General features: G+C 42.4%; 1 protein-coding gene and 1 long non-coding RNA gene across 3 annotated transcripts; both read left to right on the forward strand.

Annotated features, from left to right (window-relative positions):
- The first annotated feature begins 15472 nt into the window (after positions 1 to 15472).
- LOC110568308 (NADH dehydrogenase [ubiquinone] 1 alpha subcomplex subunit 3-like) lies at positions 15473 to 15754 on the forward strand. The gene has a single exon (XM_064377781.1). The coding sequence runs from the start codon at positions 15473 to 15475 to the stop codon at positions 15752 to 15754; it is 282 nt and encodes a 93-aa protein (XP_064233851.1).
- Positions 15755 to 24028: 8274 nt separating this feature from the next.
- On the forward strand, positions 24029 to 45791 carry LOC105717140 (uncharacterized). 2 transcript variants are annotated; one of them, XR_001107458.3, is made up of 4 exons: positions 24029 to 24858; positions 39723 to 39837; positions 42133 to 42562; positions 43165 to 45791. It is a non-coding gene; the product is annotated as an uncharacterized LOC105717140 (long non-coding RNA). The 2 variants fall into 2 exon arrangements; XR_002478603.2 differs by having other exon boundaries at positions 42133 to 45791.
- Positions 45792 to 53387: the final 7596 nt, after the last annotated feature.

Raw genomic sequence — 53387 nt, forward strand, 5'->3', positions numbered from 1 at the left:
ACATATATTATTAACTGGATAAAAAGTCAAAACCCATCGGTACGCTGTATCCAGACCCATCTCACATGCAACGATACACAAAGACTCAATGGGACAGAGGAAGATTCACCAACCAAACGGAGAGCAAACATAAATAAATAAATAAAAAGCAGGAGTTGCAATTCTCACCTCTGATAAAATAGACCTTAAAGCAACAAAGATCAAAGGAGGCAAAGAAGGACATTACATAATGGTAAAAGGATCAATGCAACAAGAAGAGCTAACTGTCCTATATATACACGCACCCAATACAGGAGCACCCAGATGCATAAGACAAGTTCTTAATGACTTATAAAGAGACTTAGCCTCCCACACAATAATAGTGGGAGACTGTAACATCACATTGTCAATATTAGACTGATCAACGAGATAGAAAATTAACAAGGATATTCAGGACTTGAATTCAGACCCGGAACAAGTAAACTTAATAAACATTTATAGAACTCTCCACTTCAAATACACAAAACATACATTCTTATCAGTACCATATCACACCTATTCCAAAAGTGACTATATAATTGCAAATAAATCACTCCTCAATAATTGCATAGCATTTCATAGGTTTAAATGAAATATTGATTGGCTGCTTGTTTGTTATTTTCTTCCCTTATTCCTTCCTGTCTCCACCGTTAAGCACAATTATTGGCATAAAAGAGGTTTTCAATTCCCATTTTTAGACTGCATTCTAGCCTGGGCAATAAAGCAATATTCCCATTCTCTCTCCCTCCTTCTCTTCTTTTTTCTTCTCTTCTTCATTCTTTTTTTTTCTTTTTTCTTTCTCTCTTTCTTTCTTCCTTTTTCTAAAATAAATAAATAAATAAATAAATAAATAAATAAATAAAAAAGAGATTGATTTCTTCCAGTCCTGGAGGCAGGGAAGTCTAAGGTTGATGGGTTCATATCTGGTGAGGGCCTTCCTGCTGTGTCATCCCATGGCAGAAGGTGGAAAGGTAAGAGAGCATGTGTGTGTGTGTGTGAGTGGGTGGAAAAGAGAGAGAGAAGTAAGAAGATCAAAATCATCCTTTTATCAGGAACCTTGTTTTATCTGGGAGACATAACAGCATTAATTCATTTATGAAGGCAGAAGTCTTATGACCTAACCACCTCTTAAAGGTCCTACCTCTCAACACGATTGCATTGTGAATAAAGTTTCCGTCACTATTTGGCTCTTAAGTACATTTTTTTGTTGTTTCCATTAAATTATTTTTTCCTGGATCTTGCTTTAATTTTATTCATTCAAAACTTAGAATTTGCTTTCTTTTCTTATATTTATTTCCTTTTTAGGTCTTGAAGCTTTTTGAGACAGAACCAAGCACAATTCTTGGATCTAAACAACTATTTGATTTAAGTCATCTTTGAGCTTTTAATAACTTAATGAACATTCTATGCTATTCTATGGGAAACTCTTGAGGTTTTCATTTGCTTATATTTTCTTTATCAATTTTGTGTCTTTTGGGTAAGCAAAGGACATAAAGTATGGAATACTATAAGATAGTGAATTAAATCTATTCCTCTGATTTAACCATGAAAAAAGACAATAATAATAAAACAATCTCCCCTCCTCCAAATAGGACAACTATTTGAACAGCTATTTAATCAAAGACAATATATGGATTGGAGACAAGTACACAAGAAGATGCTCAACATCATTCATTAGGGAAATGCAAACTAAACCACAATGAAATATCACTGGTTACCTATTAGAATGATTCAAACTACAAATACTGACCATATCAAGTGTTGGCAAGGATATGGACCAACTAGAACTTTCATACATTTCCAGTGTAAAATGGTACAGCCATTTTGGAAAACAGTTTGGCAGTTTCTTAAAAACTTAAAGACATACCTACCATGTGATCTAGTCATCCCATGCCTAGATATTTACCTAAGAAAAATTAAAGCACATGTCCATACAAAGAGTTTATATGAATGCTCATAGACACTTTATTTGTAATAGTAAAAAACTGGAAACAACCCAAATGTCCATCAATGGATGAATGAATAAACATCTATGTGATGGAATACTACTCAGCAACGAAAAAGAATGAAGTATTGACACATACAGCAACATGGATGAATCTCAAAATGATCAAGGTGAGTAAAGAAGCCAGATATAAAACAGTACATATTGTAAGCTTCCATTTATAGAAAATTCTATAAAATTTAACATAATTTATAGTGATAGAAATCAGATCAGTGGTTGCCAGGTGTGATGAGCTGAACTTACAGGTCCCTTCAGGATGTGAGATTTAGGAAGGGTGGTCTGTGAATTTCTTTCTCGCTCCTCCTTCCTGTCTTTCTTTCCCTGTGAATCCCTCCTTCCCTTTCTTGCTCTCTGGGTCCTTTTCCCTGGTGGGGCCAGGCTCCCTTTCCCAGGTGTTCATGGTTCCTTGAGCAGCCTTTCTCTGAGGGTCATCCATGGACCCCCTGCATTAGGAGGGATCCTGTCAACCCTGAAGGTTATAGGTCCCACTTTAGACCTGAAGAATCAGAATCTGCTTTTCTTTTCTTTGTTTCTTTTTTTGTTTTTGGAGATGGAGTATTGCTCTGTTGCAATGGTGCGATCTCGGTTCACTGCAACCTCCACTTCCTGGGCTCAAGTGATCCTCCTGCCTCAGCCTCCTGAGTAGCTGGGACCATGGGCACCCACCACCATGCCTGGCTAATTTTTGTATTTTTAGTAGAGTCAGGTTTCACTATGTTGCCCACGCTGGTCTTGAACTTCTGAACTCAGGCAATCCACCCACCTCAGCCTCTCAAAGTGCTAGGATTACAGTCATGAGCCACTGTGCCCAACCTCAGAATCTGCATTTCAACAAGTTCTTCTGATGGTTCCTCTGCATGTGGGAGTCGAGAAGTTCTTTCTGCATGGCCTCTGAAGTTGCTTTGAATCCCACGTCAGAATCCCAACCCACTCCTCTGCCTTTTCTAGTCATAGTTACTTTTCCTTAAGTGCCACATTGGCGTAAAGGTGTTCGGTGTTTCACTATCTTTCCTGCAGGTGTTCAGCATATGATCAGTGGTTTCTAGGGTCTGCCATGGGGCTTACTAATTATTTGGAACCAAATATACCAGAAAATGAGTTTGGAATTCTAAAAAATCCCTTAAAAACCTTTTTAAAAAATCTTGGATGGAGCAGCTGTGAATGGTCTGGGCCTGCCTGTGCAATTATTGCTGAAATTACTGGGGCTGTTGAGTATTTGGAAATCAAATCCCAGAAGTGAATTGGCTGTGCCAGTCAGTCGTAAAAGGATCTGGCCCTGGGAGGTTTGATGGGTAGGGGCAAATGGGGACATGGGAAGAGGGCAGGAGGCTTCAGGATTGCATTAACTGAGTGGAAATATTTGGCCTTTGGGGACAGGAGCATGCAATGGCAGCTGTTCCCTGTGACCTGGACATCTGGGACTTGCTGAGGGAGAGACATGGTCTTGGCCTAGCTGACCACCATCAAAATCACTCATCGAAGGCGTGGATGCAGTTTGCTAGGAAGATGAGTGCCAGTCTGTCTGGTGGTCACATGGAGGGCTTTGCTGATCTCTGACACTGGATATTTCCCCTTGCCCTGGTGCCAGGGACTAGGGGAGAGATCACTCTGGGCTTGAGTCAGGGCCAGGGATGCCAGGCACAGCCAAAGAAGATGACTCTGGTACAAACCCAGTCTATGAAGTGGAAAGTAAATCAAAGAGAAGGAATCAAGCTGGTTCATGCAGGAAGCATGCACATACTCACCCCATCCATTGTTCCACATTAGGCACCTCCCCTGAGCTAGCTGCCACTCCTGCTGCCACTCTGCCACTCCTTGGGAGGCAGCACAGGGCAGTGGTTAGAGCCTTCTCTCTCGGTGTTAGACAGGCCTGGGTTCAAGTCCAGGTCTGCTGCTTTACTTACTAGCTGTGAGATGCTGATGAGCCCAAGCTCTCTCTTAGCCTGCTTTTTAACCAGCAAAATGAGAATGACTAGAATACCTAGTATATGGAGTTACTGAAGGGCTTGAATGCACCAGTACATCTAACATGCTTAGCATAGGGCCCGATCATGGTTAGCATTTGGTAAGTGCTAGCTGTTATCATTATTAATATCACTAATCATCAAAGAAAGGTCTTCAATTGGATATTTGGGAAAAATTATGAAATTCATCTCTAATCTCTTGATCTACAGATTGGTATGCATCTGTTATTGTTTTTTTAAAAGTCATCTTGTTTCCTGACTCCTGAAGTGAAAAGTGTTTCTTCTGTGCATTTCTTTTCTTATAGAAAGAAAATTGAAAGACTTTTTAGAGAACTGACATGTTAGACACAGTCTTGAGCTTCATAGAGATCACAGTCTGTTGGGGAAGAAAGAGGATGAACAGAAGCAATTTCACTACAGAGGAGGAACATTTCAAAAGAGGAATGTGGGGTGCTAGGAAGGAGGGAGATTCATGAACTTAACACACCTGCCACTCCTGAGCGACTGGTACTTCCAGCAGCCCCTCCTACTGCCCTCTCCACCCTTCCCTCTGAAAGCAACACCTAATAAGCCATTAGGTAAATCATGAAGAAAAGGCTCTGAGTATATGTCTTTTAGTTTCTTGAAATTTTCAGGTCTGATTTTAGGAAGTTGCCATAACTTGAAAAATTTTAAACACTGCATGGGCATCTAGCAAAGGCTTGTAAAATAAAATGTGTGCTCATCACATTTAGAGGAGTTATAAAGGCAGCTGTGATACAGGAAAAAGAGCCCTGGTCTTGGAGAGCGGAGCTGTGTGTGTGCCCTGGTTCCACATGCTGTAAGATGATATCAGGTGTGGCACTAAACTACTATGAGCCCCAGCTTCTTCATCTCTAAACTGGGGATGAGGACACCTACCTTCTAAGAGGGTAGAAGGATTACATATGATTGTACTAGATACAAAAGTAAAATAATGAACAAACTGATGAAGATTGTTTATCTGGGAGTTTTAAACCCAGAATCTTCCAAACAATAGAATGCTGAAAATAGTAAAGACTAGCTAAGGTTTAAAAGACTAGCATTTAATGAAACCTTACTGTGTCTAAGCATGGTAGACATTTTATCTCATTTAATTTTCATAAATAATCTGTGAGATAGATATACTCATCATCTGCATATTACAGGTGAGAAAACGGAGGCACAGAAAAGTGAAGTAATTTGTCCCATATTCCCAAACTAGCTATATCAAAGCCTGATGTTTTGACACTGGATGCTTTGAGCTTAGAGCACGTTTAATATTATTATTATTATTTTTTTGCTGGACATTTTGAGCTTAGAGCACATCCTCTTTTATGTTATATTCCTGTGCTCATGTGTATTATCTCATTTAAAATGCACAATCCTATGTGGCCTATATATCATTGCCATTCAGTATGTGAGGAGACTAAGGCATAGAAAGAATAACTTTCTCAAGGTCACCAAGTAAGTAAGTTGGAGTCCAGTTCAAACCCAGGCAGCCTGACCCCAGGGCAATGCTCTTAACCATAATGCTAATGGAATTATTCTAAAATGATTTTAAAAACAATCGTTCATTTCAAAATCATGGTATTGGAATGACTGAGAAAAGACTTGCTATGGCACAGAGTACACTGTGATGGGGTAACCCCCCAGGCTAGGAATGACCCAGATATGACCACTGGTCATGGCACAAGGCCCTTTCTGAGCAATACAGGCAGGGCAGAGCCTGCCATGATGGAAATCACAGTAACATCATGGAAGTGGCGCTGGTAAAAAAAAAAAAAACAAAACAAAAAAAACAAAACTCTACCCTATGTGCATCGATTACAAGCTGTGGTGGCGAACATCTGTTTTATAGCCCTAAATTGCATTCGTGCAAATATTTATCATTCATCCCCTGCCAAATCCACAAAATGGAAAAACAAACCAAAGGGAAACCTCCAGAGGATGTGGAGTCTTGCCAATTGTTGTGCTCTTTGGGCTTAATATATCCAAATCTTAGTAATGCCAGGATTTCCAGTAATCTGGAATATCCGCTACCCTGTCCTGAAAGCCCTCTTCCAGCCGTGGGCCACCCAACTTGGGTTCGCTCAATTTCCCCTTTCACCTGCAGGTGGCAGCACGAGTGCCAATCGCTGTCGGGCGAGGGTGCTCAGTAGTGGGAGCCCAATAGAGTAATTTAGGGTTAGAGGTGAGATTGGGGTTAGACACAGAAATAAGATCACATGAACTCCGACTTGGGATGGAACACGTCATCCAGTAAACCCTCGAGCCGAGCTCAACTGGAAACTCCACCTGAGCGGGCGTCATGGGCCCTGGAGCCCGGCGGCGCAGGGCCGCCTTGGGCGGGGCGGGGCGGGCGCAGTGCGGTTTGCCCGCCTGTACTGAAGCCTCCGCGGGCCCGAGGCGGGTAGGGCCTGCGGCGGTTTCCCGCGTGGGTATCCGTCCCTTCGCGGCCGTACTGCAGGCGCCAGGGTCAGCCCAAGGCCTTACAGGGCTGCACCTTCGGCCACCGAGGACCCGAGCCCGCCGGCTGCGCTCCCGCGCTCTCCCGCCTGGGAACTGCGAGGCCCGCGCTGCACCACCCAGGGGGGATGTCTGTGGGCTCCACCAAGCTGACTTCTCCCGTACTGCAGGCCCCTGAAGGAGCGGAGAAATCGACCTGGGTCTGCAGCCGAGGGACAGGAGGCTTCTTTAGTCCTGAGAGCGTGCGGGTTATTTTGTTCCTTACCTTTCCTGCTTAGGGACCTGTCCTCCTCGGTCTCGTTCGATGCCTTCTCTCCTCCTCTTGAAGGATGCTAATCACATTCAAGCCAAAATATTAGACACTTTTCTGCGGCCTTCCTCAAGAATGCTTGCATTTGTTAGGAAGGGAACTGGATACAACTTCATAGATATAAGGGTGTAATTTCAGACATGTGCTTTTCTTTCTAGGACTCTTTAAATTTCACTCCATAACTCACAAAATTGGCTCATGCCTTACAACTATCTGTGGCTGAGAGGCAAGTCGGACTTCCTGGTAAACCTTCTTCTCTTAGGTGAAGCATAGAGCTGCGGCCTCATTAACCTGAACAGCAATTGGGAGCCTCAAAATAGAAAAAGCAAAACTTGGAAACTTTTATTTATTTGTTTATGTATTTGTGTATCTATTTATTATTAAGACAGAGTCTCACTCCATCACCCAGGCTAGAGTGCAGGGGCATAATCTCGGCTCACTGCAACCTCCACCACCTGGGTTCAAGCGATTCTCCTGCTTCAGTCTCCCGAGTAGCTGGGACTACAGGCACCTGCCATCATGCCTGGCTAGTTTTTTGTTTTGTATTTTTAGTAGAGACAGAGTTTCGCCATGTTGGTCAGGCTGGTCTCGAACTCCTGGCCTCAAGTGATCCGCCCACCTTGGCCTCCCAAAGTGCTGGGATTACAGGCCTGAGCCACCATGCCTGGCCAGAAACTTCTTTAATCAACACTGATTCTCCAGGAATAGCAGTTGCTTTTATTCAGTTACAGGCTTGGGAGACACTCATTACTCATATGGTCTTCAATAGGTAAGTATTAATCCCTGGTGTTTATGCCATGATAATTACCACTTGTGAACAATGTAGCTGGTGTCCATTGTTCTCCACAGGTATTCCAAGACTAAGACTCCTTAACTAAATAGATGCCACACTCCTCTTAGTTTACCCTCCGTCCCCTTAGTCCCCCACCTCTATGAAAGCAGGTATAATTATTCGCCTGTAAAATTATTTTTCCTCCTACTTTCCTGACTGAATTCAACTGCCTTTCTGTCTACTCAACCTTCAGGTGAAGATTTCTGCCTCTACCCCTCCCGATGTCATCTAATTCCTATAGACTCCTCCCTAGCCTGACCACCTAGGAATGACTGTCTGTCTAGATCATACATTATGAAATTTGATTATAGTTGATTAAACACATTGTTAAATGTTGCCCTGACTTGTTTTCATTCTACTTTCTGAAAGTATAATCTGAACTAGGCTGTAAGTTTTGAGATAGCAAGAACCATATTCATTAATCCCAGGCTTAATAAGATGTATTAAAAAGAGACAATAGATATTTGATAGATGAGTAGGAAGATGAAACTTTATTGATGAGAATCAGGAAATGTCATCTACTCAATCTTTCCATTAAAGTTTCTTGAGTTTGAACTTTATGCCAGATCCTGTGCTGTAGAGGAAATTAAACATGAGGAAGACATGGTCCTGCCCTGATTTGTAGGAGATAAAGCATTTACACAGCTCATGAGAAGGCGGTATAAATGCCTCAGAGTGCTGGAAGCAGAGCCCTACCATTCAGAGGAGCAAGAAGAGAGCGCTTGTGGCTGGGGGTCAAGGAAAAGTTCACAGAGAAAGCAGCACCTGAGTAGGGCCTTAGAGTCTAGGAGGTGCTTTCAGAAGGCAAAGATATTGTGCCAAAGTTAGGCAAAGGGAACAGTAGGAGCAAAATTAGGAGGAGGGGAAATAAGTCGTAAAATTTATATGGGAAAACCAAGGAATTCAGTTTGACTGCAGTGATGTAATAAAAGTAATAAGAGATATTTATCAGGAACCTACTGTATGCTAGCTACTATATACTTTATATATTTTTTAATCTTATCCTCACAGTCACACATGAGGTAGATGCTGCTAATACTACCATTTTATGGATGGGGAAGCAGAGGCTCAGATGACTTAAATAATTTACCCAAGGCTATAGCACTGTAGGTTGAGATTCAATTCTGAAGCCATGCTATTCCCCCTCCAAGATATGTGTGGGAAGAAGAGAGAAGTAAGATTAGGGAAATTGTTTGGTAGATCGTATTAAATTGTACCTTAAATGTCAGAAGTCGATTTGGTTAAGTAATAGGAAGCCACTGAAGATTATTGAACAGGTAAGTCACCTAACTAAAGTCAAACTTTAAGAAGATTGATTGGTAAGATGGATTGGAGAGAACAGAGACAGAGGAGGAGTAGGAAAGACCAAGTAGGAAGTGAATGCAAATGGGAGATAAAACTGTTGACTCCATTCACAGTCTGAATGCAGCAGTGAGAATCCAGAGTAAGAAACTGTCATGAGAGACATGTCAGAAGTAGCTTCTTTAGGGCTTGGTGACTTGGTGAAGTGGAGGGTGAAGGAAAGTGTTGGTAGTGACGCCAAGGCATCAAGCTGAATCCTGAGGAGATGCAGCACTGTGCAGGTGGGAGGAGGTAGGCTGAGCTGTTTCCAGATGGCTCCTTTTGGTTGCTTAGTCATGTTGGTGAAAATGCCCTGGACTATATTTTGGTGAACATGTAAAACAGACAAGGGAGATGCAGGTCTGGAACACTGGGAAAGGGCTAGGCATGAAGTTATCAGATCTGGGAATCTTCACAGTGAAGCCAAGGGAGAAGGCACCTAGGGAGTGAGAGTAAAGAGAGGAAAAGAAAGAATCTAGATGGAACTTTGGGAGGGATTTTATTCAGGGAGCAGGAGGAAGACAGGTCACAGAAGACAGGAGAACGACCAGTCGGAGAGGAGCGAGACTGCGAGGATATCAGGAAAGCTAATGGGAAAACATTTTAAGGCAGAGGGTAGTCACCAGTGTCAAAGTACTGTAGAAGTCAAGGAGGATGACAACTGAATTGCTTTAGCATCTAAACGGTCACTGGATATAACACTAGGGAATGAGACAAATACATTATGGCTCATGTATGTGACAGAATATTCCACAGCCATTAAAAGGTTTGCAAAGAACAGGGATTTAGCAGAGTTGAGCTAGTTTATAACATAATGTTAAGTAAAGAAAGAATGAGGAAAGAAGGAAAGAAAAAGAAAAAATAAAAGTGTAGGAGAGAATACAATTATGTTTATAAAACATCATTCCAAGTTTATTTTGTCTGCATACCTTTGAAACACAAACAGAATATTAACATATACTAGGGATTTTTCCTTTGTTCTCTGCCAGGCTCTTGTGCTTTTATTGAGTGAAGCAAGGTTATGAGCAGAGCCATGGAATTGGAATTTGGAAGACTGGACTGCTTGAAATTAGAAAGGTCCTGGAGCTACTTGCATGAAGGATCAGGGAAGACCAGGAAGAGCATAGCAAGGGGTAGGAGTAAAAGTGTTGTGAAGAAGGCAGAACGGCATGGCTAGGGCAGAGTTTGGGAGTGAGTCAGAGAAGGGAAACATTGGCTGGGTTAGTGAGACCTGGAGGACACAAATGGATGTAAAGGTCTTTTGTGCTGGTGTTTGCCAGACTTAAACAATGTGATTCTTTGTGCTCTGTATTTGAAAAACTAAAGAAAAAAGTCTAAATTTATTTTTAATGACTTTTTGAATGTTGAATAGATGATTCACTTTTTAAAAAAGCATTCATAATGGATAATTTCAAAGCATACACAAAAGCAGAGAAAACGTTTTAATGTACCTAATTCACTCATCATTTGACTTTAACAATTACTCGTGCATGGCAATCTGTTTCACTATACCCACACTTATTTCCCCCACCCCATTACTTTGAAACAGTCATTCCATCTATAAATATTTCAATAGCTATATCTAAAATAAATGTTCCTTATGTAAACATAGTACTATTATCACACTTTATAAATAACAATAATTTCCTAGTATTGCTAATAAATATTCAGGATTTTCAGATTCCTGATTATCTGTCTTATAACTTTTGTACAGTTTACTTAAATTGGAATCCACACAAAGTTCACCTTTTGCAATTGGTTTCTCTAGCTTATGAACATCTTTTTAAGTTATAGATTCCCCTTTCATCTCTTTTATTGTTCCTTGAATTTTTTTTTTTTAAGAAATTCACAGTCTGAATTTTGTTGATATTTCCATGGTGGTATTTAACATGTTCTTCTATCCCTGGTATGTCCTGTAAATTAGTAGCTTTATCTCTGGCCAGATTGTGGGTAGTTTTTTTTTCTTCTTTATATCTTTTCATATTTTCTAAGTTTTCCACTCATCATTCCTTAATTTTATATTTAGAATTTATGAATAAAACAAAGTTTAAGATGACTTTAGTAGAAAGCTGTTTTGAAAGAATGGCTTTAGAAGTTAATTAACAGAAGGACAATTGGTGAAATTCTAATAAAGCCTATGGTTTAATTAATAGTATTATCTGAATGTTAATTTCCTACTTTTGATAAATATCCTATGGTTATTTAACATGTTAAAATTTGGGGAAGCTGGACAAAGGATATATGGGGACTCTTCAGTTTTTTGCAACCTTTTTAAAAAAACTGAAATTTCAAAATAACAAAATTAGAAAAAAGAAAGAGGAATTTTAGTACAGTGTTAGAGACTGAAACTAGACTATAGAAAGTTAAGAAACAAAGAGGAGAAAGAAAAGGTAACCTGTTGGAAACAGTGACCATTAAAAAAATGGAAAGAAATTAGGAAGTAGCTGAAAGAAGTGGTATGATCAATATTATTTTTGATTTTTTTTGTTTTGTTTTTAAGGCTTGGAAAAAAAATAACAAATAAAGAAAGAAAGAAAGAAAGAAAGGCTGGGCATGGTGGCTCACATCTTGTTATCCAAGCACTTTGGAGGCCAAGGCAGGTGGATCACCTGAGGTCAGAGTTCAAGACCAGCCTGACCAACATGGTGAAACCCCGTCTTTAAAAAAAAAAAAAAAGGCTTGGAAAGATTTTAAGGTTTTTGAGCTTGTAGGCAAAATAAGCCAGAGACTTTTGAAGATGTAAAAAGTTAATAAAATTATGTATATGCATGTTAAATACTCTGTAAGAATTTTTTTTTTTTAATGATATAATTGGTACAATAAGAAATGGGATCCAGAACAGAGATGGGTTTTCCTGGGCAAGGAAATTAAAACACCACCTCTTCTTCTGAACATAAGAAACTCCAAAGTAGAGAGAAACAGAGATGAGGTAGTAGATGCCTGAAGACTTTTCACTTTACCGGCAAATTGAAGTGACATCCTTGGCTGATGGTAAGAGGCACTGGGATGGAGCTGAAGACTCATGGAGCCTGGAGAATTCCTTGCAAGGGCTGGGAGGGAAGCAACAGGAAGCTAACTCCAGATGGATAACCATGGAAGCAGGAAGAGCCCAGATGGGGTTGCGGAGTGGGAATACTTAGCGGGTCCTATGGTACAGTTATGACACCTTTTCTAGCAAAACTTGGCAATCCTGGAGTGAGCAGATGGTGGGTGACCTAGAGTGAGCACTGCCATTGGGAACACTGGCAGGTAAAAGGGTCAAGTGTCCCAAGGATGTTAGCAAGGGCAGTGCAGAGTAGCTGATGTGGGTCCAGGCTGAGCAGGACAGTGAGGGAGGCCAGGAATGTGCTTGTCCTTGGTCCCGTGTGGTTATATCAGCCACCATGCCATTGACCTTCATATATTGGGTTCTTGGAAATTATTTGTTTAGCCAAGGAAGATAGTTATTTCAGCATAGGTGAAGCCACAGAATGATAGAGTGAGGGTTTGCCTGTTTTTATAGATTGTTCCTCCTCTTGCAGCTCTAACTTATCTGGCTGAGCCACCAGTGGATCAGTAATGGCTCCAAAGAAATGAGTCTCCCTTCTCCTCTGGGGCTTCACCCACAGTCTGACATTCTTGGCACCAATTCCTTTATCAGGTGGGGAGAATGTAAATTGCTTCTCCTAGAGATAACATCTTTTCTATTCAGCAAGGTCCAATCACAAGTCAGTTCTTTGATACTTCAGGTGGATTCTGGGAGCAAACTGGCCAAGGACTTAGAAAAGCTACCCCACACTCACTCCTCGAGTACAAAGGCATCCTATATGTTAGAAGCACATGCTTCACTCTGTAACCACTACTTCCAGCCCGTTCAGGAGGGTGACTTTGAGAAATCAATCCTCATGAGAAAGTGAAGAAGAGGTAATTGAAGGCAGGAATGTGTTTCCAAAAACATGGTGTATTAGTTTCCTATGGCTGCCATAATAAAGTACCACAAACTGGGTGACTTAGAAGTTTACTGACTTACAGTTTTGGAGGCCAGTAGACTGAGATCAGGGTGTCAACAGGACCGCTTCCTTCTGTTGGCATTGAAGGATCTGTTCCAGGCTTCTCTCCTTGGTTTGTAGATAGATAGCCATTTCTCCCTACTTTCCTTTTCATCATCTTCCCTTTACGCTTGTCCATGCTGGTGTGTCCAAATATCCCCCTTCTAGTAGATTAGAGTCCACCTTATCACCTCATCCTAACCTAACTACATCTGCAATGACCCTATTTCCACATAAAGTTACATTCTGAGGTACTGGGGGTTAGGAATTCAACCTATGAATTTTAGGGGATAGATAATTCAATCCATGACAGATGGATTGGCATAGTCTCTTCTTTCTCTTCCCTGGGCACTTACCTCCTATAGGCTTTCATTACCATCTTTGTGAGATATTGAAATTGCCTTCCTTGAATCCCTGCCTCATGTCCTTCAACCTCCAGTCCACCTTGCATATGCCTGTCAAATTCATCTTTCTAGAATTTCCGCTTCTATCATGCATCTTGATTACAAACCATCCATGGTTCTCCATTGTCTAAGGAAGTGGTTCCAAAACTTGCCAGTTTATTGGACTCATGTGGAAAGTTTAAAGGCATATAGGTTCCTGGGCCCTTCTCTGATATTCTGATTTATAAAGTCTGGAGTAGGGTCTCTGGTATTGAAAACAAATCTCTAGATGACTTTGATCATGGGATCCACTGATATAAAGAAGAAATTCAAATTCTCCACACTCTGGTTGAAGTTTACTCTTCCACTTCATCATTCTAGAACCCTTTGCCTACCTACCAGCTGCCAACTTGCTGTGATGATCCTGCTCCAGTGTCATCTTCATATTGGACACCTTAGGAGGTGCTCCCTCCTCCACTCCTCCAACTGGCTCTTGTCCTGCTCTCCTCCCACCTTTTCTTTGAAGTTTCCCACCACTCCATCCCATTGTCACCTCCCCCTTCTTCACCTCCTGTATCTTCCTGTCTATGTTACTGCCTAGGCAGAGCGCTCCACCTTCTGAAAGTTCATAGGTCATAGAATCCCAGGGCTGGGAGGGCCCTGGATTTCCTATGTGTCTCAAAGGTCTTCCAAGTTCAGAAGAGGAAACTGAGTCCCCTACATGATATGTTCAGGGCCATACAGTCGTATAGCTGGGAAATGGTTCAGGGTGTGACTCCAAACAAGAGGATTGTATAAGATGCTTAGGCTTCTACATCTCCTCTCTCACTCCACACAGCCAGGTGATTGTCTGCTCTGCCAGGGAACTGGGGCAATTGGCTTCTCTGCAGAGGCTGACTGAAGAGGCCAGGGAGTTGGGGACTTGGTATGGCAGACGGCAGAGCAGAAGCACTGTATTTAAAGAGTGATATTAAGTAAAAGTTCACAAGCCGAGCAGGCTCCCCTCCTTACAGTGCACCATCATCAGGAATACCTAAAACAGGAAACAGAGTCACTTCTATCCAGAGAAACTGACCACTCTAAGAGAAAATACTGACAGAAAGGACTCATCAACAAACTTGCTGGGTCCCCACCTAATCATCCTCTAGCAAGGCAAGACCTGACAATCAGCAAGCCCTGCTCACATGCATGAACTGTCGATCAGCCTTTTCATTTCTCACTTTCACATGTGAGTAAACAGTCATGGATCACCAGAGACCACAACAAACAAACAAAAACCAAAGGGAAGTCCTAAAGTCCAGAGAGAAGCATAAAAAAGAAAAATAGTTTACATACAAAGGACCAAGAGGCCGAATAACATAGGACTTTTCAATAGCAACTTGAGGAATTAAAAGACCATGGAACAATATCTTCAATATACTGAGGAGAGTAGTTTCAACTTAGGTTTTTCTTACACAGACAAACCATCCATAAAGTCTGAGAGCAGACAAATGCAGACACTCAAAAATGCTTATCTCTTGTGCATTCACTCTCAGAAAGATACTGGAGAATGTGAGGCTCAAAAATGATTAAACCAGGAAAGAGGAAGATTGGGATCCAGTAAATACAGGATTTGACGTAGAAGACATTCAGAATAATGATAGGGAAGGGAAGTTCCAGAACGGCTGTGCAGCAGGCCTCAAGAAGAAACAATCCGGTTTGTAGTAGGAGGGGTACAGGGCTCCATGGGGAAGGAAAATAAAATAACAGATGGTCATCAGATACATTTGAATATGTGGAAAATTATATCAAGAGGCTGTTAGAGAATATGGGAAGTAATCTTAGAAACAAAGAAGCTAAACATAAAAATACAAGAGGACAGAGGACTGCACTGAAGCATGTAGTCATGACAAAAAAATGAGCTGATGGGTTCCTGATGTGTTTGACTGTATTGAGAGGAGTTTTATGTGAGAATTTGGGGAACGAAATTGAGATGAAGAAAGGTAGGCAATTATTAAATGCTGGAAAAACAGTAAGTTGTACAAGAAAGGAAATGTAATCATTGTACACTATGTGACTCAGCTGCAAATAATAATCTATATTAAAAATAATGTTGGTCCTCGCTGCTGTCGCCACCAAGACCAAGATGGCTGCAAGACTCTGTGCCCTTCTCAAGAATGCCTGGGCCAGGGAGCCAGTCCTGGTTGTGTCCTTCTTCATCGGGAGCCTCACTGTAATTCTGCCCCCAATCAGCCCCTACTTCAAGTACTCTGTCAAAGACAAGGCCACGTCCTACAACTGCATAGTGCCTGTCTGCCATGATGGGAACATGCCCGACCTACCCAGCCACCCCCAGAAGCCCCAGGGGCCCAGCCTGGAGTGGCTGAAGAACCTTCAGCACCTTCCCTGGCTCCCAATAAAAATGTGAAACCCCCCCCAAAATAATGTAGAGAATAAAATAAATTTAAACAAAAATGGAAATATAAATATATTGGGAAGATTAGTGCAGGGAAATTGTGTGTGTGTGTTTCAGTTATATTGTTTCTCAGCCATAAGCTCACTTTTTTACACTCTGTGATGCTGGGGCTGGAACTCTGCAAACCGCATTTTTTCCTTGCTGGCTGTCTCCATGTTAGACTCACACAGTATGGAAATTAGAGGGATGCTGCAGAGCTGGAGGAGAAAAGAACTTACATCTTCCTGTCTGCTTACTTCTCTCTCAGTGTTCATTCATTCGTTTATTCAACAAATATTTCTTTAAAGACTATCGTCTGGCCCGGCACTATTCTAGGTGTTTACCTTCCAGTAGGGAAAGAGAAATAATAAACAATATACGTAAATAAATAAATAAATAAAGTATATGGCATTATGTGGAAAAAAATAACAAAGAGGATTAAGGGACATTGGGAGTGCATGGGTGAGGTGTATTATAATTTTATTTTATTTTAATTTTTTGAGATGGAGTCTCACTCTGTTGCCTAAGCTGGAGTACAATGGCACAATCTTGGCTCACTTCAGTCTCCGCCTCCTGGGCTCAAGCGATCCTCCCACCTCAGCCTCCTGAGTAGCTGGGACCACAGGTGCCTGCCATCTGCCTGGCTAATTTTTGTATTTTTAGTAGAGACAGAATTTTGCTATGTTGGCCAGGCTGGTTTCAAACTCCTGACCTCAGGTGATCCACCCATGTGGGCCTCCCAAAGTGCTGGGATTATAAGCATGAGGCACCGTGCCTGGCCTATAATTTTATTTTTATTTATTTTTTTGTGACAGAGTCTCACTCTGTCACCCAGGCTGGAGGGCAATAGCACAATCTCGGCTCACTGCAACCTCCACCTCCTGGGTTCAAGCAATTCTCCTGGCTCAGCCTCCTGAGTAGCTAGGACTACAGGCACCCGCCAGCATGCCTGGCTGATTTTTGTATTTTTTATTAGAGTTGGGGTTTCACCATATTTACCAGGCTGGTCTTGAACTCCTGACCTCAGGCAATCTGCCCACATCAGCCCCCCAAAGTGCTGGGATTACAGGCATGAGCCACTGTGCCCAGCCTATTTTTTAATTGTAATTAATTAGTATTACTATTTTGAGACAAAGTCTTGCTCTGTCACCTAGGCTGGAGTGCAGTGGAGTGATCATAGCTTACTGAAGACTCAGCCTCCTGGACTCAAGTGATCTTGCATCTGTCTCCCAAGTAGCTAGGATTACAAGTGTGTATCCCCATGCCTGGCTAATTCTTTATTTTCTTTTGTTGCAGAGATCCAGTTTCACTATGTTGCCTAAGCTGATCTTGAATCCCTGGCTTCAAGCAATCCTCCCACCTTAGCTTCCCAAAGTATTGGAATTACAGATGTGACCTACTGTGTTGAGCCTTATTATTTTTATTGACACAAAATAGATGTACATATTTTCAGTGTACATGCAATAATTTATCACATTCCTATAACTTGAAAAGAGCAAATCAGTGTAGTTGGGATATCTATCACCTTAAATACCTGTCTTTTCTTTATGCTTTTCTTTCTGATCACTTTTGGTAGTGTGGACATTTTAACAATGTTTCTGCTAGAAGCAATTATTCTCTTACATATTTAACTAGATGTTAAATTATGGTCTATTTTGAAATAGACCATAGATTATTGTAAACTATAGCCACTCTACTGATTTATCAAACACTTGGTCTTATTTATTCTATCAAACTGCATATTTTTACCCATCAATCAACCTCTTTTTATCTCTCTCACTCCCTAGCTTTCTTGGCCTCTGGTAACAACCAATCTATTCTCTGTCTTCATTAGATCCACTTTTTTAGTTCCCACATATGAGTGAGAACATATGATGCTTGTCTTTCTGTGCCTGGCTTATTTAAGAAGAACACGCTTTTGGCTTTGTGGTTTCATGGTTTGCCCATCACATTAATTTTCTGTGTTGAATGACACTCTTTTGGTTGTGACAGAAACCCAACTCGAATTTATTTGTGAAAGAAATAGAAACAGGATGCCTGCTCAGATTGCGTAAGTTTGAATACCAACTCTACGTGGTCTTTGGCATATTACTTAACCTCTAAAAGCCTCCATTTCCTCATCTGGAAAATGGTACCCATGTTCTCTGGAGATTGTTATGGGAGTTGAATAAGATAAGAAATGGGCCTAGCACATGTTAATCACTTGATACATGGTGCTAGTCTCAGCAGTAATTGAGTAGTAGCTGGTCACCCGAGGAGTGGAGGAAGTTATGTTGTTAGCATGTTATTCCTAGAGGAAGTTGGAAGGCAGGGAGTGAGGCAGACCTTTTCTTTCTCACATGTGCACACCCCTTTGAACTCCACCATAACCTGCTGTAAGAATTGCTGGTGTAGACAGCCATCCTGCTAATACCCTCCTCTACCATGAGTCCCCCAGGGAGCACAAGAGGCCATGACTGACTATTTCTTGACTAATGGTCAGGCCACTATAGCCAGAGTCCAGCAGAACCTCAAACTCCATCAGCAATGAAGGGAGATTTTGCCACAGGTTGTCGGGGCAGCCAAGAGCTCTCCAGTTTGAGAGAGTAGTTTCAGATCTGCTGAGACACAAAAAGTCATGTAAGACACCTCTGAGAGTTTAGGTCTGTTCATTCTACCGAGGGTACAATTGCACATTATATTTATGTCCTATGCCCATCTTTTGTCTTTTGTGTTTTTAAATCAAATCCATTTTGAGGGGGATATTTAACATCTAGTTAAAATAGGTTATGAAAAAAACAGCCAAAGTCCAGTAAAAAACCTCTTGGGAAATGACCTTAATCTCTAGTTTGTAGATCTTCACTGCTCTTACTAAATGTTCAAAAAAGTTTTTGTTTTTTGTTTGTTTGTTTAGTGATTAGTATGCACACATGAATTAGGGAGTATTACTAAAATCAGGAAAAAGGAAGAAAGCAGATTAGGCAGAGGGAGAACTTGGCTGTGATGTTGTCACAAAGCCCTCAGTGGATCCCATAGAGAGTGATGAAGCTAGGCTTGACTTTCAGAGTTGTGCAGAGCTGGGGTTAAGAAGGTCCAGCCTCTTGCTTATAGCCATTACTGGATAGTGAATAAAAAGAAAAAAAAAAAAAAAGAAGGCCCTGCCTCAACAGCCCCCCACCCCAGCCCCCACACTACCTAACTGGATAGACATTAGATGTTATGTTCTAAGGATCTTAATGAAATAGTTGTTGAAACATATCTGAGATGCAGTAAATTTTGGTCTGCAGAATCAAGTCAACAGTAAATTTTGGTCTGCAGAATCAAGTCAACATTGCCTCAGTCAGAATTTGTGATGAACATGTACAAATAGTCAGATCTCACTTGAGACAGCCTAGTTTGAAAATACACACAGGTTCAGAAGGGACACGCTGTTTCTCACCAAGTCCTAGGTTAGGTGATGCCAGTATAAGGTGATTGCTCCTCCTAGGCTCCAGGTCTGTAGCCTAGGTAAAGCTGCCACTTGTGTGAATAGTGGAGGCTGGCTTTGGACTTATGATCCAAGCAGACAGGTTTTTCCCAAGTATGGTTAACTGAGTCACAAATGATCATACCCTGTATAACCCATTTGTGTTTTTTTCTGACCAAAATAAAACTTTCCATTAAAACTGAACAACAATGAAACAATTTCTAATCTCTACCTTATGCACAATCTGCAATTTAGCACAAGATTTAGAGATAGAAGCATCTCTTAGGATTTTGTTTTTGTTTTTTTCCCACCCATCTGCTTCAATAACTGGAAATCTTTGTTTAATCTGATTCCAGGTCTTTCCTTGTGTTTGAGAAAACATTCAGACTGCATCTTCTGTGGCTTCTCCATGTCCCAGTTGCGACTTCAAGAACTCTGATCAGTGCCATCAAAGTTGTAATTTAAAGCCTGTGGGAGGCCCAGGCTTTCTCTGTATTAGACAGTTATCAGTCCTCATTATCAAACCACTCATCCCCTTTGTTGCTCTGTATAACAGAAAAAGCAGCTTCCTGCTCCTGGTGACTTGGCAAAACACTGAATAAGAGAGAGAGATTACGGCCTTAGCAGGTGTGCACAGCAGGGTCCTTCCCAAACCCCCTCCCCTCCGGGCCTTCTCTAATCAGGAGTCATTGGTTCCCTTTTCAAAGGAGCCGGTCTACTTGGCCTTATCCCAGGGTCGAGAGTAGCTCAATGATTAAATTCAGTGTCAGAATGTAGCAGTTCTTCCTGCTGGAACATTTCCAGACTACTTCACCACAGCCATTAATTTCTTGAAATTAATTTTTCCTTTAATCTAAGCAGTACATGCATAGCTTTAAAAGTTGATGACACAAGTCTCCTATGAAAAAACAACAGTCTGCTGCCTCATCCACTCCTAAACTCCTTAAGTTTTTTTCTTTGCTGTTTATCTCTATTTTTATTCTATATGATATGTGCATATCATTGGTTTGAGGCATCAATTTTAAACTTTATCTTTTGGCTTTCTCATGAACTACAAGAGATATAACTTCCTTTCTGTTCTTCACCCCCATTTCCTGCCCCTCTTTCTGCCAATATAGCTGTACTGTATTGTTGCTTTGATTAAATCTAACTTCAGATTTATGTTTTTATTATTCAGATTTATATTATTTTATTTCATTATATTATATAGTCATAATATTTAATAATATTTTATAATATAATATGATATTTAAATGGTCATAATAATATAATGAAACATTATTCATTACAGAGCAAAGGCATATATTATAATTCTTTATTTTTATAAGCTTTTGTATAGTCTTAGTCCTTGCCATTTTCTTAAATTACTTGGTTCTTTGGGTAGTATCTGAACATGATTATCCCATTGTTAAGTAACTTAGCAGATAACTTTCCTGCCTCCATCCTCTTGCTTCAGGCTGACTTGTTGCTCTCGGGAACAGCTGTGCAGCATGACTCTGAGCCTTACCTTCCTCAACCTGGAAATCCCTTTTGACTCTCACTTGTGTTTGGTCTCATTTCCTGGATCCCAAGTCTTTCTCTTTTTGATTTATTGACCCTCTCATTTTCATGGAGCATGTTCTTAAATAACTATTCCTGAGAAAGTGTCCATGGGAGAAAAGCGTGCGTGGGAGAAAACATTTTTCTTTGTCCTCATGCTGGATTGATAATTTGGCTGGGTATAGAATTTTAGACTGAAAATAATTTTTCCTCTTAGAATCTGGAAAGCTTTTTTTTTTTTTTATATAATTACATTTAAGAAGTGGCCATTCTTATTCTTAGTTATTTGGATGTAATTTTTTTTATCTTTAGAAATTTCTATTCCTCCCTTGTGTTCTGAAATATGATCATGATATAAGTTATATTCTTTTTCAGGAACCTGATGAGCCCTTTTACTCTTTTTGTTTGAAGCATTTTTTCTGATTATTTGTTTGATAAATTTCTTCTCTTTCAAGTTTCTGCTTTCTCTTTCTAGAATTATTATTAATTGAATATTGGACTCCCTGAATTGATCCTCTAATTTTCCAGCTCATTTTCTTCCCTGTTGTTTGCCTCTTAGCTATTTTGTTTTGTTTTTGGAGATACTTCCTTGAATTTATCTTCCACTTCTCCTGCTGAATTTTTTTTTTTTTTTTTTACTGTGGCTATCATATTTAATTTCCAACTGCTCTTTTAGGTTTCCTGTTTCTCCTCCTCCTCCTTCTATAGTATCTTCTTCTTGCTATTATCTTTCCAAAGAATACATACAGTTTTTCCCCTAAAGTTGTTTTTCTTCTTGTTCTTTTCTTCAAGTCCCTTTTCTCTGTCTGTGCTGGCTTTGTTTTTCACCTTGGGGGTCTTTTTCAAATGTCTGTGGATCCTTAGCCATTCATTAATATTTGAATCAATCACTAAGAAGCTGATGGGGGCTCTATGGGCAGGAGTAGGGCTTGCTTCTGGTGATCTTCTTTGCAGGACTGTGGTTCTTAGTAGGGGCAGCTCCTGGGCAGTTTGGAAAGCTGTGAGGATTTTTAGTTATCACAGTTATTGGGGGGCCTATTAACATTTAATATGTGGGAACCAAGAATGCTAGTTGGATTGCAGGACAGTTCCACACAACAAAGATTGTCCTGTGTCTAGGGCTGCCACCTAAAGTACAGGACACTCAGTTAAAATCGAATTTTGGATAAACAACCAATACATTCTTTGTATTAGTATGTCTGAAATATTATATGTTTATGAGCCAAATCTGGCAACCCTGTTGTGTCCTACTCTATGTCCCACTGCACAGTTATCTAGATGAAAAGCTCTTTACAATGATTTGATTCCTGATATCAGCTTGGCTTCATATATAAATATGAACATTTTTTCACATGGATTTAACATATCCTGTGATTTTTTAAAATGCAACTACTATGTAAATTGAGAGGAGACTGGACTTTGTTTTGTTTAGAACTTAACCAAGGGTTGTCACCATTTAGAAAAACATGTCACTGGCACAGCACTGCTCATGATCAAATATGCAGATAATGGTCTGCAATCATCCCTTTTACCCCGAGGGGTTTTGCTGTACTAACTTTGACCTTATTTCAAGATGGCAAATATAAGAAACATGACAAAATAAAATAAAAATGGTATCCATAATATTCAGTTGAATATGGCCTTCTTTTAAGGTTGAACCTATTCATTGTAAAAAGATGAAAGCATCTAACTGCTTCATTATGTCTCCCAGGTATGCTGCCCATGTGCCTACATAGCAAACCATCTTGGACCATGAACTACTTTCCTTTTTTTTCTCCTTGGTAAGGACATTATAATTAAAAAAAAAAAGTGTAAGTTGATTATTTTAACTATGAATTTAATTTCACATAGTAAAAGATATTTTAATATTTTTGCTTTAAAATGAAGGTTGAAGCTACCTGCAACATCAAAATAATTGATGTCAAAATGTCAAATCTCAAAATAATTATGCTGCATGAAAGAAGCCAGACAAAAAGAGGATATATTGGCTGGGCATGGTGGCTCACACCTATAATCCCAGCTCTTTGGAGGGCTGAGGCAGGTGGATCACTTGAGGTCAGGGGTTCAAGACCAGCCTGGCCACAGGGCAAAACTCCATCTCTTCTAAAAATACAAAAATTAGCCAGGTGTGGTGGTGGGTGCCTGTAATCCCAGCTATTTGGAAGGCTAGGCCAGCAGAATTACTTGAACCTGGGAGGCAGAGGCTGCAGTGAGAGCAGAGATTATGCCACTGCACTGCAGCCTGGATGATGGAGGAAGACTCCATTCAAAAAAAAAAAAAAAAAAAAAGACACATTGTATAATTCAATTTTTATAAAATTATTGAAAATGTAAGCTAAACCTATAGTGACAAAAAGAAGATCAGTGATTGCCTGGCAATGGGGACTGGGACAGAGAACAGCAATGAATGGCACAAGGAAAGTTTTGGGGAATGGTTGTGTTTTTTAACCTTGATTTTGGTGATCATTTCATGAGTGCATGCATATATCAGACATTTCCAAATTGCACATCTTAATCACAAGCACTTTATTGCATATCAATTATACCTCAATAAAACTGTTAAAAATAAAACAAAAAGGAAGGTGTTGATTCTGATGGGGTTGAGGCCAACTGCTACAGTACAATTGTGCAATGACAGGATTTTTGCACTGAGGCACTTCCAAATGTCAGTATCTGTAGGATCTGTAGGGCTTTCTTCCAGTGTGATTCAATTTTCTGAATTAAGATCCTCTAGTCTCTTTCCTGCAGGATATGAACCTGATTGCCAGCATTTTTGGAAATAAGCAGGGGAAGGGTGAGGGGGTCTCACCATTCAATGTGCAGACTTTTACTTTCTTCTCTATTTCAAGCCATCTCCTCACCCTCCCTTCCCCTCTTCCTGCTGTCCCCAATCCAGTGCTTCTCTCATTACTGTTAATATTTACAGATCCCCTTCCCCCAGAATACAGTCTTTAAACATGTTTGAATAGGACTCAATTATAAAAACAAAAGACTTGTTTGCAATCTAGATGAACTCTTGGATGACAGAATCATTTGGTTATTAAGTGAAACCAGAACAGACGTCTGGGGAAGGGGATGGCATTTTAACCTTTTGTGGAGCCATTTCCCCATCAGACAGTCCTCTGCTGCCACTGCCAGAGATAACACCAGGTAGGTTGTGGCAATCTAGATCTTTTCATACCAGGGAGTCAGCAACCGCAGGGCAGGGGCCTGGACGGGATTCAGGTCACGCAGTGTCTAGCTTACTCATGGAGCTTTAAGGTCTTTATAGAAGAGCTCTGCACTGAGATTATCATGAGGCCTGTGAGTGTCTGGGGTCAGCCTGAAGGCAGCATTCTCTGGGTGCTTCTGGCAGGAATCCCCTGTCCTTTATGAAGGCAGCTGTGCTTCTAACACGGTTGCTTTGCAATTATGCAAGCATGCAGGAATAGGCAGCATGACAGCAGTCACAGGCCTCGCCCTTCTGAGTCACCACTACTTTTTAATCCTTTTTTTTGGATACAAGTTTCTTTGAGTTCATCTTTGGAATGGAAATGGTAGCAACTACCACTTGTCACATGCCAGGCACTGCAACAGGCACCTCTCACATATTATTTCAATGATCTCACAACAATACTACTGTTTTTATCCCATTTCACAGATGAGGTGACTGAAACTCGAATAGATGCCCAAAGTCACTGAGCTAGGAAGTGTCAGACACGACCACATCCACGTGGACAGATTCCGAAGCTGGACATTTGACCTGAATCCGAATATTGTTTTCTCCAGAATTCCAGCTGAGAGACTTTTAAGTAGAGCTTGGAGATTAAGGAACAAATCTTTTGGGGTCATTCTTGCTAGGGCTGTGTGAAGACACAGGTGCACACAGGCTACGGTGAAGAGGGGAACCACTTGGCTTCCAGCCTGGAATATAGAGGGGCAATCTTCTCAATAAATCATCATGGCTACCACATTTTGGACTTGCTGCCAGGAGACTCGGGTTCAAGTCCTCACTCTGCTGCTACCTCACAGCGTGACCTGGAATGGTTGCTAATCTCTCACTGGATACTGGGCCCTGGTAGCCTCATCTGTTAAAGAGGATAACTCAACTTGGGTAAGTCCAAAATTTTCTCAGCTTTAAAATGCAGGAATTCCATGTGTCACCTCTCCCAGGAGTATCTGCATCTGTGGAATGAAAGACCTTTGGCTGCTGTCTCAGAGAAGTATTTATGCAGGTAGGGGTCCTTTCCTAATTCATTGGACTCATCCATCTGGAGGAGCTCTCTACCCAAGGACAGCACCTTCTGCACTAGGCTCTGGCAGCAGAGGGGTTAAACAGCAAGCCTTGCCCTGCTCCAGGCAGAAGGGTTATAGGACTTAATCACGTTTCAGTCTGGCTGTCAGGCTGTGACTCACGGTTGCACTGTGATTATGTAAGCACGCAGGAATAGGCGGCATGACAGCAGCCACAGGCCTCGCCCTTCCGAGTCACCACTACTTTTTAATCCTTTTTTTCGGATACAAGTTTCTTTGAGTTCATCTTTGGAATGGAAATGGAAGCACGATTGTAGAGTAGGCAGAACAGGAATTATCCATCAATCAGAGAGAACCCAGCCCTTTAAGAGAAGCTGGAATTAGAATGCGGAATCCCTGAGCCTTGAGCCGGCCTGGGCAAGCCCCCGCTTATGCTCTCCCTGCCACCCTCCTTCCCTCCTGCCTGTGTGCTCCACTTCCTCTCCTGAGACTCCCCCAAGGTACATCACTCCCACCAGGAGCCTCAGGCAGGAAAAAAAGGCCCAGAGAAGGGACCCTCCCTGCGGACGTTCACTGAGTGTGTGTGAGGGTTGGGGGCAGGAATAGGAGTGCCAGGAGTCTGCCTCTGGAGCAATGCCTCCCACAGTATTTCTGTAAGTGAAAGCATAGAAATCTGCTTCTCAGATTCCTCCAATCACCATGCACAGGTCAATCCCTCAGCTGTCATTCCAAGGGAAACCCAGAACTTAGATTTGAGCTTTCTCACCCTCTCCATGGCGGATATCTCCACTGCCAAAGGTTTTGTTCCACCTCTGAGTTTACCACTTTCTTCATGCTTCCTCCTGGCGGTGGTGGCGTCCTGTTGAAGCTTACCTTCTCATCTGCATTTGCATCCACTCCCTAAAAACTACAAGACAAAACAAGAAAATAAATGCTTCCTCCCCTCATTTAACCCACGGTTTTTTTTCCTTCCTGCTTGCAAATTTCTCGAACTTGTGTTTCTGTCCTTGCTGCCTCCACTTCCTCATCTTCCATTTGTGTCTGATTCAACAGGGCAATGAAGTGTCCTTGTGGTCCCTGGCGACCTTCTCATCGCTCAATCCCATGGCCTTTTTTTAGTCTTCATCCAATTTAACCTCTCGGCAACATGTGACATGCTGCCAGCCAGCTGCTCCCTCTTTCTAATGCTCTCTCCTCTTGGCTTCTGTGACCTATCTCTTTACCACTATGTCTGTTTCTCCAATGCCCTCTTCTTGGTCTCTCTTGATAACTTCTCTTCCCTGGCCCGCATGCTACCTATATGGTGTACATCCTCATGTATTTGTAACTAAGCAGGTATTTATTTCCTGTCTCCTTCCCAAGAGGATTTAAATAGGTGGCACAAATATACACTACACGAGGATAATAAAATAGGGAATAAGATGCAAGTGATGGAGAATTAAGAGTAAATTGGCTGGGTGCAGTGGCTCACACCTGTAATCCTAGCACTTTGGGAGGCTGAGGTGGGAAGATCAGTTGAGATCCGGAGTTTGAGACCAGCCTGGATGACATGGCAAAACCCTGTCTCTACTAAAAATACAAAAATTAGCCAGTTGTGGTGGTGCATGCCTGTAGTCCTAGCTACTCAGGAGGCTGAGGCAGGAGAATCACTTGAACCTGGGAGGCGGAGGTTGCAGTGAGCCGAGATTGTGCTACTGTACTCCAGCATGGGTGACACAGTGAGACTCTGTCTCAAACAAACAAACAAACAAAAAGAGTAAATTGTAGCCATAATAAATGAAGAAGACACAACATTATTCCAAAAGCACTATAAAATCATTATTCCACCCAATAAATCTGATCACGTGACTCTCCTACCAAAAAGACCCCAATGATGCATGATTGTCCAACTCCCTATTTAGCCTTTCACCGTCAAATCCCAGTGGGCTTTTCCAGGTCCTTTCTTGTTTTTGAGCCTCACTACAAGCTGATCCCTCTTCTTAAAGTAACCTACTGTCCACTTTCCTCTTCCTGGTGCTGCCTACTTGACAAATAGCTACTTGGTTTTTAAGATGACTTCAACATCACCACTTCTGTGAACACTTCCCCTGCAAAATGTATCACTCCTTTATGGTAGCAAATAACTAAACTTCTGTAAACCTCAGTTTCTGCATCTGGGCAATGGGAATAACAGTAGAACCCTAATTCATTGTGAGAATTAAATTAGACACACATGCAAAGTGCTTAACATAGCACCTGGGATATTGCAAGCATTTATTAGATATCAACTACTATTTTATCTCCTTATAAATGGAGGGAAGTCCATTTTTAGTTCATAAGATGAAGATATGTTCCCAAGTTAATTAGGATCCAATGACACAGCTAGCCTAGGCTGCAGGCTATTCTGTCCCTGCCATATATTCTCTCACAAGTTCTTCTTCCTCAGTCCCTGGCTGTCCCCTTCAGGAAAATCCTTTCTAACTCCAACATTGATTCCCTTAAGTTTAGACACTAATAGCTTATGTAACTTTATTGGCACACATGTGAGCACAGGTACGGTTCTTGACTGACTTCAGCCCTAATCCTGTTGCCTCAGTCTTGCTGAGATCATTGTCTCTGTAACTCACTGCTAAAAGTCTGGTCTCAGCCTGAACCAGGATTGCCAAACAGGTTCAAAAGTCAAGGGGAAAGTGTCCCATGCCAGTAGCCAGCTGGGTAGAGGGGCTGCCAGCCCCAGCCAAGGTGTTTGCTGGCCCTCAGTGCCAGGAAGGCCTGGTTGACCTTAAGTCTGGCTTGCAGGGGCAATGAACTGTGGCAGCTGCCAGGGGTGGGTTCCTGAGGGCCATCTTCTTAGCAGCCTTCTGCCTGCCCCACCTGGCAGGGCATGGATGTGCCCGCAGGCCTGTGTGTGTCTCTGTGTGTGCAATTCTCCTCTTTGGTGGATTCAGGGTCCTTGTGTCATTTTTCAAGGTGTCAGTCAAGAAGCATCCTTGGACTGGAGTCAGGGCCTCACATCACAGTTACTCAGCAACATGTCTTCAACCAGTGGCTGGGGAAAGCTTATAATAATTATGCCAATACTAAGGTATGGTTGATATCGGCCAAAGCGAGAAAAGAAGAGAGACGGCTGAAGAGGCCAAATAGCTCCCATGAAGCCACACAGCTTGTCAGTGGTGCAGACGACAGCCCAGCTCTCCTGACCCTGGGCATAGGTTCTTATTTCCATGTCTCATGCCTCTGTCAGGAAACAGAAACAAACAAAGGCCCTTGGATGATCATACATGGCACCCTACAAATAGAAGCTGCTGTGTTATTACCTCGCACTTTCAGGAAGTGCCTCCTAAGAACATGCTTGGGATGACAGATATGTGGATCTGCCTTAAGGAGGGAAATCTCAGGCCCTGAAAGGAGACATTGCACATGAAAATGAAGAGTGGGCTGAGCGAGCACATGGCAGCCCTGTGTTGGGTTCTAGCTCTGGGATCTCATGCAGGACTCTCTCAGAATCTCCATCTGTAACACAAGAGGTTGGCAGAGATGACGTTGAAGTTCTTCCCCTTAATAAGGGGTTTTCATGCGGTGTCAGGTCGTTCCCCTGAGGTAAGTATTATAAAAACATTATAGTGAACACATGGCATCTCACCTGTGTGTGAAGCTGAAGTAACACTTCCCACTGGATGTTCACATGCCAGAGAATGTTTCATTTTATCTTATTTAATGTAGCACATTCTTTTTCATCCTCCATGGTAATTGAGTGATTGTCTGTGACATCTTCCCTCAGAAGTACTCCAGGTAGAACACCCATCACTTTCACGGCTGACATTTTACCACCTATGGACCTCGGGGAGAGGACCAAGTGGGGTGGTGTCCACCACAGGGACAGACAAGGACAAACCTGGAGAGAAGTGTGTGAGGTCCAGGCACTAAAGGCTCCCAGGGGTGGCAATCAGAGCAGGCAGCTGGGAGAGGCGGCACAAGCTGGCTGCTTGCAGCTGGGTCTGGTCTGGCCCACACAGTAGAAGAAATTCGAAAGAGTTGCTGAAGTTGGAAATCAGGATACTTCACATTAAAAGTCAGGGTTTTGGGCTTCTGCTGAAAAATGGGAAGATGGGGTGCTTTGGGTCAGTATCTCCTTTTGGCCACCTTTGGCCAGTTGCCTCTGTGCAGAGGGTACATACTGCCCAGTCCAGCCAGAGCCCATTCCACCTGCTCTCCTCAACCCAGTCAACGGCATTTGTGGCACCTTCTCTGAGTACCCAGCCTCATGGGGGCTAAGTTCTGCTCAAGAAACTTACCAGGAATTAAATTTCCCAAATATGATGCTGCAATCTGATCCAATTTTATTTGCGCCACAAATGGACTACCAAAAGTTGTGAGATTTTTGCACATTTTCGTGGATCTTGTTTTCAGATGAGGCTATGAAAGCAGAGCTTCTATGCTGGGATCATATGTTTCATGCTAGGCACTGACTGTTCTAAGCATTTTAACTGCTATAGTCACCTCATGTGTGAAATAGCTCCATTTCATGCATAGAGAAACTAAAACACAGAAAGGAAAAGCAACTTGCTCTATGTCACACAGCCAGGAAATGGTCAGACTGGGAGTGGAACCCAGGCAGTCAGTCTCCAGGAGCTCCCATGCAAATACCAACCATCTGGCCCCATAAGATCTTGTCTGTGTTCTCATTTGTGAAAGGACTGCCAAGAATCCCTGCCTCATAGGGAGCAAGTGAGAGAATGCACGTGAAAGCACTTGGTAAATTGCAACGTGCACCATAAATGTTAGTTGTTACTGGTAATTATTATAAGCTGCAGGTCAGGATTCTAGCTGGGGGCCTGTGGCTGAGGCTACCCAACTTATCATTCTCTCTCCAGCTATGACTCTGCAGCTGCAAGAATAGGAAAAGGTGTTATTAGCACCAATTCTTGAAATTCCAACATGGAATGAACAAGGAATTAATTACAGACTACACTGCAGGGTGACCGCTGAGGTGGTTTTCATCAGCACAAAGACAAGTTGATTTCAATATCACTTCCTCCACCACAGAGTTAAGCCCACCCACGGTCTCTGCTCCGTGCTGGGAGGTCTAGGCTTGCCCACTACCGGGAAGAACAGGTTGGTTCACACGCCCTCTCCCTGAGCCATTCCCAGGGCATCCATGGACAGGTGTGCATTTTATTGGCAGCACAGATGCTGACCAAGTGAGCGAGTGGGTGCTGGAATCTAGTGCAGGCTCTATTTTCAGGTTGTGTGCCCTGGTGTGGGCTACACCTGCCAGAGGAAGTAGAGCCTTTCTCTTTGAACAAAGGTGCGTCTGTGTGCCTCTGGTGTGTGTACTCAACTGGTCTGCCCAAAAGAGGCACCATTTTCAGTTCATGCAAAGGCTTCACCTAGGCTAGCGGAGGCCATAGTTGTGCACCTGAAAGAGGCAGACAACATAGCTGGGCGTGGTGGCACATGCCTGTAATCCCAGCTACTCGGGATGCTGAGGCAAGAGAATTGCTTGAACCTGGGAGGCGGAGGTTGCAGTGAGCTGAGATTGCACCATTGCACTCCAGCCTGGGTGACGGAGTGAGATTCTGTCTCAAAAGGGGGAAAAAAAAGAGGCAGACAATAGACTTCTTGCTGCTCAGGAACCCACCCTTACACCCAGCTCCTGATTCCTCATTAAGGCCCATGCTCTCCTGCTCTGCAGGCTCACGATTCTGTCCAATCCATATTCTGTCATGATCTTGTGTCATTCATTTTCCCCACCCCATTACAACCTCCTCTGATCCACGACAAGGTGGCCCAGGGCCAACTCCCAAGATCCAAGGCCTGAACCCTATTTGCTGTCCCTCTGGCCTCTGTCCTGGGTTCCTTTCCTGGTAACCTCCCAGTACCCGCCACCTCACTGCCTGCATCTATCAGTTCCCCAGCCACAGACCAGAGAACTATTCCAAATCCTGGAGCAAAGCTGCAAATTCCTGGCTGTAGATAACCTGCCTGACCAGAATTCCAAGAGCAACTCTGATAATATTGCCTGCCACTGCACTCCACCCACCTGTGAGTCTAACCAGCCTGGATAGACTGATTAGTCTAACCGTTCACTGATTGCTTCCACCAGAGCTGGGGATTGTACCTGTGACTGTGACATCAGCCTGTCCTGCCTGGCTGAGTGTCTGGGATCAGGCTGGGCCAGCAGGTCACTTTCCTCAAGACTCATCACACCCTACGGGTGAAGTTGGGCTTGTTTCAGACCTTCCTATCTTGTGACTGGACTGTCTTGTGATTAAATAAACTGTTGTGCTCTGACAAGTCCAGAGGGATGACATAGTGGAATGTGGTTCGTTACCTGGGTCTGCCCCAATACTCCCAGAACACAGAAGGTGCTCAGTACATTGATTATAAACGTTGTTGGCTGTCACTACTGCAGCCATTTTTACCTGAAAGGTGATTTAGAATTTCTGCAGGTGAGTGTGGTGGTGGTTGCAGGGAGTTAAAAAATTCTCTCTCTTCCTATGAGATGCACACATGCCCCCTTAGAGGCGTACCCTCTTGGAATCACTGCAGAGAGTTTCTTTGTTGACATTCACTCAGAAGTGACAAGCACATGTCTAGAGGAAGGGTCAGGCTCTTTCTAACTTGCTTTCTGCACCGTCTCTAGTGATGTGCTTTTTTACTCTCATCAGCTTGGCTGTCTGCCTTTGCTCAGCATAGATAGTTTTGGGGATGGAGGTGGTTGCATCCCAAGCTTGCTATAAGCCTAGGTTGGCTCTGCAGTTCCTAAGATTGGGCTGATCTGGGCTGGACACCCAGCATCCCTCATCCCCCTCCCCTAAACCCAAGCTGGCTGGTGATCCGGAGGTCAATGCTACTCTGAAAAGGGGCCATTCCTCCCTGACAGAGGCCCAGGGAAGCCACCAGATTGGGCTGGACCAGCAGCCCCCTGAGAGGCACTGATGCCACTCTCCAGCCCAGGAGAGGCAGGTGCCAGTCCTGGAACATAAAGTCAAGCTTGGGGATGGCATTGAGTCGAACACCTCCTTAGCCCTCCCCTTAACTACAGGGGCCAACAGGGACAGGACCCATTATTCTTGTTAATACATGGAATATGTCTGCGAAGTGATACGGCACATACAAGGACCAAGCCAGAGGGGAAGCCAGAAATCCTGCTGCCTGGTGCCCCCGTCTCCAAGTCTTTGGAGGAGCCACTCTAGGGCTTCGTGTGCAGCTGGCCTTCTCTGGTGATCTCAGTGGTCCAGGCTTGTGCAAGTCCCTCAGGCTCCCACCCACACCCATGCCCCACCAGACGGGCAGGGCCCTGACTCATTCCCACATGATTGGGCAAACAGCTTTTGGAGACTGACCTTGGGAACAGCAGCAGTGAGGCGGGCTGGAAGCTAACTGGGAAGAGCATCCACAGGGGTCGTGCTGGCCTCAGCAGGGCGGTGTTTGGTGAAGTAGGAGGCATTGCACTATACTGTCTTTCTTCCTCCCAGTCTCCTACCCGACTCCTCCTCCCAACCTCTGGAATCCTTGGGCCCATATGTTGCTGCCTTTCACTCCCTAGTGGTCAGATCTTCTACTTGAGGGTCCCACCCAGGGCAATGCTCGCTGCTGGAGACCATCTGTCCAGCTCTCTTCCTCTTGGCTTCCCCACTAGACCCCATTTCTCTGAGCATCCCTAGTCCCCCTGGGTACCCCTGCCTACATCTCCTAGTGCCCCTACCCCTCCTAGTGCCCCTACCCCTCCTTGGGCCCCCACCCTTTCACCCATCCCACATTTCTGTGTACATCCTCTTTTCTTCACCCACATCCCTGTAGACACACACACCTTTTTTGGTATTCTGATTTATTTCCTCTCAGGTAGCTGTTAGGTCAAAAAGGCACTGATAATCTAGGTCACTCTACTTGGAGAAGGAAATCATTGTTGCATATTATCTTTCCTGGTAGCATCTACATCCCTAATTGTGGGAAGAACTGAAAGAGGTCTACCATGGTGGGACTGCAGCCATTAGGTGAATGGAGAAATTTGCAGTTAGAGCTAGCTGAGTCTTCCTCCTCACTATCAGATCATGCTATGTACTGAGGGAATTACCCAAATTGCCCAAGAGAGGCTCTTTCTTCTCTTCCTTTCGTCTCCATCTCTTCAGGCTTCTAAAACCCTGAGTTGTGGCAATGCATGTTTTAAAACGAGGTCCTACTGAAATATAGGCTAATGTGTTCGAGGTCTGGTAAAATTTTCAGAGTGTTTATTTATACACATTCTGGTTTATCTTGGACTGTGTGTTTTCAATTCAGATGCTCTCTGTCTGACTTTTTAACAGATTGTGGGTGAAAAAGAAAAGAAGGGGGAAAGTGACTACTTTCTGCAAGCATAATAATGATATTTTAACTTGCAATTGACCACAAAAGGGCTAGAAAACACTTTCTATGAATGCTTATGCAAATGTTCCAAAGAATCTAGATGAATTCTTATAAATGAATTTCATGATAATTCTGTGGTGAGCTGTGAAAGGAACATAGCTGCAGACAGAAAAACTAGGAATGTTGCTCTGGAAGGGTTGACATATGCTAATGATCTGGACACTTGTACCTAACCACTTTGCCATAGAAAAGCTAAAGGACAACTGTTCTGCTTCTGTATTATTTGGGGAAAACATGGGATTTTGCCAAAGGCTGACTTATACTGTGATGTATGAATGTGATGTGAATGTGTAACCACAACTGGAATGCCCTGCCTGAAGGCAGTTGGGGGCCCAGTGCCTGCATGCAACGGTGTCCTGGAATTCCAGCCCAGTATTTCAGCCCAGTTTGTACAGCAGGTTGTCAGTTTAGGTTTCTGTCAACATCTGTGATCTGATGCTCAGAAAGTCAGAGAATACCATGAAAGACACACAGGGGCCTGGAAATTGCCCCGCTTAAACTGTTGGGACTACAGTTGTCTCACTGCAGTGACTGGTGTGTTTTCTGGGACAGTTTTGATGTTTGGGTTAAGATGTTAGAGGTAGTTAGCATGGTGGCTGTGTAGGAAAAACACTCCTTTTTCCCATGTATCCTCAATACTTCATTTATGACACCGGATTTGTGAGTTCTTCCCACATCAGTCAATTCTCCAACACTCCAGGATACCAACTGGGTGTTCTACAATTTAACTCAATTCTGAGACTATTTGTAATCAATGCAGATCCCACAGGTTAAGGGCTCAGTCCTACCAGACAGCCCCCTACTTCAGATGCCAATCGAAAGTAGTACATCCCCAGGTTACCCATTTTTCTGTCTGACTTGGCTACAAATTGGGAATTCCCACACCTCCTCCCCAGGTTTGATAATTTGCTTTGACAGCTCACAGAACTTGGAGAAAGAACTATGTTTATTGGTTCATTATGAAGGATATGATAATGCATACAGATGAACAGCCAGATGAAAAGATGCACAGGGTGAGGTCTGGAAGGGTTTGATTGCAGGATCCTCTGTCTCCAGTGAGTTGGGGTACAACACATCTTGGTGCACATAGATGTGTTCATCAACCCGGAAGGTCTCTGAACCCTGTACTTTAGTGATTTTTATTCGGCTTAATCAAGTATGCATGAATGATTATTAATTCAATCTCCAGCCCCTCTTCTCTCCTGGAAGATAGGGGTAGGGTGGGGCTGAAAGTTCCAAACTTCTTTTTTTTTTTTTTTTTGAGACGGAGTCTTGCTCTGTCACCAGGCTGGAATGTAGTGGCACGATCTCAGCTCATTGCAACCTCCGCCTCCCAGGTTCAACCAATGCTCCTGCCTCAGCCTCCCGAGTAGCTAGGACTACAGGCGCACCCCATTATGCCCAGCTAATTTTTTTGTATTTTCAGTACAGATGGGGTTTCACCATGTTGGCCAGGACGGTCTCGATCTCTTGACCTCGTGATCCTCCTGCCTCTGCCTCTGCCTCCCAAAGTGCTGCTTTTACAGGTGTGAGCCACCGCGCGCCTGGCCAGGGAGTTCTAAATTTCTATCCACAGCTTGGACTTTTTGGTGACCAGCCCCTGCCCTGAAGCTATCCAGGAGCCCACCAAGGGTTGCTTCATTAGAACAAAAGATGCTCCTATCACCAATGAAATTCCAAGAGATTTAGTCCATGGCTTCCATGTCTAGGTTGCTCATGGTCTACATAACTGTTGAAATCCAGGCATAACATTTGCGTTCCAGGCAGGAAGTAGAAGGAGGTGAGAAAGAGCAAAAAGGAAGGCGCAATCTCCAGCTGCATGTGCTTCTTTAAAGAGTCTTTTTCTGTGCATTGTGCTCCCTGCAACAGCTTCTACTCATGTTTCCTTAGCTAAAATAACATACATGGACACATGATTTTAAAAGAGGTTGAAAAATGTGGTCACTCCTGATAAAATTGGGGTTGTATTACTCAGGAAGAACAGGAGAGTAGTACTGGGTAGGCAAACGGTAATTGTTGTCTAATTATATCTGACACAAGAAGGTTGTGCTTCTGGGTAGTCTCAAATGGTTATTTTTCTATGCTGAGGATTTGGGAGATGCTAAGTCAGGTGAAAAGTATCTGTATATACACAAAGCCCATGGTTGAAACTGTAAGTAGGTTTAGAAATTAATATGGCCCTACAATCCCTTTAAGAGTCCCTTGATCACTGATCTAATCTGTTTGGTCAGCTTTGAAAACAATGGCCCAAGGGTACTTCTGGTTTAAAATGGCACCTGATTAACAGCCTTTAACACAGCATCTCTCAACTTTTCAGTAAAGCATCTAGGAAGCCATGGCAGGGAGTGGTGAGGGGAAAGCTCATAACCAGTCTCAAAACCAAATCTAATGGACAGTGCCAACCCAGAATTCAGAGGGATCTTTAACACAGATGAATGATGGTTAACTTCAATTTATATGGCTCATGAAACAGAGCTTACCCGAAAACTTTAGACCCTTCAGACGTCACCACTGTTTACCTCTTCACTCAAAGACCCAGCTGTCCCTCTGCGATGGGTCCTGTAAACAAATCTACATTGATTCTCCTCCTCCTTCTTTGTTATCTGTTTGCAACTATTTAAAGAGAGCAGCAATTCCCCAGAAGTTAACTAGATACTAAATAGTGGAGAGGGGGAGGTGCATGTATATGTATAGACATTAGGGTAAGGAAGCACAGTAGTACCCCATCCTGGGTTATGTAATCCCTACAAGTAAAGAGCCGCTAGAGTGGGTATGGAGAGAAAAAGCTCTGTTGGAACCCGTCGGAAGTGTACCTTTTCAAGAATCACATTGGCTGAAAGTAGGTGCAGAGTTTAAATGGATGAATATCCAGCAGAAGTCAGGACTGGGCTGGATGTTATGTACTCCAACCTGCTTTTTAGCTGTGGGTCTGAGAACGGAGTTTGACCTTCACATAAATAGAAATGGAGCTAGGGAAAAATCCACACACATAAGTTGTTGTCAATTACTGAGTTAGATAGCATTTGCCTTTTAAAAATGACTTAAACATGACTGAGAGTCAGTATAGCATTGATACTCTGGAGCCAGACCGTCTGGGTTCAAATCCTGACTCTACCACTTACAGCTCTGTGACCATGGGCAAGTTACCTAATCTTGATGTCTCAGCATTCATATTTGTAAAATGAAGTTAATAATGCTTCTTACTTCATAGAGTTGTGTAGATTGCATGAATCAATGCATGAGAAATACTCAGCAGTACACAGTAAGCACTCAATAAATGCAAGCCATATTATGATGATGAAGATTATTTTTAAAAATCATAAGATCATAAGATCATAAGAGAAAGAATCAATATAATATGAAACCTATAAATAAATTACAGAAACAAAGGAAAGGGAATAGCAGATTGAAGATTCAGAGACCAAATGTATTTCAAAAACAACATAAATGCAGGCTCCGAAGGAAAATTTCAGGAGGCTGCTTGATATCTTCAGTAAAGTAAAAGAAGATGGGACCTTTATGAAACAGGACATAAACCCACAAAGAGATAGAAAATAAGATGGCAAAATATTAAAATGCACATTGAACCAATAAAGAACAGAATTAATAACATAGGAGAGGAAAGCAGAAATATGTGAAGAACAAGTTTGAAAAGTCCTCCAAGAATGTAGAGGGAAAGGGAAAACATCATATGAGAGAATAAATACAATTGAAAATTGAGACTACTCAGAACAGAACAAATGGGACAGAAATAATACTTAACTACGGTATAATATAAAATAATATTTTCAGAGTGCCAGAAAGAGCCTTATATGTTAATTAAAAATGATTTCTGGCCAGCCACGGTGGCTCATGCCTGTAGTCCTGGAACTTTGGGAGGCCGAGGTGGGCGGATCACCTGAGGTTGGGAATTCAAGACCAGCCTGACCAACATGGAGAAACTCTGTCTTTACTAAAAATACAAATATTAGCCGAGAGTGTTGGCACATGCCTGTAATCCCAGGTACTCGGGAGGCCGAGGCAGGAGAATTGCTTAAAACACGGGAGGCGGGGTTGCAGTGAGCTGAGATCATGCCATTGCACTCCAACCTGGGCAACAAGAGCAAAACTCGGTCTCAAAAAAAAAAAAAAAGGATTTCCTCTTTTCATATAAAATCAATGATTAAATGCAAAGAGACTCACATGTAGGCACACACAGGCAAAATGAATAAAGCATTCAGGCTGAACAGGCAATTAAAAAAATTAGACTGGCTGTATACATCTCCTCTGTAATACTAAATGCTAACAAGAGATAAAAGCACAATTGTTTGCCAATAATATTATTATCCACCTGGAATATGTAACAGAAGCAGCAGAAAAAAATTCCAGAATTAATAAGCAAATTCATTATCTTGATTAGTTTAAAACTAATATTTGAAAGCAACAGTTTTCTTATTTCCTAGCAATAAAAGTTTACTGGGGTGCTGGGAGACTGAATGACACCTTTGATAGACTCATGGAGCATGGATACAAGGCGAAGGAAGCCTGAGAAGCCCTCCACTCTTTAGACTGAGGCCCCAAAGGGATGTCTGCATCCTAGGAATAACGTTGAACCAGAAGTAAATAGACCTTCAGAGGGGCTGCAACTCAGCTTTACTTATCCAGTCTCTGAAGTTGGATTAAAGTGATCCCAGGTAATGAGTGTTTTCAAGCACATGGCAGAAGTAACATAAATGTGCCCTGGGAATAAATATGATAGAGGTTTAATTCATCAGGAATATATAGCAACACTAAATATGTATGTATCTAATAATGTTATTGTTTGAGCTAATAGCAAAAATACTGTATATTCAAACTTGTGGGATGCAGATAAAACTGTTTCTAGAGGGAAATATGTATAAAATATTAATATATATTTATAATATAACACCTATATATTGAATAATATGCAATAAACATATATGAATTAACTTAATATGTAAAATAATACATAAATATATAAATGTGTATATATATAAACAAGCTTAAAATAGGAGAAATTAGCTGGTAGTATCAAGATTTATTACAAAACTATAGCAATTGTTGAGAAATACTGAGTGCGTGATTGCTGAGAAATCTGAGAAATGCTGAGTGTATGATAAAATTATATTGTTTGCTAAGAAGAACAGTGGTGGCAAGGAAAATCTAGCCTCCCCACCCCTTGGGGCATTCTAAAGTAGCAAAATAGTATATGTATATCATATACTGGTTAAAACAATTCTTTAGGCCGGAACATGTGACCATGCCCCTGTGGCTCCCTCATGGAGAATGCTTTCTAGTTTGTCCTTGATCAGTGCTAAGTAGGCACCAGCTGCTTACCTAGTTTATCTTGGTTCTATGAGAAAACAAAGAACACCTGTTTGTTAATAATAATCACCTGTTCAAAGAGACTAAATACATGGGTCAGAGTCTGCTTGAGGCCCTCAGCCTGGAATGCTGTCAGCTCCCGAGGCTCTCAGCTTGGAAGGCTGTTGGCCCCCAGATAGTCCCACTTTGCTGTTTTATCTGGGTGTCTGCTTCTTAATGCCTTCAGTGCCACCTGGGTGGGGGTCTCTATGGCTGGGCTGGACTTGGTAAGCAATTAAGATTTTGTCATATTGGCTCAAGGATGGGCAAATTTATCAATTAATTAAAATAGTAAAACAAATATGTGAATCCTTAATTATGTCAAAGGTGACACTATAGAGCACAGGTGAAAGGAATATCTTATCAATGAATGTGTGGGGATATTTAAATATCCATTTGGAAAAAATAATACTTGGTTTTGCTTCATACATACACACAAATAAAATATAAGTAAATGATGATTACTATTATTATTATTGAGATGGAGTTTTGCTCTTGTTACCCAGGTTGGAGTGCAATGGCGTGATCTCGGCTCACCGCAACCTCCGTCTCCTGGGTTCAAGCAATTCTCCTGCCTCAGCCTCCTGAGTAGCTGGGATTACAGGCACGCGCCACCATGCCCAGTTAATTTTTGTATTTTTAGTAGAGACGGGGTTTCACCATGTTGACCAGGATGGTCTCGATCTCTTGCCTCGTGATCCACCTGTCTCGGCCTCCCAAAGTGCTGGGATTATAGACGTGAGACACCGTGCCCGGCCGAGTAAGTGATTATTTTAAAGAAAAGGCAAAACAATAAAAATCTTAGATGATAAAAGAATATCATCAGGCAAGACTCCTCAAATAGAATATAAAAAGCACTAACCGTAAAGAAAAAGATTGACATATATGACTGTCTTAGTCCATTTTGTGCTGCTATAACAGAATACTATAGACTAGGTAATTTATAAAAAACAGAAATTTGTTTTCTCACAGTTCTGGAGGTGGGAAGTCCAAGATCAAGTCACCAGCAGCTTGTGTGGGCCTTCTTATTGCCTTCCTACTGCATCCTCACATGGCAGAAGGCAGAAATGGCAAGAGGCAAGAGAGGGTAAGTCTGCTCCCATCAGCACATTTCTTTTTTTTTTAGACAAGGTCTCACTCTGTTACCTAGGCTGGAGTGCAGTGGCATGATCATGGCTCACTGCAACCCTGACTCTCAGGCTCAAGCAATCCTCCTGCCTCAACTTCCTGAATAGCTGGGACTACAGGTACATACCACCACACCCAGCTTATTATTTTTGTATTTCTTTTTATTGAGACAGGGTTTCACCATGTTGCCCAGGCTGGTCTCGAACTCCTGAGCTCAAGTAGTCTGTCTGCCTTGGCCTCTCAAAGTGCTGGGATTACAGGCATCAGCCATCAGCCCCAGCCCCCACAAGCACTTTTTAAAGTGGCATTAATGTATTCATGAGGGCAGAGTCTTCATGACCTAAACAGTCCCCCAAAGATCCTACCTCCCAACACCGTTACATTGGGGATTAAGTTTCCAACATATGAACTTTGGTGAAGAGGAACAAAAACATTCAAACCATAACAATGACTATGTTAAAATAAAAACTTCTGCTCATCAAAAATAACATTAATCAGTAAAAAAGAAAGCCATAGAGGAAGAAGGTGTGCAAAACATTTGGTGAACAAAGGGCTTATGTCTAGAATATGTAAAGGTCCAGAGCTCACAGGATCTTAGGGTATGTTTATGTTCCACTTAGGTAGATAATGACAGTTTTCTGAAATGGTTGTGCCAAGTCGTAACCTGAAATGCAATGAATGGCTGGAGTTAAGGTTTCAGTGAATGCAGATATATCACAAAAGCTAAGTCAGTTATCTTGAGACAAGGGAAGAGCAGCTAGAGAAAACCTGGAACACACTGAGGAGGAAATGGTAGTGGCAAAGCATAAGATAGAAATGAGGAAACTTATAAAATAAAATGAAAATAAAGATCAAAAAAGATTAAACAGAAAATGGTAGATGTAGAAAACAGTCAAAGGAGATCCAACATAGGCATAATTGGCTTCCCTGAAAAAAGAGACAATCAAAACAATGCAAAATGAAAAACATTTAAAATATAATAGAAGACACGTGATTTCTTAATGACCTAGCAATTATATCCTAGTTATTCACCGGGATAAAATATATGTTCACACAAAGACTTATATATGGGCCAGGTGCAGTGGCTCATGCCTGTAATCCCAGCACTTTGAGAGGCTGAGGTGGATGGATCACGAGGTCAAGAGTTTGAGACCAGCCTGGCTAACATGGTGAAACCCCATCTCTACTAAAAATACAAAAATTAGCCATGCGTGGTGGCATGCACCTGTAATCCCAGCTACTTGGGAGGCTGAGGCAGGAGAATCACTTGAACCTGAGAGGCAGAGGTTGCAGTGAGCTGAGACCATGCCACTGCACTCCAGCCTGGGTGACAGAGCAAGACTCCATCTCAAAAAACAAAAACAAAAACAAAAACAAAAACAAAACATATATGGACGCTCATAAAAGTTTTAGGAATTTGACAAAATGGTTCCATATCTCATTCAAAAGAACAGATTTAAAAATAATCAATAAGATTTAAAAAGTGATAATGAAAGAGCTTTCACTATCAACATTTAAACAATACTTTACAATTAAAGTTTTAAAAAATAAAATATTATACTATTATAGAAATAAGCAAGCTGATGAGTAGAACAAAATAGGCTGCATATTTTATATCTAATAAATGTGATGCTTAAATCAGTGGGAAAAAGTATTAACTCTTTAATATAGAGAGCTAATATAATTATTAGTGCCACATGTCAGGAGCCAACAAAACTTCTTCTGTTAAGGACCAGCTAGTTAATATGTTAGGCTTTGTGGGCCATACCATCTCTGTTACAACTACTTAACTCTGCCACTGTAACATGAAAGCATGTACAAGTAACTATGTTACATTCTAAGTAATTTTTAAAATTTCAAACCTCTGTTTTTAAACACTTGAAATTAATACACTGACAAATATGGTGACTTGCTTTCATGTAATGGGCACCTGACAGAATTAAAATTGACCCGAAGAGGTCACCAAAAATATATTTTACCTGACAAATTAATTAACATGGGTTAGGATCAGGATGCGAGGCAAAGAAACAGAAGAATGCTTTGGGCAATGAGAATTAAATCACTGATTTCTCATTCTATGCAGCAATTCTCCTGTCTTACGAACATGTCCTAGTGTCTCTCTCATCTAAAAAGCAAACAACAAAATCCTTTTTAGATACTCTTTATCCCATTGGTACATCCATTTCTACAAAGATCATTGCCTGAAATGTACTAATATATATTTGTTTGTTTATTATTTCCCTTTCTACTCTAGGAACTGTGATTTATGAAGGAAGGATCTTTTCTTTCTTCACCAAAGAAGGAGACATTTTCAATTAATATTCTGAACCAAAGATAATAGAAGGTTTCTAAATGAGTTTATTTTGTACCTGGCTGTCTGAAGAACTCTTCCTACCTATTCCTCCATTAAAGAATCACAAACAAGTTCCTTGTGAGAAGGTGCAGGTCTCAGGGATCCAGACCATAAGCTCAGAGCTAGAATGTAAGGGTAAGAAAATATGAAGAACCCTTTTGGGAAGAATTGCTAAAGAAGTAGCATTCAATAGTTGGACATTTGATTGTTCTACCAATTGCAATCTGTCAGCTTTATGTTGAAGGCATACTCACATCTCTAGAAGAGCCAGTGAGCCTCCTTTTCAGACCTTGACACATACACTTTGGAAGAGGAGAGGGAAGAGCAAAAGGTAAGAGAAGAGGAGGAAGAAAAGAGGAGCTTTATAGGGTTCAAAGTCAGGGAGACAAGCGGGCTACAGTGAATCAGTAAAGGATTAAAATCTGCCCTGTGTTAGTTCCTTTTTCCTGTTGATATTTCTTGAGATTCTTTCTTTTAAGCCCTCCTGGCGCTTGGTTCTTCCTCTAGGGCAGTTGGCTTAATAAAAGGCTCTCTGGCCTGTGGTGGGCCCTGGCCAGCTGTGCTCTAGAATATAGAAAAATACGCTATTACTTGAGCCAAGATTAAGTTTATCCCAGGATTAAGTCTGGGCCTGGATTTATTCTACGCTTTGGGCTAGGAGGTCCAAAAGCTTCATTATGGTTCATGCTTAGCCAGTTAAGCTCGCAATGTTTAGCAAATCCATGTGAGGATTTGGGCCCAAAGTCCCGTAGTGACAAACACTTCATGTTTGCTTATTTTTAAAGGAGCTTGTGGAAGAGATGAGTTGCCAGCCAGAAATTTGGGGATTTGGTGTTATAGGATTTGCTCTCTTACTTTGTGCTGGGAAAGATGAATACCATATGACCATGATAGTTTGCTGAAAATTGTCTTTGCTATTCCTGCCAAAAACAGATGGAGAGGATTATTTGAGAGAAAAGAGTAAGAAAATGATTGACCTTGAAGAAGTATGAGAGAAGGAAGCTAACCCTTGGTGACAGCATAAGAGACACTCAAACTGACGTTAAGAACACACAAGTTGTCCAGAGAATGGAAAAATACCTAAACTTACATGAAGGTGCTTGATACAAGGGTATCTCATGCTCTGAGGCCTGACTTTCCCTGAGAAGCTGACAGGCATGGCATTTATGATGGAAAAACAACCCTGGAGGCACAGAGAAGCTGATGGCCACAGACTTCACAGGGATCGATTAGAGAGAAGAAAACTGTTCTCTTGTACAGAAAGAGTGTTTGGAAGAGAAATGAGCATTTCAGTGTTGCTGTAATTATCCCCACTCTTTTCTGAGTCACCAATGTCTCCTTCTATGCAGCAATTCTCCTGTTGTCTTACAAACATGTCATAGTGTCTCATCTTAGAAACAAATAACAGAATCTTCTTTAGTCACTCTTTATTCTATTGGAATGTCCATTTCTTCAAAGCACTATTACCTGTTAGGTATGTATTTATTTGCTTACTGTTTGCCTTCCTACTGTAGGAACTCTGATCCATGAAGGCAGGCTCTTTTTTCTTCTTCTTCACTTCTGTTTTCTCCTAGAATAGTATTTGGCACATAGCTGGGACTCAATAAATATTTCTTGATTGAATGCAAGAAGTTGAGTGGTATAAAGATATGGGATATAGTCATCCAAGTCGAAAGAGGTTTCTTTCAAAGGTAATTGTAGATTCCAAGGACAGATACACTGGGCTGTCCTCTGACCCTAGGAGTAATAGAAATAGCAATTCTATAATCCAGTTGGTTATAGACCAGGAATGACAAACACATGGCATGCATGTTGCTGCTTCCCCATTCTGCTTTCAGGACAGACATCATTAATCTGTCACAGCACTTGTTCCTGAAAAGAGTGGTTACTGCCTTCCTGATTATTGAATCCATAGCACAAATGGAAGGATAAAATTTTGCATGGAAAAGATGGGTTTTGGAGGCCTTATCAATATGAAAGGCCTAGGTTCTTCTACAAATAATGTTGCTTGACCATTAACTCCAGAGTGTAATTATGGAGAAAGAGGAATAGTTGCATGGCTTTAGTTTTGTCTTTTCTAAACAAACCAAATGACACCACAGTCCAATCACCCCACATGTACCGATCAAGGGGACCAATTGGAGAGCTCAGCATTTAGCCAAAGACAGATGCCAAAATTCAGCCAAGAAAATCTGCCAAAAAGCAACAACAACAAAAAATAACATCCAAAAGCACAGGACAGAGATGTGCTCCACTGGCCATGACTGGGAGCTGTAACTCACCTTCTCAGAGAGCTACTGTCTCCAGGGAAGTGCCTGGACAGGACGCTGAGAATGAAAGAAAAGCTTGGATGAGAACAAAAAAGGGGCAACTCTTACCCCCATTTCTGAATATTTTTTATGGGGAAGGAGGCAAAGAGGATGAAGGCAACAGCTGGGATGTTGCCTTTCATTAAAGTGCAGGTGGAACGAATACTTGACTTATAAAGCTGGGACTTCCTACAGCTAGCACAAAATCAATAAGCAAGGAGAGTCAACAAGTGTACAAAGCCTTCAGTGGCCTGCATGGAGATCAGTGCCAAGAAACAGTCTTTCCCATGGCTCTGCCTCCTCCTTGACACAAAGTACCACTCTTTATTATGCAACTGGCACACAAATCACCTCCAGAACATGAGAACACTACTCATGGCCAGTGTGGGGAACTCAGGCCAAGACACAGCCTTCTGTCCAAGGAAGTGGTCTGAAGTAACTTTTCAGAATTCTTGTCAAGATAGTTAACATTGTCAAGCAAACAAACAAATAAAACTACAGAGTAGAATCCAATTCTCCATGTGCTTAGACTCCCTGTTCTTGTCCCTGCTCCTGACCTCACAATATGAAAATGGGGTCCTGAGATGACCTCCAAGAGAGGCTAGGAAAAGGGCCTGGCTAGACGTTGGTCAGACTCTGCCCTCTCCCTCCAGGAGAGGAAGAATCATTTGAGGCAAGACCACATGAGACCAAGAGAATGGCTTTCAGTGTCTCCTATGGAACTGGCACTGGATTCACAAAGGAGATGAAAAATAGAAGTAGGATGAGGTATCAAGAGAGATCTGTTTGCTCAGGAGAATCTGTGTGGGAGCTGGATCAGTCCTCAGATTGCAATGGGATAGGAATAATGCCTTCCAGATCTTCTCACCTGGATCACTTCCCCCATCATCCTCCATCTCACCTGTTGTCCTTCTCCCCTTCTCAATCTTCTCTGTCCTTCAGCATCTCAGGTGTCTGTATTCTTCAAGAAGCCATGCCCTGTCCCTAATTTCCCCTCCACCCATGACATCATCATTTCCCACACCCAAACTGCTTGGGCCTCATTGTCTGCAATGGCCACCTCTTCCTAACATCCAGATTTCCAGACATTGTGCAAGGCAACTTACAGACACTGCTACCTGCAGTCCTCCTGACAATACAGAAAATATCTCTGAGCTCACTATTATCTGCCTCATGTTAGGAAGCTCAGAGATGTTGAGTTCCTTTCTGGAGGTCAAAATTTTTTTTTTTTTGAGACGGAGTCTTGCTCTATCGCCAGGCTGGAGTGCAATGGTGCAATCTCGGCTCACTGCAAACTCCGCCTCCTGGATTCAAGTGATTCTTCCGCCTCAGCCTCCCGAGTAGCTGGGACCACAGGCACCATGCCCGGCTATTTTTTGTATTTTTAGTAGAGAAGCGCTAGAGTTGAGATGAAAACCTAGTAATGTCTCTCTTAATCTCTATTCTAGAGGTTTCCCAAAGTGTGGAACTTAGAAGACAAGAGTTCTATGAGATTTAAAAAGGAATACCATAGAATTTGAAAAAATTATACTTTACAAATAAACATTATGTACTTGGTCTTGTTATTATTTAAAAAAAAAACAAAACTTGCCTCTAAAACTGGCGAGTCATATCTTGCACTACCAGTATTTCCTCATGGGGCTGCTGTTGGCCTTCTAGTCCAAGCCTGCATACTGTTGAGTGTTTAGTATCTGTGGTCCTGTCAGCCAAAAGCCAGTGGGGTCCTCAATGTGCACCTAAAAGTGCCCCACATGTGTAAATGTCCCCTGAGATATGAATATTACTACCTTTAGTTGAAGGTAACTAATCCTAGACTGTAATGACCACAATGTTAGGGCCTGTGTCTTTCTTACTCACCATTGCAGCCCCAACATAGGGCTCATAGTAGGCCTTTAGTAGATATCAGAAAGTCACCGAATGCATGAATGTGTAATGATTGATAAACAGGCAGTATTTCACCACTACTGAGGATGTTACGTAATATGATCTTAATGGGCATCTCGCCTATATAGTCTCAACATGTTTGCAATATTATTCAATGTTCATTATGTGTTAGATTCATGAATCAAATTTTGGTCATTTCTTCCAACAATTACATTATCAGGTTACTTTAATTCAAGCATGAAGCTTTCTATCTCCCGAGCTCCTTGATGAAAACTTGATTGTAAAGCTGAGACTTCCTACAACTAGCACAAAATCAAGCAAGGAGAGTCAATGAGTATTTACAAAGCCTTCAGTGGCCTGCATGATCCCCATGTCTGTGGCTTCCCTGTCTGTATACCCTAAATTGTAACAGTGCTTCATTTTTAAATGTTTGGGCTAAGATGCATTGTCTAATACTGCCTATGGACACTTACCAATCAACACAAGCATCTGGGCTCTCTCACCCTTTATTGCTTTTGATTCTCTCTCATGAACAGTTCTGAGACCTCTAATGTCCTCTTGTTCTTTTTATTCCTAATGGTGATGCTTCTCCACTTGCTTCCTCCATCTGTCCACCTTGTCATGTTGACTCCTTCCTTCAGGAATGCTCTTCTCAAATCTGAAGATATAATCTGAATAGAAATATAGGTGTGGACCACTGGTGGCCACTCATGTGCCCATATTCATTTTTAATCCTGAGTGAAAACACAAAGGTCTATGTCAGCCAGCCCCTAGCTGGAGTTTCCTTTGTCCAGTTCTGTGTCTGCTTCCCAAAAATTTATTTTTGCTCTTTGCACTCCCTCACCCTCTCCCTGGTATCAATGTCTCTGATATGAACACAGGAATAGGCATTTATGGAAGATCAGGTGGGGAGAGAAGGGCAGTTCTGGCCCCAGAGCTACCCAGCTGGGAGGAACAGGCCTGTGGGGGATGACCAGACTCAGCCAGAGAGGCTACAGCAGGATATCAGGCTGCAAGGAAAATGAGGGTTGCAGCCATTTGGGGACAAGGTTAAGGAAAGCTGTGGGCCAAAAAGGAGTCCAGTGGGAGATGAGACACAGTGAGGAGGGAGCTGGGTGAAGGGACTTGGAAACACAGGTACAAAGCCAGCCACAGAGGCTGTCCTGGGTAGCAAGCCCTGTCTACACAACCAGAGCCATTGGAGAAGGCTTTCAGAAGAAGCTTGGACTAGATTTGGGGCTTGAAAAAAGGGTAGGATTTGTAGAGTTGAAGAGAAGTATAATGAGCCACTTCCTGGGAGGTGCAACTACATATCACTCAGTGATTTGTATCTAAACTGGATATTTCTGTGTTCTGATTGGCTGAAATCACCTGTGGGCTAATTGGCCATTAGGCCCAGATGCTGACTCACTTGGGCAGCTGAGGAACCTTCCCCTGCAGGAAGTGATCCTGTGCCTGATTTACACTTTGCAAGGTACACAACTGTTTGCACTTGTTCTAAACAAATTGACCAAATCCAATTCAGCAAGTGAGATGACTCCAAGCACAAGGTTTCTCTTTAAAAATGTTTGAAAACTTGTGTGCATATAGTGTTTACAAAGTTGAAGCAAACTATGCTTTGAATAAAGAGAGAATATATCTCCATTTCATTTCTGAGTGTTAATGAGAGGGGGGTTTGTTAGCCTGACTCCAGCAGAGCTCTTGCCCATAGGAAGCCTGAGATCAAGGGTCACAAACTCAAGTGTTTACTGTGAAAATAAAATAAATAATGAAACAAGACAACTGTGATGCAACAGGAAACTGTGGAAACTCTGGCTGAGCCGAGAGCATACATCCTATTTGAAGAAGACGGCTGCTATTCTCTCCCCGACTTTGCATCCATGCAAGAAGAATACACTGTGATCAGGTTTTCTGATTTTTCAAGAGATGCCAGAAATGCTGATTTTTTTGGTAAGAAACTTTCTAAGCTGAGGAATATTGTATGGGTGCCTTCTGCTGTGGGCCACCCATTTCCAGTCTCTGTTCTAGAGCTACCTAGTCATGAAAGTCACCTGTAACTGTCCTTATTTGTTCTGGAAGGAAGAGTGGACACTTGTAGGAAAACACCCAGACTCCCTTGCCTGACATGGAAGGCTTTTCTACTTCTCTAGACTTTTGTTTTTGTCCTCTGCTCATAACTTGTGATCCAGCCCTGCTGAGCTAACTGTAGCTTGCCTAATGTGCATGGAACAGAGATTCAATCCCAATTTTCACCTGAACCCTTCACGTAAAGAAAATGGAAAATGGAGTTTCAGTATAAGGCTGAGCTGAGATTGTGTGGAAGTTTACAAATATATCCACATCTTTAAAAAATTTTTTCCATTATGAGGTGGGCTTGAAAGTGGATTGGGGCTGGGAAGGGTAGTTGGGGGCAGAAGGGGAGATGGGGATGGTTAATGGGTACAAAGCATAACTAAAAAGAATGAACGAGACCTATTATTTGATAGCACAAGAGTGACTATAGTCAATAATAACTGGCCCGGAGTGGTCAGGGATTACATGCCTGTAATCCTTGCAATTTGGGAGGCTGAGGTGGTTGGATCACCTGAGGTCAGGAGTTTGAGACCAGCCTGGCCAACATGATGAAACCTTGTCTCTACTCAAAATACAAAATATTTACCTGGGCATGGTGGCAGGCACCTATAATCCCAGCTACTTGGGAGGCCTGAGGCAGGTGAATTGCTTGAACCCGGGAGGCGGAGGTTGCAGTGAGCCAAGATTGCGCCTCTGCACTCCAGCCTGGGCAACAGGAGCAAAACTCCATCTCAAGAAAACCCAAAACTGTACATTTTAAAATAAAGAGTATAATTGGACTATTTGTAACTCAAAGGATAAATGCTTGAGGGGATGGATATCCCATTCTCCATGATGTGCTTATTTCACATTGCATGCCTGTATCAAAACATCTCATGTAACCCATAAATATATACAACTACTATGTACCCACGACAATTAAAAATTAAAAAAAGGAAATGGATTGGGCTTTGTGACCAGGTCAACCAAGACAGTATGTAGAAATGATGCTGAATTACTTTTGAGGCTAGGTCAAAAAAGGCAATGCAGCTCCCACCTTGCTTGCTGCAACTCTCAGCTGGAAGCCCTCCACTGCCACGCAAGCAGGCTGCCCTGAAGGCGCCATGTTGTGAGGAAGCCCAGACTAGCCCATCAGGAGAGACACCATAAAGAAGTTCTGAGGGGACATAAAGAGAAGCAGAGATGCCCCACTGGTCCTCAGATGCTCCAGCTCCCTGCTCTTCTAGCTCCAGCTACCACCTGACTGGAACTGCCTGCGGAACTCTGTGCCAGAACCACCCCTGAGCCCTTCCAAAATTCCTGACTCATGAAAATTGTGAGAGATGAAATTATTATTATTGTAATAAGCCACTAGGTTTTGTGGTGATTTGTTATGCAGAACAGCTTCAAAGGAGAACTCAAAGTTGAGGCAGGGGCAGAGGAGGCTTTAGTGTCTAGTGCCTAGTCTAGTCTGCTGTCCTTAATTCTGTGCACTTGACTCTTCACGTACCAGCCAAATTCCTGCTATTCTTCCTGCATAGATGCCAGAGGGAGCCAGGTTGGTTGGCTGATTTAGTCACTATCACTGGTATTGAAAACCTCATTGGCCATCTCAGCCAGCCTGAGTCTTTGTGTTAGCATCCACCCATTCAATCAGTAGCCACTCTCGTAGAAGACCAAGCTGTCCCAGTTCATCTGGTTAGGGGCCTGTGGCTGTGGCCTTTTCTGTGTGAAGGGAAAATTGGGGTGGCAGGTGTCTGGTGCACCTGTCTGGCACCTGTGCTTTGTTGTCATATCTTTCCAGGCTTGTGCTCTATGCTTTAGAATCATCCCTACTACCAACACCTACTCATCTTTAGAGTCTCAATTATGCATTACCATCTTCATGAAGCTGGGCCATTCCCCCTGGAGACTCCCTGTCTCTTTGCATACACACCCTACTAAAGAGAGCTCACTGGCTTCCACATCCATCTTTCCCACAAAGTTGACTGTCCCCGGCTTATTCATCTCACTATTCCTAATGCCAGGCTTTGTGGCTGGCTCATAGCAGGGGCTGGACAAATCATTGATAAAACATGAATAGACGTGTTTAGTTAAAAGAGGATAAAAGGAGTCATAACATCAGCTACTCTGGAGCGTGGAATGCTTTTGATGTCTGAGTTGAGAGGCTAGGTTCTGTTTCACTGCCTCTTGCAGAGGTTGATACCAGTTCATTGATTATGTCATTCTGTTACCTGCAGGAGGAACAGATTGTGACCTAAAAGTTTGTGGTCTGGAACTTGAAGCACATTTTCCCTCATAGAAACAGGTTAGTGGTTTTCAAATTAAAAATAAAACAAACCCAAAAAATCATAAAAAAAAAAAAATTCTACAAGAAACCAAACTTGGAAAGTCAGCTTTGAAGTGGTTTGAAGTTAACATTGGACTGGTCTCTAAGCTTTGGAGGGACAGGGGAAGACAAAAGTGTTGGGGACCCCAGCGCTGACCCCAGAGCTGCCAGTCAGTTAAAGCACACTCAGATGCTCTTGTCCCAAGTATATTAGCTGTAATGTGGGGGATGGGGGATCTGGGAATATACTTAATTTTTAAAAACCCCACTACTTTATATTTAAATAGGTAATATACAATAATGATAGTACAACTTTTATAATATTTTTATGTTTTAGTAACAATGTTTTTACTTCAAATTTATCATCTATGGGAAATGTTGAAGAAAAGGCCACATAGTTTTCTCTACCCAGATTTCACGCACAGTAACTTTGCTTATCATTCCACACATTATTTTGAGTCCAGCTATTTCCTCCCCCCTCCACTCCTTTGACCTATTTTTAGGTCTAGAAGCTAAAATAAAATAAAATAAAAAAGACTGTCCAGTCAGGACCTAGTAACTGGCAGCCCCGAGGGTGGGTGCACCCTGGGGCCTCAGCCCTGGCCTTAACAGGTGTCAGGGGGTTGGGATTCCAATCCACATTCTGTGAAAGGAACCTTCCCTCCCTCTCTGGGTGAGGCCAAAGGCTTCTTAGTCAGCTGGCCTGGCCTGAGAAGGCTAAGATGGTGCAGGCGCTGTGGTTCCCCATCTCCTCCGCTTTCCTCTCCCACACACTTAAGTTTGATCCTATTCTTCCCACCCCAAGCTGCTCTGGGGCTGCCACTCTCATACCCTGACCCCAGCCCCCAGCCCCAGGCAGATCATTAGGCTGCAGTCAGTCCTGGCTCTTTGCTTTCCTCCCTACCAACTTCTCACCATGCTGCAGAAAGCAGGTAACTGAAAGCCACTCAGTATACTTAGGAGGCAGGGCCATGGGATGAGCTTGGCCTTTGGAGTAGGAGACCATGGTTCAAATTGTAGTTGAAACCCCAGCTCTGGGGCCTGTTTGCTGTCTGACCAGGGGCAAATGATTTACCCTGCCTGAGCTACAGTTTCTTATCTATGAAATGGAGAAGAGGATAATGACCTACTGTGGAGGGCACTGGATTTAGAGAAAATGTATGTAAAATGTCTGATACAGTATGGCCTACAACTGCCCCCATAACTGTTTATTGAGGCCTTATCCTCAGCTTTCCAGGAAAGCTGGGAGGGTTTCTCTCTGGATCTCCTTGTGCTCATGGGGTCCAGACTCTAGGCTGGAGGAGCACAGATTTCCACAATGTTGTGGGTACCCGTATGTCCCATAGAGCATCACTTTCATATTTAGAGCCGTCTTCTCTTTTCTTGCTTTAGGATCTTCATGGCTTGCAACATTCCACTCTTTACCTGGGTGAAACATCAGTGCATGTAATTCTCTTCCCATTTTCACTAGGTTAAAACAAAAATTAGCATGGGCAGATGCCAGCCCTTGCTGGAGACCCAGGCTCTTGCATGAACAACTGTTCATAAGGCATTTATATGAGAGAATGTGAGGGAAAGCTGCTATCCAAGTTCTGCTCTGCTGGAGGATGGCACAATGGTTTCACATGCTCAGGAAGGGTTGTAATGTGGGGTTAAGTGTGCTAAGTGTGCTGAAGCCAGGTCCAAATCCTGGCTTTTTGAATTACTAGCCAAGTGCATCAGTTTACTCATCTGTTAAAAGCAGAGGATGATGATGACGATGCTGATGAAGATGATGATATGACGAAGATAAAGATGATGGTACCCATTTCCTCAGGTTGACGGAAGGTGAAATGAATTAATGCAGTGAGAATAGAGTATATTAGACTAACTCATGAAATATGTTAGCTGCTATGGTCATGCTTTCCCCCTTGGCTGTGTAGCTGATAATAGAAATATCAAGCCTTCCAATGAGAGTGTCCCTTACCCCCTTTTCTTTCTTTTCTTAGCCTTTAGATTTTTTTCTGATTATAAAGGTCATACATACTCAAGGCAAACCACTTATAAAATGTAGAAAGGCAAAAAGAAGACAATGAAAACACAGGTTATATTACTGCCCCAGAGATACTGTGAACATTTTCAAGTATTTCCTTCAAGGAAATAGATATTTGTAGTCGTTAGTATAGTATGTAAAAATGGGAGCCTATTAAAATGTGCAGCAGTCACCTGTAGAAACCAAAGGAAAAAAATCTGTGTTTGAAATCTGCTTGTTGCCTGTCCAAGTGTTCACTGCAGCTCACCAGTGTGTTATGGAGCCCAAGTTCTCAAAACTAGTGCTGGGCTTGCAGCATCACTTGGGAGCTTGAGAGAAGTTAAAAGTCCCTGACTGTACCTGCTAAATTAGAGAGTCTGCCCAGCAATCTGTACTTTAACAAGCCCTCCAAAGGATTTTGAAGTCTGTTCAAATTTGAGAACCATTCTTTATTATCATACTTTAAGTTCTGGGGTACATTTGCAGAATGTGCAGTTTCATTACGTAGGTATACACATGCCATGGTGGTTTGCTGCATCCATCAACTTGTTATCTATATTAGGTATTTCTC

This window comes from Aotus nancymaae, unplaced genomic scaffold (genome assembly GCF_030222135.1).
Source record: "Aotus nancymaae isolate 86718 unplaced genomic scaffold, 86718_ANA_hifiasm-v0.15.2.pri h1tg000017l, whole genome shotgun sequence".
NCBI classification, from domain to species: domain Eukaryota; kingdom Metazoa; phylum Chordata; class Mammalia; order Primates; family Aotidae; genus Aotus; species Aotus nancymaae.

What these genes read in the sequence shown, in the direction of transcription:
- LOC110568308 (XM_064377781.1), top strand. Translation starts at nt 15,473, where the DNA reads ATGGCTGCAAGACTCTGTGCCCTTCTCAAGAATGCCTGGGCCAGGGAG.